The sequence below is a fragment of the Vulpes lagopus genome, chromosome 8, assembly GCF_018345385.1.
Source record: "Vulpes lagopus strain Blue_001 chromosome 8, ASM1834538v1, whole genome shotgun sequence".
NCBI lineage: Eukaryota > Metazoa > Chordata > Mammalia > Carnivora > Canidae > Vulpes > Vulpes lagopus.
The window spans coordinates 119,242,853-119,311,875 of NC_054831.1; the positions used below are offsets into that span (position 1 = coordinate 119,242,853).

Here is a 69,023-nt window from a genome sequence, read left to right on the forward strand (position 1 = left end):
CAGCTTATCCCCCCTACTTTTGTGAGACCATCAGAGGGTCGAAGAGGGGGGAGCACGGCTCTTACGTCACCAATACTGTTGGGGAGGCTGCCCTGCCCTCACTGCTCGGCTCTTCCTGGCCACCTTCAGCCCTGCTTCTGGCCTCACCCCTCCAGGGCACCTGTTGGGGCCTCAAGGCGCCCACGAGAGTGACTGGTGTGGGTCAGAGTAAGGGTGGCACTGCCCGAGGGCCAGGCCCGCGCCCCTGGATGCTGATCCTCACGACAGCCTGCAAGACCGCTATCACCCTCCCAGGCACCCCCCCCCCCCCCCCCCCCCCGCTTCACAGATGAGCACCCGAGGCAAGCAGGGTTCAGGGTGTGCAAGGGGTGGGGCTGGGGTTTAGGTTTAGCCCCAGGCAGCGTCTGGCTTCCTGAGATCCGAGATGGTGCCACCGGGAGAGGGAGGTGGCCTGCTCCACGGAGCCGTGCCCAGGGTCGGGGCTGTGCCTTGCAGTGCAGAGGCTCCTTGGGGTGGCTCCTGGGACCTTGGGCAAGTCCCTTACCTCTTCGGAGGCTGCTGGCTCCCCTTCCCGGCGTTGCTGTGCTAACAGAGGCCAGGCCGCGTGTGCTCTCTGGTCTGTGGTTCTACGCACGGCTGCAAGGTGTGAGTGGCTTCTCTTCTCTTCCCTGCTCCCAGGTGCCATTGGTCACCACGGCTGAGAAGGTGACATGTTTTGGGCACCTGGGTGGCTCAGTCGTTGAGCGTCTGCCTTTGGCTCAGGGTATGACCCCGGGGTCCTGGGATCGGGTCCCACATCCGGCTCCCTACAGGGGAGCTCCCTGCTCCTCTGCCTGTGTCTTTCTCTTTCTGTGTGTCTTTCATGGATAAATAAACAAAATCTTAAAAAAATAAAATAAAAAGAAAGTGACATGTTTCCAGGCATTTACCTCAGTAGTGGTCTCTGGAACATCCCCTAAAATCGTGGCTTCTTATCAGGGTGCCAGCCTGGCTTACCTGGGGAACTGTACACAAAGACCCGTGTCCTGAGTCCCACCCTGGAGATTCTGAACCAAGCTCCTACAAGCTATTATACCCAAAGCAGTGAATCTCTAACAGTGGAATGAATGCCTGACTGGGAGAGGTGGTAAAGGAGAGACTTGGAAGGCTGAAGTTGGGTGGGGGTGGGAGGGTCCTTTCCACATCCCTGGTGTACTCAGCAACCCCCTGACAGAGAAGCAGCCCCTTTGCCTGATGGGTCAGTGAATTGAGTCTGCTAAGCTTTGCACTTAATTAAAAGGGAAGGGAGTCAACGGTCTGGGGCTCAGGGAGCTCCTGATCTGTCAGGAGGTGCCGCTCAATTGTCCTCAGTGAAACCTCACTTCCGAGCATCCTTCCCGGAGGGGAGGGCATCTGGTCTCTGCTTCTTCTCATGTGCTTCCCTCTGTCTCTGATGATAGCTGCCCTGTACGTGTGCACGCGGCCCTGGGCTGAAGGCAGTCCCTGCGGTAGGACACTGGGTGAGCTCCTTTAGTGGATGAGGGCCCGAGCTTCTGAACCACAAAACCACTTACTCAAGGTCCCACAGCTGCTAATCTGTAGGTTAAGAGTGTAAGAGTACAGTCTTAACCCCTACTCAGCGCTGCTCCCTATCAGACGGGAATGCAAACCGGGGTGGGCTGCAACCAACAGGAAGCTTACTTAGCACTGTTGAAAGGACTTGGGGCTTCTCATTCTCATGGATTAGAATTCTAGGGCTGGCGCAGTAGCCCAGCAGCATGCGCAGAGAAGGGGCTCTCTCCAGTCTATCGTCCCTGACTTGTGGTTTTTGCCCTCTTAGTCCCAATGTGGCTGCCGTATCTCCAGCCCTCTAATATGCATTCCAGGCAGAAGGGTGGTAGAAAGGTCAAAGGTCTCCAATTTGGGAGGCTTTGTCTTTTTTATTTGGGAAGGGAAGCCCTCCTAGCAGACTCCCACCTAGATCTCCTGGTCCAGAAATGCCCTTGGCTGGAAGGTAGTTAGGAAAATGAGAAATTAGCCTTCCAGTCTCTAGAGTTCCAGATGGTAACGGAGGGGGGGCTGGGTAAGGCGTTGGGGGCCAACCTGTGTTCCCGCGTGGCCTTTGGCTGTGGTCTTTCCATGCAGGTCCCTTCACCTGCTCAGCGGGCCCCGCAGAGGCCTGCTTCTCACCTGGGTCATGGAGGGACCGCCTAGGTGCTCTGCCATCCGAGGTCTGGGCAATGGCTGAGAGCACAACATGGGGACAGTTTTCTGGTCCTCGTGTTCCTCATCCGTGTGACGGGGCCTTCAGCGGCCTGCCTGGCAGGGCGCCGTGGAGGACGATAGGGGGCAGCGTGTGCCAATGCCTGGGCCGTGGAGGCCGAGGTGTGGAGGCTGCCTGCGGCCTTCTTGGGGTGCCTCTGAGCAGTTCCCCGTCTTCATGCAGGCATCGGGGGCTTGGCAGGAAGACAGGGATGAACTAGAAAGGTGAGGGCCTTTGGGGCTTCTCGTTCCATGGGGAGCAGGTGCTGTTTTCAGCAGACATTTGAGGAGGGAGGTGGGACCGGGAGCTGGCCGAGGGGAGGGAGGCCCTGCAGAGGCCAGTGGGATGCTGGACACCTCCCATCTGGGGCCCCATCAGATGGTCTGTCCTCCAGGGGCCCGTGGTGGGCTGACCCCAGTGCCCTCCCCATCGATCGATGGCTTTCTGCTGGGCTCTGGGCCGGCGTCCACAGGGGCCTGGTCTGCCCGGCCAGGCACAGCACTGTCCCTTAATACACCCCATGGAGGAGCGGAGGAGGCTCCTTGGCACCCACCCTGGGGCCCTGACTTGCTCGGGAGTGATGCAGACAATCTCTCTCTGTGCCTCAGTTTCCCTGTGGCCCAGCATCCTGGGGCTGGTGGGGATGCTACAGCCCCCTCCCCACAATTCCATGTTGTCTTGATCCCTGGTCTGTCTGGGCCAAGCTCTCCAGGGGCCTGGAGAGGAGCAGGTGTGAGTGTCCTGGGGGTGCAAGTGGCGGTCCTATTCTTCCCTGAACTGCGTGTGACCAGGGCTCCTCACCTCTGTAAAAATGTCCCCATTCTAAGCCCCTTCCAACTCTGTGGCCCCTGCTCTCGCCACCCAGGAGCACCTCTCAATAGACCGTGGAGCCTCCTGCCTGCGAAGGGGCCCCAGGACAGTCATCCTCTTGGGTCCCTGTCCAGAGCTGGAGCTGAGCTGGGTTTGCGGGTGCAGGGCGCCCCCTGGTGGCGTCTTAGAACCCTGCTCGTCCAGGCCCCAGTCTCCAGGTCCTCTGCAGGGCGAGGTGGGGTGGGGGTGGACCGGGGTCCAGCTCAGGGGGATGCAGCTTTCTTTCCTTTGGGGAGGATGAGTGGAGGTGGGGTGGTCATAGTTCCTGGGAAGCTTTTGGCCCCAGAATGTAACCCTGCCGTCCACATCCCCACTTCAGAGAAACCAAGGTCCTGGTTGGGCTTTCTCTCCCCTTGTTTCTGGGGACCTGACGGGGTACCTCGTCTCTGGGAGGAGGATGGATCATGGCCATATTTTGGCCGAGGAGGTTGAGACCCAGGGGTCTCGGTGATCAGTTTCCCTCCCAGGCCCTGGGATGCCCTGGGAACTCTGGCCTCTCAGGCTGGACTCCCCGTTCCCTCTGCTTGGACGCTCTCCCCTTCTTTGGAGGAATGAACACCCGTCCTTTGGGTTTCGGTTCAAGTGCTCTTTTATCTATTTATTCTTTATGGTAAAATATACACAACACTATTTACCATTTTAAGCATTTGAAAGTGTACAGCTCTGTGGCGTTATATACACTCACGCTGTTGTGCGACCATCCCACCATCCATCTCCAGAACTTTGTCATCTTCCCAGACTCAAACTCCATACCCATCAAACATGAACTCCCCGTTTCCCCCCTCCCCGTTTCCCCCTCTCCCAGCCCCTGAGAACTCCCATTCTACCTTCTGTCTCTATGACCTATTCGAGGTGCCTCATATCAAGTGGAATCCTACAATACTTGTCCACTTGTCCCTGGCTTATTTTGCTTTGCAACACGTCCCCAAGGTTCATCCGTGTTGTAGCAGGCATCAGAATTCCCTCCCTTTCTAAGGCTGAATGACCTTCCACCGTGCGTGTGAACCACATGTGGTTTATTTATCCTTCCACCCGTGGATGGACACTTGGGCCGCGCCTCCCTGTTGGCCATCGTGAATATGCTGCTCTGAACACGGGTGGGTGTGCAGGTGTCTGTTTGAGACCCTGCCTTCAGTTCTTTTGGGTGTACGCCTCGGGGTGCAATTGCTGGATTGCATGGCAGTTCTTCTTTTTTTCTTCTTCAAGATTTTATGTATGTATTCATGAGACACAGAAAGAGAGGCAGAGACACAGGCAGAGGAGAAGCAGGGTCCTCGTAGGGAGCCCAATGTGGGACTCGATCCCTGGACGGGGATCATGCCCTGAGCTGAAGGCAGACACTCAACCGCTGAGCCACCCAGGCATCCCTCGCATGGCAATTCTATGCTTGATTTAAGAATTGCCAACCCTTTTCCACAGTGGCCACCCCATTTCTGTTTCCATCAGCAGTGCCAAGCTCTCTTCTTAGTCTCACCAGTGCTTCTTTATTTCCTGTTTTGTTTCTTATAGTAGCCTGTCTTCATGGGTATGAAGTGGTATTTGTAGTTTTGATTTACATTTCTCTAATGATTAATGCTGTCGAGCATCTTTTTCATGGGCTTATCTGTCTTTTTTTAGTTTTTAAAGATTTATTTATTTATTTGAGAGAGAGGGAGAGAGCGTGCGAGTAGGGGGTGGAGGAGCAGAGGGAGAGAGAATCCTCCAGCGGACTCCCCGCTGAGCAGGGAGCCGGAGGTGGGGCTCGATCTCATGACCCTGCGATCATGACCTGAGCCAAAATCATCAAATCAGGAGCCAAATGCTTAACCGACTGAGCCACCCAGGCGCCCCAGTCTTTTATTTATTTATTTATTTATTTATTTATTTATTTATTTATGATTTTATTTATTTATTCATGAGAGACACAGGCAGAGGGAGAAGCAGGCTCTGCAGGGAGCCTGACGTGGGACTCGATCCCGGGACTCCAGGATCACGCCCTGGGCCCAAAGGCAGGTGCTAAACCGCTGAGCCACCCAGGGATCCCCTATTTTAATGAACACTGTTTTCCCCGGACCGGCAGCTTGTGCACCATCCGAAGACCTGTTAGAAGTCCAAGTTCTCGGTCCCCATCAGGGATCGGCTGAATGGGAAACTCCTGGTGAGCTGGGTTTTAACCAACATTCTGGGTAATTCTGAGGCGCACTCAGGTTTGAGAACCCCCGATCTGGGCATGGTGCCAGGCACTTTATCTCATTTATTACACTGTTATTATCTCCACTTGGCGGAGGAGAAACCAGGGCTCGGAGAGGTGGGGTAGCTCATGGAAGTCACGCAGAGCCTGAGGTCAAGCTCCTGGCCTGTCCACCGACCAGGTGCCTTCCCTGGGGTTTCCAGGAGCCCGGGACACATTCCCTTCGTGACCAGCATGGGGAGCCCTCGACCCAGAACCCAGAGTCTAGGCTTGAAGGGAGTGGGGAGAGCAGAGCTTGGAAGCTTCTGGAAGCTGGACAGAACCCTTAGGGCTTACCCTCTCAAGTCCCATACCACCTGCCGGACCCTCATCTCTCTCCATGGGCTCTCAGCTCTGACCCTAAAGAACCCTGAGGCAGGGACTTGGGGCTACTTGGTCAAAGTTTGAGAGATCTCATTAACAAGCTGTGTGACCTTGGGTCTGCTGCCCACCCATTCTGAGCCTCAGTCTCCCCATCTCTAAAATGGGGGTTACCATCCCTGCCCTGAGGATCTTTTGAGAACCTGAAAGTTCCTTCACGTCTGAGGCGCTTCAGTTTCTTGGAGGGTTGAGGCAATCGGTGCTCTGTCAAGGAGAGTGGAAAAGCGGACATTTGCAGGGTGCCAAGTGGGTGGTGGGTGCTCTCAATGTGACAGCCTATTTCATGCAACAGAGTGGAGGAAGGACTATTATTCCCTGTTTGCCGATGAGGAAACCCGGTTCAGGGAAGAGAAGTGGGCTTTGAGCAAATGGCAGAGCTGGAGCTCAGACCCAGGCTCTCTCTCTTCTTCCCCAGCCATCCATCAGAGGGCCAATGTGTTGTCCTAGGAGGGACAGGGGAGACGACAGGTGCACGGGGTTCCTCCTAGGACCCTGGGACTAGGCCAGGTTTTTGGCCCTATCATTTAGCAGCTCTGCCCCCCAGGGCACTCCACCCTCTAGGCCAAATGTCGATGCTCCTCCCTCATTTCTATGTTGAAACCTGCCCCCAAGGTGATGGTGTGAGGGGATGCTTAGGTCTGGAGTGCAGGGCCCTCAGGAATGAGATCCCATTCTTTGCAGGAAGGACCCTGAGAACTCCCTGGTCCTCTACCAGGTGAGCACCCTCCATGCAGGGGCCTTGACCTTGGACTTCACTGAATGCTCAGTACGAGGACCCCATTTTACAGGCAAAGGAACTGAGGCAGGGAGGCACACAGCTGGTGAGCGGCGTGGCGGGGATTTGAACCGAGTCTGGTTCCAGGGCTCACATTCTCAGTTCACCTAGAAGAACAGCTCTAAAGATTCCTGAGTTATCAGAGGCAGAGGGAAAGGCTGTTCATGCCCGTCTGTCACCCATGGGGTCCTTTCACGACACAGGAGGCACCCAGCCCTGGGCTTGGCACACTGTGGGCCTTCTGGAATGGAAGACCCTCCTCCTTTTTCTTGGAAAATCAGTGTGGACATGCTTCATCATGAAGGAACGGGGTTGGTGTGCCCAGCTGTAAGGGCTCTGTGGATGTAGCCCTGGCTTGCTCCCCGGCTGGACAAACTGGGGGAGGCCATTGGTTCCCTCCCCCTGCAGACCACTACCCGGGACAGAGGTCTCTCCCGGTGTGTCTGGAGCCCTGAGTGAGGGTCTGGAGTCTGCAGACACCATGTTCCTTGGGGGCATCGTGCCCCCTTCCTGGGCATCATGCTCTTTTCCTTTGTGTTATCCTTGGAGCCTGTGGGCCATGGGCTCACCAGGGGCTGGGGTGGGCCTCTGCTGGGTACACAAACACCAGTCCGGCATCCAGTGGCCTCTGAACAAGGGGAGCCCTCAGCAGAACTCCATAACATTTCCAAAAACAGGACTGGGCCCCCCTGGAATGCAGCATTCCTCCCTCTTGCTGGCAGCTGCTAATTTATGCTAATCAGATGTATGCAAACCCCAAGTCCCCAGTGGGTCCAGGGGGACAGGGAGGGTCCAGCTGGCTGAGAAGGGGATGAAATGGGCCTGTGTTCCCCTGGTTACCCAGTCCCTGCCCCTGCCAGGGCCCCTGGAGCGGCCCCAGTTCACTTGAATCCCTGCAGGCCAGAGGGGCCAGGCCTGGTCTTTGGTGCTGGGGACCCTGGGGAAGGTCAAGGGGATGGGGGCTTTGGGGCATGTAGGGTCTCTGGTGGAGAAAGGGCCAGGTCCAGGAGGAGCAGAGCTTTTGGACTGGCCCCTAATACCGGGCGACCTTGAGTAAGTCGCTTATCTTCTGTGCCCCAGTCTCCTCATCTGTAAAGTGGGGATGATAATACCAGTGCTTCCTTCTGAGTGTTGAGGGATTGAGCTGCTGCACCTGGCAGGGGGGACTCGGCGGCGTTGGCCATGACCCTCAGCAAGCCGCGAGCGCTGCTGGGAGCGGCTCCATCTCTGACTCGGAGGCCCCAGGCTCTCTCCTCCCTCAGGAGTGTGGGGAACGAGGAAATTCCTGAGGCCAGACCCTTTCCATCTCAGGTCCAAGGGCAGATACTGGAGGCCGGTGCTGGGGTCCCCGGGGTCCGTTCTTGGCTCCTCTAGCCCCGGGTCTGGAAAGGGCACGCCGCTCAGGACCAGGGACGCGGGTCCAGCCCTGACTCTGCCCCCGTCCCACCGTGTGACCCGAGGGTGGCCTTCTGCTGTGAAAGGAGATCTGTGCCTGGAGCGCCCTGTGGTCTGCCGGGTGGCACGCGGGGTTGCTCTGTGCGGTGTGAATTTGTGCTTAGCGCGGGGCCTGGCACCTCCAAGGCCTGGACAAACCTCCCTTCTGCTCTTAGGGTTTTTGTTTGCCTTCTCTGGGCTCAGTTTCCCCTTCTGAACAATGCTGGAAGTGTTGGCAGCTGGGTTGTCCTCCTGTGGGCATGTCATGACCTCTGGCTACGTGACCGAGCCCAGAGCCCCAGGGACTGGCTTCCTTGGGCTTCTGGAACCATCAGAGCCACAGCAATCAGGTGATTCCCGGTGGCCCACCAGGAGGCCAGGACCTGCAGCCAAGAAGAATTAATTTAAATTTTCCACGGAGGGACTGGCTCCCTGCCCTGGCCACGTGAGTTATTTCGGGACACCTGGCCAGTGCTGTCTGCCCTCATCCAAAGAAACCGCCCCACCCCAACGGGCGAGGCCTGAAGTCCCCCGCCCACCCTCGTTTACCACTCTGCCGGGCTCCGGGGCTGGTCCGTGGCTGGAATCCGGCATAGGCCTTGGATTCCCTAAGCCCGGTCTGGGTGGAGTGGGCCCAGGATCCTGAAGTGTCGTGATCTATTAGTGGCAATGTGGTCTCTGGGCCGGGCCGGGGCATCCTGAACCGAAGTAAATTAAATAATAAAAATAAAATAACACAAACAATCCCGGTGTCACCTGGCTGCGAGGCCTCCACGGTGTGTGACGGGGCATTCGATAGGCCTCAAGATCCGGGAAGGAAACCGTGTTCTTGTCGGCTGATGACAAACACAGACACAGCCCATGGGACGAGGCAAAACAACTCTGCAATTTTCTTGCCCTTACGAAGTTGGCTACAGTTGAGTGCCCAGGTGTCCGGGGGTGCCTCTCCCTCTTGGCTTTGCTGCCCCGACCATCAGGGGCTCATTACCCTGCTGCTAACTCTCTCTGGGTCCTGCCCAGAGACTGGTGCCTCCAGCTGGCCTGGGAGGGCCTCCCCTGTGCCCCTGCATACTCGCGAATCTTCTAGTGCAGCATCTTCAAGAAAAGACTTTCTCAGGGGGTCCCTCACATAAGACGGCTTTGATCATCCCCCCCACCCCCCACCACAGCCCTCCTCCAGCAGTGAGACAGGGGAGGGACAAGGCTCGGAGCTGGGGCCAGGCCTCCCTGTGTTAGGGCAACAGCCCCGACAGCAGCCACCACTTACAAAACATCTGCTGCGTGCCAGGCCGGGTGCAGAGCGCTCCGCATAATTTTACTTGATGCCCGTGACCACCCTGGGTGGGGGGACATCCTATCCAAGGATGTGCTGGTAAACAGGATCTCTCTGAAAGACAAAGCCAACTGCAGCAATTATCACTGACTGCTGGTGTTTGCCAGTTTCCATGGGGAAACACCTCCGCTGTGGCTGAGAAGGTTGCTGAGCACAGTTAGGGACGCTGGGGCCCCTCCGGCCTCACCAGCGGGGCAGGGGGAGGCGGGGAGGCTGCTCCAAGCACACCGCTGGGCTGTTCGCTTTCCCATCCGTGTGCTGGGAGGTGGTTGTGATTTGCAAGCAGAGACGTGTGAGGAAGGCAGCTTTCTGTTTTCTGAAGTGACCCTAATTCCTATTTGATGTCTTCACCCCCCTGAAGTCATGAAAACATCATCATCCATCTGGTCATTCTTGGTCCCCTAGCCCGAGGGTTGTGGAAGGCCTGGGGGTTTAGGTGGCACTGAGACGCTGGCTGAGAGGGGCCCATTAGACCCCGACGTCGTCATCTCCTGGCTTCCCCTGGGTGTGGTCCCTGCTCTTGTCTCCTCCTTGCAGGGTCCTGCTGGGTCCTCCCTCGTTCCTGATCACTACGTTGTGTTCAGAGCCACCAGCTCCCTGGTCAGTGCTGCGTCTATGCCGCCAAGGGTGCCGGGGAGGCATTGCACTGCACCTGCCCTTCTGAGGGGAGAGCTCTCTGGGCACCTGCCAGGGGTCGGGGGTCTGGCTGAGGATCTGCTCCCAAGAAGGGCCATGTCCCTGGCTCCTGCGCCAGGTGGCACCTCTGCCCTCATCACATCCTGAGCCTCTGTCTTGGGTCTCCAGAGCCATTTGGACAACTCTGACTGCAGCGGGAGCTTGGGACCCCCAGCCCCCCAGCTCTCTCCGCTGCTCCTTGCCTGCCTCTTCCATAGCTTGGAAGTCCACCCGGTCTCAAGGACAGGGGGGCTTCTCTGGCTCATCGCACGGACTTCCACATTTTCTGCACTACGGCAGGGTCTGGACTTCGGAAACTCAGAAGCCAGGGAACTGGACTCCTGTGTTGTCTGCATTCTTCTGTGTTATTCCTTACGTCAGCAGCATGCTGGGGGCGTGGGACTGAGTGGGGGTGGTCAGGGCCTCGCGGGGGTGCGGTGTAGGGAGGCCCAGGAAATTCTGGGGAGAGGCACTGGTGGGTGTTTCAACATGTTATCCTACCACATGCTGACAAAGAAGCACGCACAGAGAGGTTAAGTGACCTGGCCCAGGTTGTCCAGCAGGTCAGAGGCCCGAGTGGCCGAACCCAGGTCCCCAGGTCCCAGCTGTAGAAAGCCACTAGCAAGAGTATCAGAGAGGCTGAGCTTGTACCTTGGACCATGTGGGGGTGGAGGCCTAGAGAAGGGACCAAGCTGACCTAGCAGGTGTGCAAGTCAAGGCGGAGGGAGAGCTGACACTCCCGTCTCTGTCTGCTGTCAGCCCCGTGGGACCCGCTGCTGCCCAAGATCCCTGGGGAGGCATGAGAAAGCCTGAGTGTGGAGCGAGAAACGCAAAAAGAAAGTAGCTGCTGGTGCCCGGGTGCCCCCCTTGCTGTGTGGCCTCAGGCAGGGCTGTGCCCTCTCTGGACATCCGTTTCTTCTCTTCTCTGCTGAAGGTGCTTTGAACGCAGAGGGAGGTGAGGGGCCAGGAGGAGCCGGCCTCTTTCAAGGCGGCTCGTTTCTCTTCCTGGCGTCTTCTGAGTGTCCCGGCTGGAAACCGAGTCATGACCTGCCCCCTCCACCCTTGCCCACCCTCTTCTTTCCTAACAACCTCAACATGTGTAGGAGACTTGCAAGCACAGCATGAAAAGCTATGTCCCTCCCGAGCATTTGAGGGCAAGTTGCTACCGTGGCCACCTACGCCCTTGAATATTGCAGCATCTCTTTCCTACTCTCGGGGACATTGTCCCCACAAACAACGCTGTGATGCCGATGGATCCACAGTCACTGGATCCACTGACTGGGGTCCGCCTGCGCCCCCGTTACTCCTTCCCCCTCCACAAGGAGAAAGCATCTTGCAGGGAGGGACTTTGAGACCATGTACATTGCTCTTTCCTCATCAGACTATTTTTTTTTAAATATTTTATTTATTTATTCATGAGAGACACAGAGAGAGAGGCAGAGACACAGGCAGAGGGAGAAGCAGGCTCCATTCAGGGAGCCCGACGTGGGACTCGATCTTGGGTCTCCAGAATCATGCCCTGGATTAAAGGCAGGCGCTAAACCGCTGAGCCACCTGGGCTGTCCCCCATCAGACTTTTAATTCATGTGCTCGTTTATTCACATCAATGTGAACTTCATGGTTTTTGGTTTTGTTCAGGGCATCATCGTGTGTTACTAACATTTTTTTATTTTGCTGCTCCAAAGGGACTGGGGAGGCCCTCATACTGCCTGCCTCCTGCGTCCCTGCCATTCTCCAACACTTCCTAACTTTCTAGCACCAAAAGGCGTCTGTTATCTTGTCCTGTCCCCGGACCCCGCTCTGCAACCAGCTTTTCTCCAAGGAAGGGGCTAAATTTTAAGTTTTCCATGTGATTCCCAAACGAGGTAGGACACACAGTGACTGCATTACGGGGGCACGGAGGCGCGTGTGTTAGATGCGTGCTCAGAGTGTTCATTTATGAAACACAACGTCAAAAAAACCCAGATGTTTTATAACGATGTTTGGGCAGTTCTTATTTATTTATTTTTTTAAACACACTAGAAGCTTTCAAAGCTGGGACTGGGGGGGTGGGTCATGGGATTGGGCCCTGGACCTCTCACGGACTCTGCTTGGCCTCCCGGCCTGTGGGGCACGCGTCCTCCGCCTGGCCCCTCCCGCCTTGGCCGGCACAGCTGAAGCCCAGAGGGGCGCAGGCCTGGCTGGGGGTCCCGCCAGAGCAAACACAGCCCCCGCACAAGGCCAAAGGCAACAGCCCTCGGTCAATATTAGCTTGAGTGCAATAGGCCCGAGGAACGTGCCGTTTGTCCTCTGTAGTCTCTGGGCCGGAGAAGGAGAGGTGGACTGAGTTGTTCCCAGGAGCCCCCTCTGTCATTGGTCCAACCTCCTTGCATGTGAATAGGGAAACTGAGTCCTGGGGGAGCAGGGACTTGCCTTGGGTCGCTGGGTGAGTTGCAGGACCAGCCATCAGAAGAACATTGATTTCTCCCTTCTTTTCCTTTGGGGTTTTCTGCTTCTCCCCCTGCCCCAGGGCATCTGGGAAGCAAAGAAGGTAGGTGAATGAGCACAGGAGTGGGAGTTGGGGATCCTGAGTTCTAGTCCGTTTCACCGTGGGGCTCTGGGGTGTCACTGCCACTCTGGGAGTCTTGCCAGCTTCCCTCAAATGTCCCCTCTCCCAGCCCACTGTACACTCTGAACCTCAGCGTCTCCACCCCGCTGGGTCAGAGGGTCACACTCACGGAGTCAGGGGGCAGGTGTGGGGGTGAGGGTGTGATGTGAGCAGCTGTGAGGAGCGGGCGGAGGAGGTCGGGGGCTGCGGGATGGGAGGGCGCAGGGGGCCCTGGTGAAGGCAGTCCAGGGCCGCAGCCACAGGAAGCATGGGGCGCAGGCCCCGCCAATCGTTTTCCCGAGTAGCTGGCTTAGGTGGAGGGACAGACCCCGGCCTTCTCTCCCTGTCACGTGGCCCCAGTGGAACCGGCAGAGGCCTGGCGGGGGCTGTGGCATCCAGGCCCAGGGAAACCCCGCCGTGGGCCCCGCCAGCCTGGGAGTGACATGTCCCTGTTCCAGCCTCCGTGTGGGGCCAGCTGTGGGGCTGTGCACATCGCCCGCCCACCTCCTGCCCTTGGCTTCCTGTCTCCCGGCTCTGGCCGTTCCCCCACCTACCCTCCTGCCCTCAAGAGGAGCCACGGATTGCCAACCACTGTCCACACCCTGGGCCAGGGCCCCCAGAGAAGCCAAGAAAAAGCTTCTGCTCATCCTAAGCCAGCATTTGAACTGCAGCTCTACCACGTACTGGCTGGAGGATCCTGGGCAAACTGCTCAGCCTCTCAAAGCCTCGGTTTTCTCAACTGTAAAATGGGAATCCAGTCTTTCTGAATCGCTGCGATGTTGCGAGGGTAGGCCAATAAGGTAAGCCTGCGTGCTACAAGGCAGGGGCTCAGCACACAGCCTCCCTCTCAAGTTTGGCTCCCAGGCTGCATCCAAGACTCAGGTCTCCGTGCATCAGAGCCTGGCTGGAGGCCTGCCTCCTCCTGGAGGTCTTCCCTGATTGCCACAGCCCAGGCTGCACAGCAGCCTCCAGACTCAAAGAATAAATAGCTCAGCAGTGGGACAGCAGCAGGAGGGGAGCTTGGTGAGAGCATCTAGGACAGCCTTCTCATCCTGACGCCCAGAGAAGAGGAGGGGTTTGGGTCAGGTCGCACAGTGACCTAGGAGCAGAGCTGGTTTGGAGATCCCTACTGTTCTTCCTTCTGCAGTCTCTCTGCTTTTTCTGTTTAATGGCCTTCCACGTGCAACTACTGAATATCCATGAGGGAAGAATGTCTGATTTCACGAATGAATAAACTGAGGCATAGAAGAGCAAGTCAGGACACAAGGGGAGGAAGGCAGGAGTGGTTTCTGGTATAGGGCTCTTCCCTGCACAACACATGGCCTCCCGTACTCCTTCCCTTCCAGGAACACAGGCAGCCTGGGGACAAACATTAAGGACACCCACTCTGTGCCTAGCCTCTCCCTTGCCTGGTTCAGCCTCCACTCCAGACTAACACACAAACAGGAAGAAGAGACAGCATGATCACGGCCTGAAAAATGGTACAAACCAGTAATACACAAGTAATTCAAAAGAGGAAATGACACAGAAACACAGCATAAAAGCACTAGGAAAAAAAAAACAGGAATATTTTTATAATCTGACATCTTAACATACTATAACAAAATATCAACACATTCAAGGATCCTTTAAAAATGGTGAAAAAAAACTTGCTGGTATATCAAAAGATAAACTGTGTAAAAATATTTGTGACTTACATTGCTGACAAAAGACGAACTTCCTTAATATGTAAAGAGTACCTTCAAACCAATAAGAAACAGATCACCCCCCCCTCAAATCGGCAAAGGATCCAGACAGTTTTTAGAAAAAGAAACACAAATGGCTCCTAAACCCATGAAGATATTCTTAACTTATAAAATGAATTGACTGCAATGCAAGCCATGTTTTCATCTACGATACTGGTAAAGATGAAAAGTTTGATAACTCACTGTGTTGATGAGGATGTGGGAAACAGGCACTCTTACATTGCTGGTGGGAGTAAGTGTTGGTACAACCTCTGTGAAGTGTAATTTGCCCATAATGATCAAAGTTGGCACACTCGCACCCGTTAAGTGAGTAATTCAATTTTTAGGGGTTTGTTTTGCACATGTCCTTGAACAGCGTGAAATCGGTGCATATACAATGGTATCTATTGCCGTGGATTTGTAACTGAAAAAGAATGGAGAGCAATCTAATATCTACTGGATATCCATGAAAGGGTATCTAGGGGACGCCTGGGTGGTTCAGTGGTTGAGCACTTGCCTTCAGCCCAGGGCTTGATCCTGGAGTCCCAGGATCGAGTCTCACATTGGCCTCCCTGTGTGGAGCCTGCTTCTCCCTCTGCCTGTGTCTCTGCTTCTCTCTCTCTCTCTGTGTCTCTCATGAATAAATAAATAAATAAATAAATAAATAAATAAATAAATAAAATCTTTAAAAAAAAAAAAGGAAAGAAAGCTTTTTTAGTTATGAGACAGTCAGTCGAGGGGAAGCCCTAATATAGACCGGGAATGCTTTTCACGTACTTATACAGAGCAAGCTCCAAAAGTATTTTTTGGTGAAAAACACATGGTGCACAACATGTGTAAATAAGGTATGGTACTATTTCTGGTAATGGTATATATATGGATGTGCTTATATATGCACAGTAATCTCTGGAAGGAAACACCCGATACCTGGTAATAGTGTTACCCCGGGGGAGGCTGATGGGGTGGGTAGCTGTTGGACGGGGGTGAGTTGAACACTCATTTTTCACTTTATGTTCTTTTGTGTTCTTTAAATTTTATATCACATACATTTGTTATCTATTCAAAATCAATTTAAAAAGTGAATGGCGGAGCTCCTGGTTGGCTTAGTCGGTTGGGTGTTCGACTCTTGGTTTCGGTTCAGGTTGTGATCTCCTGGGTTGTACCATGGAGCCCTGTGTCAAGCTCACACTCAGTGCGGGGAATGTGCTTGGGGATTCTCTCCTTCTGGCCCTCCCCTGACTCTCACACACACACTCCTTCTCTTAAAAAAAAAAAAAATCACCAATCAATCAATCTGTTCTTAAAAAACAAGTGGGGTTGCCTGGGTGGCTTAGTTGGTGAAGTGTCTGACTTTAGCTCAGGTGGTGATCTCAGGGTCCTGGGATCGAGCCCCATGTCAGGCTCCACACTCAGCCAGGAGGCTGCTTGTCCCTTTACCTCTCCTTCTGCCCCCCCTTTGCTCATTCTCTCTCTCTCTCTCTCTCTCACATAAATAAATAAAAAGATAAAAATAAAGTTAATGGCAAGGGTATTCCTTTACCTGTAGGGAGAAGGGCTAACAGGATAATCTCAGGCATCGTTTAGAGGGAAATGGAGAGGTAGAGAAGATGGAGAAGATCTGCACCCTGCACACCCTACATGGATTTCAACATTTCTTTTTAGACCTGAGCATCAGGGGATCCTGTGGTGTGGTGGAAAGCAGAAAGCAGGTCAAGCCCAAACCTCAGTTCTGAATGTAAGCCCAGCAAACCAGTTCACCCCCGGTGTCCTCAGTTTTTTAGTCCATAAAATGGGGACAAGAGCCAACCTTCACGGGGTGAGATGGGATGAGGCATGTGGAAAGCCAATCCTCCCAACGTGCTTTGCCAAGTTGCCCTTTCCGCACTGCCTGCTGTCATCCCTGGGAACCCCCTCGGGGGCAGAGCTCGCCCCGTCCCCGTCCTCCCCAGCAGGAGCACACAGCCGAGCTGCTTAGCAAAGCAAAGCTGAGGGGTGGGGTGGAAAATGTCAACATCAGATTAGCCCCATGGGAAATAGCACACTTGTCCGACCACAAACACCCCCACGTTTCCCTCCAGCGGGGTTTTAGGGGAATGGGGTGGAGCTGAGGTTGGGGAAACCAGCGACATCTTCAGGCTTGTATCCCCCAGCCCTGGTGGCCAAAGTGTCTTTGGGGAGTTGGGGACAGCATGTGCAGGGGCTCTGGGCCCCGGAGCTGCCCCACTTTGGAGGATCCGGGAGATGTCTGAGGCCTTGGCTTTACTGGGGTGGTGCAGACAGAATAGCAGCCCCTAATTAGTGGCTGCCAGAGGACGGGTCCTACAGGCTATGGGGGAGCCACTGAAAGTTCTTGAGCCAGACAGGGCTTGTTCAGAACCAGCCTTTAAGAATATGTCTGGTAGGGGGAAGGTGATGGGAGGGAGTAGGGATAGACGCCTCATAGAGTAGGGATGGGGGGGTTGGGGGTGGAAGAGCAGAGGGGGAGGGAGAGGGCCAAGCAGACTCCATGCTGAGTGTGGAGCCCAATGCAGGCCCTGATCCCTTGACCTGAGATCAGGACCCGAGCCAAAACCAAGAGCCAGACGCTCGACTGACAGGCAGCCAGGCGCCCCCATTATCTTAATCTTTATAATACTTCTGTAAGAAAGGCCAACCTGTTGTTATACCCATTTTACAGACAAGGAAACCGAGAGAGGTGATGAGACTGGCCCTAGGCCACACAGCTTACCAGGGGCAAAGGTGAGGAGTGAAGCTGGGTTTGCGCCCTTCCAGGGTCTGCGGACTTCCCCTACACCTGACACCCCTGCAACTGGGGGGACAGCTATTTTAAGATCACAGGTGCCATTTCGATTATGTCTTTTACTAAGAAGTGGTATTGTTCCCCGGCCCTGTGCTGCTCTTACTAATGTGGTGACTCTTCCTGGCCTTTGTCTGCCCCAGTTGGGTTTTGGCCAAGTCACTGGAGCTGCCACCTGCGGCCTGGCCTGGCCCAGCCTTGAGGCCACGCAGAAGGGGCAGGAGGCCCTCACTCCGACTTTCACAAGTGGGGGCTGAGACCTAGCAGGCACCCTGTTCAAGTGGTGACCCCTTGTAGGCAGCACCTTCGTCTTGTCCACTATTCCATCCCCAAAGCTTGGCAGATGATAGAGACTCCACACACTTTTCTTAAAATGAATGATAATGCAGTCCCTGGTCAGACTCATGTACCTGCACCGAGGGGGACACCCGAGAGGACTCAGGTTCCCTTGCCCTGCAGGCCCCTGTGGATGCAGCAGCAGAGGCTGAACAGGTGCATCTCACTAGGGGCAGCCTCACAAGCCCAGTGGGGGACTGCGGACACCCGGGCAGCCTGTGGAGGGTGGGGTGGCCTTTGGGGCAAGCATGTGTCCTAAGTGGCCTCCTTGTTTGTCCAGTGTCTGGAGTTTTTTTTTTTTTTTAAGATTTTATTTTATTTATTTATGAGACACACAGAGAGATGCAGAGATACAGACAGAGGGAGCAGCAGGATCCATGCTGGGAGCCTGATGTGGGACTCGATCCAGGCATTCTGGGATCATGCCCCGAGCCAAAGGCAGACGCTCAACCGTTGAGCCACCTAGGCATCCCATAGTGTCTGGAATCGTTGAAGAACAGAATAGAATTCTTCCAAGAGATGGTATTGTTCTAACCAACGAGTGGACGAAGGAACAGTGCTAAGAGGTGGGACTGCTACCTGCCCCGCGATGCTATTACTATACGTGTGCTCACTGATCGCAGATTCTGACGCTATTGCTATAAATAGATTCACTGTGCACCTGCTCCTCAGACATTCAGAGGTGGACAGAGGGCCCTGAGGCCCATGTCTGACCCTAGGTCCTGCCTTTGAAGCCTCCGAGCTAAGGAAACGCTTTCCCTGCTCCCAGAGCTTGCTCAGCCCAGGGACTCCTCGTCTGGCCCCTGGCCTCTCTCCACAGCGAGGTCCGGGGGAAAAGGTGGTGGTTGGGCCCTGGCCGTGGGACAAGTAGAAGGATTCAGGAGGTGGGAGGGACTGTGGATCCACAGGGCTTGGTGACTGGCAGGAAGGGGAGGGAGGCAGGGGTGAGAAGACAGGGATGCTGGGCAGTGGGGAGGCTGGAGAGGCCCCCTCCCAGAGGGTTGTGTTGGAGGTATGTGGAGTGCACAGTGGATGCCGGGGTGTGTTGGGGGTGGTCAGGTTCAGCAGCCGACCTGGGCAGGTGACTGGCCACACCTGGGTCCCCAGAGCAGGGTGGGTGGCCCTGGGGACAGCAGCGGTGGTGGCTGCAGAGTCCAGCAGGGCCGCCTTATGGTGGCCTGGCTTCCCAACCCACCCGGGGCTGGGCCCAGTACTGGCAGGCAGAGATCTTGCCACCTGGCCTCTTCAGCCCATAGCCAGCAGGGACCGAGTCTTCAGCAATTGGTTGAGATTTATTGATGGCCTTTGAAAGGTGGCAATCAGGAGGCCTGGGCCAGCCCCCTGGGGACCCCAGCTCTTTACTCAGTGCCCAGGAGTCTAAGGCCAGCCACACACAGCGCGGTCAGGGGCAAGGGCATCCAGGCCCAGGGTGTCACTACTAGGGTGAAGGTGACCTGGCCGGCCCTGGGGCCTGGCCGAGAGGTGCTGAGGCTCAGAGAATGTGGCTGTGGACCCCTCCTCAATGTCTCAGACAGGGAGACAGGTTAGAGCAAGAGGGGACCACTCCAGGCCCATAGCAAATCTGTTTTCCAGGTAAGACCAGAAGCCAGGCTAGCTTGGGCAGCAGAGCAAGGTGAGAATTACCCCTTGCTGACCTGGCCTTGTTTCTGTGGGTCCCTGTTTTATTATCTCCCCACCAGAATATTCACCCCATGAGAGCAGGGACCCTGTCTGTCTGGCCCACTGCTGTGTCCCAAGCACCAAACACAAGCCTCTTGTTGATGGATATTCATGGATATTGGATGAAAAAGAATGGGTAGAGTTTCCTTTTCTCATAATACAGGGAGTCCAGAGGAAGAGGGTTCAGGGCCGGTACAGAGGCTTCGTGAAGCTATCAGGGATCAGGGCTCCGTCTCTCTCCTCCAGCATCCTTCGAGTATGGCTTTTGTCCTCATGCTTCCAGAATAGCTGCTGCCCCTCCAGGCATTGTGCTGACATCCATGGCAGGAATAGGGGAGTTAGGACAAAGGGCAGAAGGGCAGATACTTGTGGAATCTGTCCCTTCTTAATCAGGATAACTTTAGATTTCCCAGAAGTCCCTTCATAGTGCATTGGCCAGAATCATAAATAGTAGTTCTCGCTCTGCCTTCCTTTTCCTTTAAACCTCTTCCAGGGCCTCGGCCCTTAGCAGGACCTGTCACTTTTGTTGTTTGGTTGTTATTGTTTTCATTTGATCAGTAAAAATCCCCGATGTGGGGGAAATGCCCCGGTGAGGTCATTTTTACTGTGGCAGGTGTGCTGCTCTAGCACCAACTTTGTAGGGACCTGGATCTACGAGGTGCTTTCCAAGGGCATGGTTAACAGTTGGGAGGAGGGAGGTGCTGGTATTCAGCTGGAGGGCACTGGCATGGGTCTGCATCCTTTTACAGCCAGTGCCATCTCTGACTGTGGTGCCATCACCGGGAGCCTCGTGCCTGGGAGCTCACCTGGGGGCCTTCTGCCTGCGGAGCCCACGGCAGCTCGATGGAGCAGGACAGGGTATGACTAGGCCCCTGGGTACAACCTGTGACCTCTGATTGCTTGGCTACAGCAGCCTCCTTGACGGGGCCCGCTCTCCCTGAGCCCAGGCCTGCAGGCTGTCCTTGCCAGGCTGATCCTCTGAGGCCAAGGCCTGGCTCCCCTCCGCAGGGCAGGGGTGCAGGGGAGGCACCCCGAGGCTGCATGTGTAGGCGCCACAGCCCCTGGTGAGCAGGCAGGGTGGCAGAGAAAGGAGAAGGGAGCGAGTACTGGGTGTTTTCTTGTGTTTTCCAGACCATTAACCTTGGCCCTGCAGGTCCCAGCTCCAAATGTCAACAGTGGGTGAGATGGTGACGGCAGCCAGGAGGGAATTACAGGCTGGTGGCCTGGCAGGAAGCTTGACTCTTGGCCTGGGTGAGTTGCAGAGGATCCCCAGGAGCCCCCTGGGGAAGAGAGCACGTGCCTCCCAAGCAGCCGTCCCCAGGTAGGCCCCCGTCCTTGTTCGGTTGCTGGCCTGCTGTGTGTGCCGTGACAGGCCACTGCCCTCTTGGGCCTGCCAGGGGCCGATGGACACCTCTTTGCCACCTTCCTCTCCAGACTGGGGCTGGGGGCGGCTCAGCTGTGTTATAAACTGAGAAGGGGCTTAGCTATTGATGGGAATAATCCGGTGCAACAATCCCATCAAAATAACTCCACTGCTGAGTCCTTAGTACAGGCCGAGCCAGCCCTCCCAAGCACTTCAAGTCAATGGAAAGGATGAGGCTCCCCTACTCCTTGTTTGAATATGAAACACCTGGTGGAGTCGTGGTGGGTTTTATTTTTACCTTCAGGCATGTAGGTGAAGAGGGAAGTCCCAGTGATGTTCTGGCTTAGCAAAGAAGCTCACCAGTAACCCTGCCTTTGAGGAAAGCGCGAAGCCCGGGAAGTCCGCTGAAACGTGAATAGGCCGTGGCAGCGGATTATGAAGCAGGACAAAAAGCTGAAAGTGCAGAGGTTTTCCAGACGAAAGGTGACTTTGCAGGACATGGGAATCCTGACAAGTCCCCTTGTCAGTCAGAGGTGACACTCGGGAGGACGGCTTCGCCAGCAGGTACGTCCCCGCCGGGCCGCCACTGCAGGGATGTGGAGCGGCTCCTTCTCCTGCTCTGGGCCCTGGGAGGTCTCAAGTTGGCAGGCTTTCCACCAGTTTACAAAGAGGCTCTAGAAGGAAGTCTGGAGAAGCCCCAAACTTGTCCTTTGTCATGGAAAAGGGCAGAAGAGGAGTAAGGGACACAGGGGCTGTCACCCACATGGCAGTTCCTTAGGTCATCCTCACAATGAGAGGGGTGTCATCACGGTCTGATACGTGGCAGGAGGGAAGCGGAGGCTGAGAAGTCCACGACTCGCCCAAGGTCTGCAGGAGGGGGCCGGAGGCTGCACGCGTGAGGATGGGGACTGTGGCTTCTGCGGGGTGTCAGGGAGAGCCAGCGTCCAGGGCGGGGCAGTATGACTTTCCTGTCGCTGCTGTAACAAATGACCGGAAGCTCGGTGGCCTGAACAACACAACTTGATGACCTGACTGACTGTTCCGGAGGATAGAAGTCAGAGTTGGCTCTCACTGGGCTAACACCAGTGAGAGGCAGGCATCAGGTGTCAGTGGGGTGCCTTTTGGATGCGGGGGGGTAGGTTGGAAATCTGTTCCCTTTTCCACCTTCTAGAAGCTGCCTGTGTTCTTTGGCTGTCTCCATCTTCAGAGCCAGCAGGTTAGCATCTTCCAAGCTCTATCTGACTCTAGTATTCCTGCCTCCCTCTTTCACTTATGATTACATTTTCTGATGATGATTATGATTAGGTTTCGATGATTCCCTTTGGATTATATTCGGCCCTGGATATTCCTGCACGTTCCAAGATAATCTGCCCGTCTCAAGAGCCTTAATCACACCTGCAAAGTCCCTTTACCATGTAAGGTAACATAGATTCGCAAGTTCCAGGAATTAGGATGTGGGTCTCTTTCTTCTGCTGACCTCTGTGACCTTGGCCAAGGGGTCTGACACTTGGGATAACAAGCATCCCTTCCTCAGGAGGCTTGGAGGGGATCCAAATAAAGAGGAATGGGCTTCCACCCCATAAGGAGTGACTGAGCCTCCCCCTCCCATCCAGGGCCCCCCTGCATGGGCTGGAGGCAGGCTACTCAGCCTGGAACTAATGATCAATTAGAATTCTGGTGCTTCTGGGAGGGAGACAGTGGTCAGGACCCAGGATCAGATAGATCAGGACTCAAGCCCAGACTGTGCCTCCTCCCAGGGGCCTGAGGGTGGGGGTGGGGTAGGCGTGGGGAGCAGACTGGCCTGGAAAAGGAGGAAACAAACAGACCTCATTTCATCCTCACCAAGGTGGAGCTTCTGCCTTAATTTTACAGATGTAGAGACAACAGCTCAGAGAGATCAAGCACCTTGTCTGAGACCACACAGCTCCTGGGAGCTTTCCCACAGACCAGAATTCCCAAACCAGTGACACCCACGCTGCTCCCTAGCTGTTTGCCCCGTCTGCCTGCCTCCTGGCCTGCGGCCGGCTTGATATTTTTCTTTAAACCAACTTGCTGCTTTTTTATTTAAATGTATCTGTTTTAAAAAAGAGGCTTTATATTACTCTCATAAATGGAAAATCACAAAATTCATGGGCTAGTTATGTGTATTTTTATAACGCACATTAAAATGAATTTATCACCATAAAAATGAAAAGTGTTCATCCATATACCATGTAAAATGGCCTCACATACCAGCAGTGGGTTCTGGCACTCTCTCTGGGAATTGGCTCTACACCTGCTCCGGTTTCACCAGATCCTGATGTTATTCATGGCTCTCATTTATTATGGTATTAAATTTTCAAGTGGTTTCCCAGCACAATTACATCCAGCCTCCCCAGCATGGCCTCAGGGTCCTTCTGGCTCCTGCTTTCCTCATCTCCTGCCACTCTGGTCCCGCTGCTCTTGAGCAAAGGCTTGCTGTGCTGGCTACCCAGCCAGCAGGTGCCAGGATTTGAACCCAGGCGGTGGGCCTTAGAGCCCGCATGCGGAACCAGGACACTGTACCACCTTTCTGTGGTGTCTGCTCTCAGCAAGGCCTGTGATGGAAAATAAACAGGCTTGAAAGTGAGGTAGGGAAGGGATCGGCGGCGGCACCACCCAGGAACCCCAAGCTTGTAGATCCCTTGGTCTCAGAGGCAGCACACAGAGAAAAGTTTGATCAGGTCTACCAGCTATGTGATAGCACAATTCCTGCCCAGAGGGAGGAGCGTAGAGACCTTTTATAACCTCTCCTGGGGCAGAAATGATGAGCGGCCGTAGTGGCCAATCCCAACTCTCTGACTTGCTGCAAAGATGGGACTTCATGGCAGGTCTGCGGTGTTCTCTGGCCGAAGCTGTAGGTTGCAAGTGAACTCGCATCTGGACAGAGCAGACTTTTTGCAGGGATTTCCCAAGTGCCTCATATTCCCTTCCTTTACTGCAATATGGATGATTTATCACCTGAGAAGGGAGTAGAGATCCCAGTGCAGCTTGATAATAGTCATGCGTTATTAATTCCAACTTTTCCCAAGAGTGAGGGGGACACATCCCTGATTGCATGTGAGCCTCAGGGGGCCTGGAGGCCCACAAAAAGAGGCTTTCCCAGATTGCTGTGAGGCAGTAAGGAGCCAGCTGTGAGGAAAGCCTAGCCCAGGGCCTGACACATGACTGATGGATTTGCTCAGTAATTATTCTTTTTTTTTTAAATAAATTAATTTTTATTGGTGTTCAATTTACTAACATACAGAAAAACACCCAGTGCTCATCCCATCAAGTGCCCCCCTCAGTGCCCGTCACCCATTCCCCCCCACCCTCCGCCCTCCTCCCCTTCCACCACCCCTAGTTCGTTTCCCAGAGTTAGGAGTCTTTATGTTCTGTCTCCCTTTCTGATATTTCCCACACATTTCTTCTCCCTTCCCTTATATTCCCTTTCACTATTATTTATATTCCCCAAATGAATGAGAACATACACTGTTTGTCCTTCTCCGATTGACTTACTGCACTCAGCATAATACCCTCCAGTTCCATCCACGTTGAAGCAAATGGTGGGTATTTGTCTTCTACCTTGCTTCGGATTTAGCTCAGGGACAGCACGCTTCTCTCTGTGGCTGGAGTAGAGTGGAGAGGACACCAGCTCTTCGGGACCTCCTCCCGAACCAGACAGCCTCCATTCAAATCCCAGTTACTCCACACACCAGCTGTGTGACCTCGGACCAATCACTTCCCCTCTCTGGGCCCTGGCTTTTTCATCTGTAAAACAGGGCTAATGATAGGATTGAGGTGAGGATTACAATAATTTGCCCAGGATCAGGCTTAGAACATGTAGGAGATGCTACACCAGAGCTACGCGTGCAGCCAGGCACACCTGAGTTTGCATCCTGCCACCAGCACTGTATGATTTGGGGCGATTGCCTTGACTTCTCTGGACCTCTTTCTCTCTCTCTGGAAATGGGTTTGGTGGCGCTGCTTCCAGGAGTGATGGGAGCGTCCAGTAAGCAGGGCGTGTGAGTGTGCTCACCTACTAGACGGTAGGTCCTGAGGTGCAAGGACCTGCCTCCCTAGGACAGCCCCTCCCGGAGGGCGGTGGCAGAGGGCCAGCTGTGTGGGGCTCGAGGCAGGCTGTGGCCCTTCCCGCTGCCCCGCCCCAGTGGTGACGCCCGGGCCCCTGCCTGTCTGAGGGGCAGGAAGGAAGTGAGGAGGGCAGCCGGCAGCTTCCCCTTTTCTGCCCTGCTCCAGGCGCTGGGCTCTCCCCCTCAGTGCCTAGGAGCAGGGTCGGTGGCACCATGGCCCCCCGCACGGCTGCCGTCCGCCAGACCTGCTGCTGCTTTAACGTCCGCATCGCCACCACCGCCCTGGCCATCTACCATGTGGTGAGTGTGTGGGCAGGTGCGGGAGGCTGGGTGGGTGCGTGCGTGTGTAAGAGCAGGGCCCCGATCCGCTGCCGCCCGCCTCCACCCCCGCAGAGGGAGGCCCGCCACCCTCCGCCTCTCCGTGGGACCCTGGACAGATCCTCTCCCTGCCTGGGGCCTCAGTCGCCCCCTCGGTCAGGCTGGGAAGGGGGCCCTGCGGCCGCTGCTGCAGTGGGAGCAGGGCTGGGAGAAGGGTCCTCCTTTCCAGCCAGCGGAACTCACCGTCTTCCCGAGGCTCAGTTTTGGCCTCTGTAAAATGGGGCAAAATGAGCAGCTACAAGGTTCGAATGGATCAGCAGCCGGGAACGTGCTGTGGAAGCCAGGAAGCTCTGGAGAGGTGTGGGCTGGGATTGTTGCCCGGGCGTGGAGTCAGGCCCTGCCCGGTGCAGGCTGCTTCTTTCCGTGGGGGGCCTGGGCCGGGAGGAAGGTGGGAATCTCTCCCTTGTGCTCCTAGCAGGGAGGGACGGGCCAAATCCTCTGGGTTGACAGCTCGGCAGACCACTGCCTTCCCTCCACCAGAGAGGACTTGAGGTCCTGTGCCCAGGGGGAGGGTGGCTTGCCTGGTCCCACTCGGGGGCGGCCACCTGAGGAGAAGCAGCCTGGTGGTGGCTCCCCTTGGGAAGCAGGTGTGCACAGCCCCGGTGAGGAGCCCCTGTCTTCTTTTAATGCACAGTGACTCTGGCTGAGCCACAGCCCCCTGGGGCCAGAGGCTCCCTGCTCTGTTTCGGTGGGTAAGAGTCAGGGTCTCTGTTCAGTCCTTCCCAGACCCTCCACCACCACCGCACAACTCCCAGCCACACGGGCTGCCCTAGACCCAGACGCCTTCCTCCTACGGTGACTCAGGGCCTGTGGTTAACAGTTCTCTCATGAGCCTAGAAGGGCTTCCTCAAAATTAGCCTAAATCTGGCATTCTGTGGTGGGCTGCTGTAAACTGCTTCAGCCTGGCTGCATCTGCTTCCTGTCTCTGGGGGCCGGGCAGGCAGGGCTGAGGCCTTCAGAGGGGTGGTGCTGCTCAGTGGTCAGTGCACAGCCTTGGGATGCTCTCCTGCATGCAAATCCTGGCCTCACCGCTTCCTAGCTGTGCAGCCTTGGGCCACTGACTTCACCTCTCTGAAACCCGGTTTCCTCGCGGAGCAGAAGAGTACCTCTCTGATAGGGTTGTTGAGCTCCTATCTACAAGGCACAGAGGCAGCCCCTGACGCAGAGGAAATGTTTGTCACCAGTGTGCGTCAGACCCAGCGCCGGCTGCTGTGCCCCCCCCCCCCCCCCCCCACCTCGCGGAGTCAAGCTGTCAGACCCCAGAGTGCTGGTTTGGGGAGTTGCTCAGAGGTTGCCTCACCTACCTCCTGCCAGCACGAGAGGGATCCTGAGAGATGTGAATGGCACCTTGGCTGTCCCCACACTGAACCCGTAGGGCCCCTTCAAGCTCTGAGATTGTGGAATAGTCTCTGAAGGACAGTGAGGTACGCAGAGGGGTCCCTGTGGGAAGCGGGCCCCTGGGCCCTTACCCCAGCTCTGCCACTACCTGGCCTGTGCCCCAGGATGACTTTCTCTTTTGGGTTTCAGTTTACCCTTTATAAAAATGACAGGTGGGGATGTGGACTGGCTCAGAGGTTTCTTTTTTCTTTTTTTTTTTTTTAAGATTTTATTTATTTATTCACGACACACACACACACACACACACACACACACACAGAGAGAAGCAGAGACACAGGCAGAGGTACACGCAGGCTCCTTGCAGGGAGCCTGATGCTGGACTCTATCCCAGGACCCCGGAATCATGACTTGAGCCAAAGGCAGACGTGCAACCACTGAGCCACCCAGGGGCCCTGGCTCAGAGGTTTCAAATGCCAACCTGTTTCCAGGCCAGATGGGTCACGCAAGTGAGTGGAGAGGGGCAGAGGGACCTGCGCTGACCTGAGGGGCCCTGTCCTGGCTCTGTTCTGGCAGCTGGTCTCTGCTTCCGCTGATTATTGCCACAAAGGAATGTGGGTCTGAGCTGTTCTTCTGACATTTAGAGAGGCAGGAAACACAGGCTTTTATGTCATGTTTTCTGATGTTTCCATGTCGGTGAATGATTCAAGGTGAAAAAGAAATCCCTGTGCTGGCCAGGCCAAGTCCACAGGCAGGCTGCGGGGGCCTGGTGGCTGTCCTGCAAACCCCAAACTTTGTGACTCTTGAGGCTTCTTCTTGACCGCACTGTCTGAGGTCCTCACCTGTACATGGTAAAGCAACATCGGTGCCTGCCCACAGAGCTGGAGGAAAAGTGTGGGCAAGTGATCAGGGCAGCCTTTTGGAGTTCGTACCATTGGTGGAGGAGTAGAGTTTGGTTGTATGGATGGGGAGGAACAGGTGTGCAAAGTGTAGAGGCTGAGGGACGGTGGCTTGTGTAGGGGACACTACACAGGCCAACCAGGATGCTTCAGCTTGGGGTGCAGGAGGTGGAAGGAGCTCAGAGTAACAAGCTGAAGAGTCTGGACCATCACTGTAGTGCACTCTTGATATCTGGGACTGGAAAATTCTTTGTCATGTGGACTGAACTGCACATTGTAGGATGTTTAGCAGCATCGTTGGCCTCTAACAAGGTGTTCATAGCTTCCCCGGGTTGTGATAACCAAAACTACCTCCATAGGTTGCCAAGGGTCCCCTGGAGACAAAATCATTCCCAGTTGAGAGCCACTGTCAGTAATGTGAACCAGGGGGAACCACGGGACGTTCTAGAGCAGAAGGCATGGGAACAGAGGAGCCTGGAAACCGTTAAGACCAGCCCAGGCAGTCTTCTCTGAGGTCCTTGGTTGGTTCCAAGGGGGAATCAACCTCTGGAGAAGGCTTTGCTCCTTCCCAGAAAGGGCAGGTGCCAGGGGGTTTCCCATGACCCAGCAGTCAGGAGGCAGGTGTGCTGTCAGGGGCTCTAACATCTGGATGGAAAAAGAGAAGCTGTTGTCCAGATGTGTTGATGGCCAGATTGTCATCATCTGGAGCCAGCCATGGATGACAGCTGCATACTGAGAGCTATTCGTGGACTTGGTGTCTCTGGGGAGGATTAAATTGGGTCTTTGGTGTCCAAAGACAGTGCTACACTTTATTGGTCATCGGGGACATTCTTATGGGAGGACCCTCCCATGTCCAAGGGCCAGAGGGCCTTCCTCAGGGTTCTGCTGGGCTTGTGTAGAGGGTTTGCTCAGTCATGGGTGATTTCTGACTCAAACTTGCATGTGTAGGAGGGTCAAATAGCTTTCTTAATTTGGCCTCTTTGGCTCTGGCTTGTCTGGGAACCCAAAGCACGTCCTAAGTCAATGGTAGGAGGTGGGGAGCCCCAGAAGAGCCTTTTGCCCAGAAATCTCTTTCTCCGTCATCTCCTCTCCAGGGTGCCTAGAATTGCATTAGAAATGCATCGTCCAGTGGCACCTGGGTGGCTCTGATGGCTGGGCGTCTGCCTTCAGCTCAGGTCATGATCTCAGGGTCCTGAAATGGAGCCCCACGTCTGTCCGGCTCCTCACTCAGCGGGGAGCCTGCTTCTCCCTCTGCCTCTCCCCCTGCTCATGTATCTCTCTGTCTCAATTGAATAAACAAAATATTAAAAAAAAGAAATGCATTAATGATGAAAAGCTTATACCCAGTTTAGGGCAAGGAGGGAAGGAGGCTAATGTTAGCTGTTTCTGGGTTCTAGGGTTGTGAAAGCTCTAATTTTTTTTCTGCACTCCTATATTCTCTGTATTTGGTACCATGAGCATATACTACCTTTTTTTTTAAAGATAATTTTATTTATTTATTTATTTGTTTGTTTCTTTAATTTTTTAGAGCCCCTGCAGGGGGAGGGTCAGAGGGAGAGGGAGAGAGACTCTCAAACTGACTCTGCCCTGAGATCACGACCTGAGCTGAAACCAAGAGTTGATCACTCAACCGACTGAGCCACCCAGGCGCTCCGAGCATGTACTACTTTTTAAAGTAAACTTAATTTTAGAATGGTTTTGGATTTACAGAATTATTGTGAAAACATAGTACAGAGTTCCTGTATGCTCTTCATCTGGTTTCCCCCCGGATTGGGAGTCGATGAGTCACAATCGATGAGTCCACATCAATAGCCTGACTCAAGCCCATGCTTTACTCAGACTTTCTCAGCTTTTCCCTAAACATCTTCCTCTGTCTCGAGATCCTATCCAGGATACCACGTTGCATTTAATCCTCATGCTTCCTTAGGTTCCTCTTGGCTGGGACAGTTTCTCAGATTTCCCCTGTTTGGGGTGACCTTGGCAGTTTTGAGGAGTACTGGTCATACATTTTGTCAAATATTCATCAAATGGGGCTTGTCTGGTGACTTTCTCTTGGATGGGTTTGGGTAAAGTGTTATTGGGAGGAGACTGCAGAGGTAAAGGGCCATCCTCAGCACATCATATCAAAGGTGTGGACTCCCCGACATGTCTTGTCACTGTTGATGGTAACCTTGATCACCTGGTGAAGGTCATGTTTGTCAGGTTTCTCCCCAATGCCCCCCCACCCCCATACTGTCCTTTCTGGAAGAAGGTCATTTAAGGAGTAGAGAGCTATTTCTTGAGGGCAGACAAGCTATAACATATTTGGGATATTTGGAATTTCTCATGGGAGATTTGTCTGTTCTCATTTGTTATAAAACTAAATGATTTATTTATACCAGTAGAAACTCATGGATATTTATTTCATAGTTTGGGTTCTAATTCAATGCTACTTTCTTTATTGATTGTTCTAGTATGCTACTTTTTTTTTTTTAAGATTTTATTTATTTATTCATGAGACACACACACACACACACACAGAGGCAGAGACACAGGCAGAGGGAGAAGCAGGCTCCATGCAGGGAGCCTGATGTGGGACTCGATCCCGGGTCTCCAGGATCACACCCTGGGCTGAAGGTAGTGCTAAACCGCTGAGCCACCCGGGGTGCCCAGTATGATACTTTTTAAATTGGCAAAACCAGAACAAAAAAGTAAAGCAACCTCCATTATTTAAAGGAGTCTGTCCTTAATGCAGATCAATTCTCCAACATACCTTCATTTTCTGTGCCAAGCCCAGGGCCAGGGTGTGGGCCTGACACGTCAGAGCCTGTGCCTTCATCGGCTCAGGCTTTGAGTGACAGTGGTTAGGGTGGACAACAGTGCTGGCTGTCACAGGGGCACAGATGAGGGGTCTCAGCCCAGTCTGGGGTGGAGGGTGGGGATGCAGAAGCAGCTCTTGGAGGTGGGCTGGTGTGCCAAGGATGAGCAGACATGTGCCTGGGGCTGCTGGGGAGGGAGCAGCTTGAGCAAAGCCTTGGGGATGGGAAAGACCATGTGATGTTTGGAACACTGAGAAAGTTCACATTGCTGGGGTTTAGGGAGGGATGGCTGTGAGGTGTAGCAGAGGGAAGCTGGACCAAGGTCCTCGTTTCTTTTAGGCCTCAGAGCTGAAAGGATGGATCTCTGCTTGGTCCAGTCCTCTCATTTTATGGATGAGAAAGCAGAGGGCCAGGAATGTTCCTGCCTTGCTCCAGGTCACAGGGAGGTAGGGCAGGGGGCTCCTTCTGGGTGGTTGCTACCAGCACAGATACGAGGAATGAGCCAGTGAGTGAACAAATGAATTTCTTACCTGGCCCATGCGCTGGGGTGGTCCGTCTGTCTGGGAGGCCCTTCCCTCACCCAGTCTTCATTTCTTCTTTATGGTCCAGCTCACAGGAAGCTTTCTCTTCCAGAAAACCCTCCTGATTTGTCCTTGTCAGACTACCAGGGGTGGGGGGTTCTTCGTTCTCCTCCATTTTGAGATTGATTGAAAGTCACAGCGCCGTCTCCATCACTGACCTATGATGTGATCTCGAGCAGGAAGGCACCTTTGCTGTCTGCACCTCAGTTTCCTTTTCTGTTAACTGAGGCTGGTAGTCTCTGCCTCAAGGGTGATTGCTTTGAGGTATTGAGCTGATATGGCCCTGTCGGAGTGAGGAGCTGCAGGCTGGTGCCGAGTGGGCTGGGGGAGCAGAACCATACCTTTGAAAGCTCATGTGTTTGGGGCCTAAAAATAGGCCCCAACTGCCAGGTGGGGAAAGTCCCAGATGAAAGTCTGTTAGAACCTCTGCCTTCACGCCTGATGCCCCCATGTGGGGCAGAAAGGCTCTGGTCTGTGCCCTTCCTGAAGGTGTGAAGAGGCTGGTGGGGGTAGGGTGGCAGTTGTGGCCTCACTCCAGTGCCATGGCCCCGGGGCCCTCGTTGGAACTGAGTTATGGTCTTAATCTCTGGGATGTGCACCCCATCCTCTAGCTTATAAAATGGTGGAGGCCCACACAGCTCCTTGAGGAGACCATGGGTGCCACCAGACCAAGTGGGGGCTGCACGCAGGGTCCTCTGGGGGCAAAGTGAAACATTTCTTGTGGCACCAGGCCTGGAGGGCTGAGTGATGGAGGTCTTCACCCTGGAGTGGGCAAGGAGAGGCCAGACGCCAGGCTGGGCCTTCTCTTCTCCCCACTTCCTGCTTTTCAGGCCCAAGGGAAGGGAAGGAAGGGGCTTCTGGGAATGGGATGTGGGTGGTGGTCCCAGCCTTCAGGAATCATTGGGGTTGAAGGGACCCACTGAGTCAGAGGGCCATGGTGAGGGGAGGCACCAGCTGAGAAGAGGGGGTCCCCCCTATAGCAGGGTCTGGGGGCCCCTTGAGACTGGCCCCGGGCAGAGTCTGGATGGGCTGAGGCTTCTCTGTCAGCATCCTGACCCTGAACCTCCCTGGGAAGTGGGGCTTATGATATAAGCCCAGGCCAGCAGACCCAGAGCCAGGACCGTCATGGAGAAGGGGGCCACAGAAGCCCTAATGAGGCAGGAAGCTGAGCAAGAGGCTGCACAGGGGAGCTTGCTGACTCCCTGCCCTTCCAGGCCACAGCCCTGCTGTGAGCCCAGGGCATCCCTCCCCACCCCAGCCTCAATTTCTTCCTGTGTCAAATGGGAGCTAGTGACCCTGAAGTGCAGGGTTATTCTGAGATTCACAGGAAACCAGGTGGAGACACACCCAGCACCTGATGAGCGCCCCACAAATGGCAACTAACACTGGAGCCCCCGTTTGGCAGGAGAAGAAAGGGGCTTGGGGAAGCCAGTCTGCTTTGCAGCCCATGGTCGATAAGGAACAGGAGCCTCGGGGTCCTGCTCATGGCCCAGACTGTGGCGGGGAGGGCACGCTTCTTGGCAGTGATGGGGGAGGGATCGACGGTAAGATCCCGGGGGACTGGCTGGTGGAAATGTGGAGCCCACAAGGAAAGACGCAGTTTCGATTTCACCCACGAAATGGGGAGAAGGTGGGAATAACAGAACTGGCCTGAGGTGAGGATGAAGGGATGTGGGCATCCCAAGGAGGCCTGGGCCTCTCCTGCGAGCCCAGTGGTTATAGTCATAGCCTCGGGGGAGGGTGGGGGGGCTTCACTCTGAAGGTAAATAGGGAACTGATGGTTTGGGGGAATAGTATGGACACAGAGTTTATCCCCAGATACTCAGGAAGTAGAGGCTGATGGGGCTTTGGGCCAAGCGTGGAGAATGACTCCGAGCCTCCCAAAAGGGGCCTCTTATAAGGGAAAATTTGATGACCCTCCCCCCCTCCCCCAAACCCAACCACTGAATGGCGGAGGCCCCTGGGATTCACTGGGCCCGGGGATTTCACCGAAAGGCTTGCCATGCTGTCTTCTTTCACGGGGGCAGGTCTGGAAGGGCAGAGGGCACATGCGGGGGTGGAGGGGGCTCTGAGGATGGTACCCCGGCTTGCCCAGACAGCCCAGGCCACTCCCCACGCAGTGCTACTGTCACGGCAGTTCTTACGCTACAAGGTGATAAACTGAGGCACGCACCATCTGATCCGTGTTCTCTGGAGCTCCCCGCCTTTGGACAGCCGTCCTTCTGCCTGGGGTGCTCTTTCTCCTGGCCCTGCCAGTCCTGAAGCCTCCTGCTCTGTGGACCCCCTGTTCCCCCATGTCTCCTATATCCCTCTACCAGTCCAGCCACACGGCAGCTGCCTTTTCCTGGGGGCCTCCTGGGTGCCCGGCACATGCATGACCCCCAGGACACAATCCCCAAGAGAAACTGCTCGCAGTTTCCTGCATGGGGCTTACCCTCACTTTTGCTTTTGCTCCTGCCTTTCCCTCTGACACACTCCCCACTGCCCGTAGGACAAGAACTCTAAGACTCACTGCTTCTCAGAAGCCTTCCCGGAGCCCCATGTCCTGGGCCCCTGAACTCCCCATCTTTGCCCCCGTCTCAGGGCGGCTCCCCACTCCCAAGTCCTGGGGCCCCCATGGATCCTGTCTTCAGGCCACGAGGCCCAGAAATCTGATTTATCTTTGTGATCTCCAGGGCCTGACGCATAGTAGGTGCCAGCTAATCTGTGTCTTATTTTACTTTTGCAAACCTTTCCTGGATGCGTAATTCACATATCACGAGTGTGCATCTTGATGAACTTTTACAAAGTGAACGCACCCGTGTAACCTCTCCCCGGCTTGAGAAATAGGACAAGACCAGACCCAGAGGCCCCTCCCTCATCGCCACTCTCACCCCACTGGCCTCCAACGTATGTTCTAGAACTAGGCAGGAATGAGATTACACAGCAGGTGCTCCTGTGTCTGGTTTCCTTCTCTCAACACTGTGAGCTTCCTCCGTGTTGCTGTGTGCAGCCACCCCCGCCCCCCGACCCCCCATCATCCTATTTCTTTTTTTTTTTTTAAGATTTTATTTATTCATGAGAGACACACACAGAGAGAGAGAGAGAGAGAGAGAGAGAGGCAGAGACACAGGCAGAGGGAGAAGCAGGCTCCCTGCAGGTAGCCTGATGTGGGACTCGATCCCGGGTCTCCAGGATCATGCCCTGGGCTGAAGGCGACGCTAAACCACTGAGCCACCCGGGGTTCCCCCATCATCCTATTTCATTGCAAGAATATACCACCATGTATTTGACTGTCCCTCTGTGGGAGGGTGGCTTCTGGCTTGAGGCTGTCACAAATAGAGTGGCCAGGGCCGTGGGGGCTTGTGATTTGGTGTCCACACACAAGCACTTCTGCTGCTCAGTGGGTCTTTCCGAGTGGGTCTGTCTTTGGTAGCAGACACATGTCACCTCATCAGCTCCTCACGGCAGCCTCGAGAGGGGGTGGATGCTTCTCTCTGTTCTACAGATGAGGGAACTGAGGCACAGAGAGGTCAAGTGGCCAGGCGGAGGGGTCAGTGAATAGTGCAGGGGGCAGGGGTGGAGGGAAGGGCAGCAGGGCAGCAGCCTTAGTGGGGAGCCGGCTCTGGGGCCAGGCAGGGGCCGCAGCTGGGCTTGGGCTCCGGGAGGGCCCTGCAGACACTATCTGAGGCTGGTTGGGGCAGTGACTGGGGAGATAGTGCTGGGGGGGTAACGGCCCCCACCCAGTTGTCTAGATAAGCCTCCACAGGAAGTATGGGGTGGCGGGGGAGAGGGTGGGGGAGGAGAGCTTCCTCTTGACGCTGATGCATCTGGTTGTCTTCTCCCACCCTCCTGCCAGACAAGCCAGGGGCCCCCAGGGAAAACAGAGTGGGCGGGTTGGGGGGGTGGGCTTCAGTGAGGCTGTGATGACACCAATGTCACCGCCTCTGGTGGTGATAATGATTTAAGTGCACAGCAGCCCTTCCTTGGGCCCCTAGGTCCCTGGAGTCGGAGGACACACGGTCAGGGTGGAGCAGTCCTGAAAAGGGAGAGGGGCAGGAAGAGGTACCCACTTCCCATTTTGCAAACTGCATGATCTGCTGAGGAAGGGCTAAGGGCATGCCTGGGCCTGGCTCCCCGTGCAACCTCGGTCAAGTCACACCCAGGCTCCCCCACCACCCCTCGCTCTCCCCTGACATAAGTGAGGCGGGGGCGGGGGGCAATCTGACTTCATAGATTTGCCAGGAGCAAATAAAGTGGAAGGCTAGGAAGGTGCCCTGCACCGGCTGGCGCCTAGCAGGTGCTCACCTCCGGAGGGGGGGTCTCAGTGAATGGTGCCCCCTGGCATCTCAGAGGGTGGAGTTCCTCCTGCCTGCTTCTGGGAAGTTGCATCCTGAGTCCGGGAGATCCGAGACAGTGGGCCCACCTTCCTGGGCTGGGAAGTGGTTTTGAGCCCCAGAATTGGGGATCTCGTGTCGCCAACCACCATCACCATGATCGTAGTCACCGCTCTCATATCAAGAGGTCACCACCCTTGTCAACATTAGCAACAATGAATGTCAAGGCCGAATTATGACTGCAGTCAATCGCCACTTCCCAGGGTGCCCACCAGGGTTCCGTCTATCACTGCCACCCCTGCCACAGCCGTGGTCACCTCTATGACGGCTGCCCATGTCATCGTAGCAGTCACCAGCATGCCAGAACCGGCGACACGACAGCCAGTGCCCACCTTGCAGCTCGGCCGTCACGGTCAGTCCCACCTGACCAGCATTTTGTCCACTACATTTGCCTGGAGGATCGCTGCCTCTACGGCCCGGGCCACATTCGGTGGCGGCCCCCTTCCTCCCACCCTCCCTGACTTTGCTACTTCTAGTTCAGCTCAAGCTGCTGGTGGTTCCTCAGAGCCACCAGGCAAACAGAAATTCTCCTGGCTTCCTGGCCACTTCCCCCCTTGCTGAGGTTAGGAAGGTTGTGTTTGTTATTGAGAAAGAAGGGAGGGGGTGGGGATGGGAATGGGAACTGAAACCAGGAAGAAGCAGAGGGAAGAGGTGCAAAAGGGGAATGGGGAGCAGGAGTGATGGGGAGGTGGGCTGAGTATGGTCAGCACTGATGTGGTCTTGTAGCCTGAGCCCTGGCTTGCTCTCAGGACTGAGGTTAATGCAGGCTCAGCAGCAGACCTCCTGCGTGGGCTTGGGCTGGCCACTGCGTCTCCCTTGGGCGCTGGTGACGTCCTGCCTCTCACGGAGAGGCACTCCGGCCCATGAGTTTCCTTGGGTCTGACCTGCCAGCCTTGGGGCCTCTGCATAGACTGTTCCTTCTTCCTGGAATGCTTTTTGCTCTTCTCTGTTGGGAAACTCCTACTTAGCCCTTAAAACCCTGCTCAACCATCTCCTTTTGTGAAACCCTCCCCGAGTCTTCCAGATAGTGGTGATCACCCCCTCATCAGGGACCTATTGTCCTCTGCATGTCCCTTGTTGTGACTCTGAACACACTGGTAACCCATGGTTTCCCCCCGGGGACCATGACACCTGCAGACCAGGCCAGGGTCAGTGGCTTGTCTGCACGGGGCCTGGAGCCAATATGTGCTCCGAGAGTATTTATTGGATGAACGAACAGAAGGAGTGAATGAATACCTACACAGATTAGTGAACCCTCCCCAACGATGTTCATCTAAGGAGCACTTGCTGTATGCCTGGCTTTGTGCTAGCGTGTCATTTGACCTGACAGTGGCCCTTTGAGGCAGGTCTCTGGTAATTGTCCCCATTTCCCCAATGAGGAGACAGGCTCAAAGAGCTCAGTGGCTCGCTCAGGGGCATGGAGCTTGGGTTGGGCCTGGGATCCCCCGACCCAAACACCCTAGCTCTACTCCGCCCGACCTCACTGCTGAAGAGGGAAAGCCCTGGGAGATGCTGTACTGGGGGAGAGGAGGATGAGTGGCTGCTGCTGTCCCCCAGGCCCGTGGGAGCCCTGTCCTGTCCCAGGAGCTCGTGGGTCACGGTCCAGTCAGACCCTCAAAGCTCCAGGAGAAGTCAGCTCTCTGTCCAGGTGGGTACCGGCAGGGGTGGGGGTGGGGTGAGGGGCAGATGAAGGCCAGGGGCCTGGGACAACTGGATGCCAGGGGGCTCCGGGCCTCCCCCAGCATACCCTATAGGTAAGCCAGGTACCTTCCAGGAACTGTAAAGGCTCTTGGTTAGGGACTTGGGTGGAGCAGTGAGGGCCTTCTGATGAGCAGGGTGCAGCTCCAGGTGGGCCATCCTGGGTGACCTGGGTGTGAGATGCCATAGTTTGCAGGAGTTCAATCATCCCAGTGACCCTGGATGCAAAAGGGGTGCCTCTCCTCATTGACCAGAGAAGGTAAACCGAGGGCAGGGCAGAACCAGGAACTGGCCAGTGTTACAGAGTGAGGCAGGTGGCAAGGAGGCCTCATGCCCCAGCTGCTGGCTCCTGAGCTAGGGGTATCCAAAGCTGCTGGGGAGGGAGGGCAGATGGTTGGCAAGACCCACTCAGCCCTGGGTGGAGCCCTGGGCCCTTGGGCCGAGAGCACCAGGGTTCAGATCCCTGCCGGGCCATGTGAGTTCTCCTCTCTGAGCCTCTGTTTTCTCATCTGTAAAATGGGGGAAAATGTTGCTTCTCTTGCAAGGTTTTGGGAGGCTGTGATGTAAGCTTGTGTGTGCAAGGTCTGAGCACACAGTAGGTACTCAACAAGTGTTAGTTCCTCTCCATCCCATCTCCTAGGGAACTGAGACTCCCATCTTCCTCCTGCAGATTAGGGGCCAGCAGAGGGCTGATTCTGAGTACTTTCCGGGAGCTGAGTACTTGCCTGGCTCTGAGCCTCAGGGCTATTCCTGCCTTCTATGGACCTGCAGGGTTCTCACCTGGCAAACGGGAAAAGAATTATCTCCCTCCCCTTACACAACTGTTGAGAAGGTAGAAATGGAGGAAACCCAGGGGATTTTTACAAAAGGAGGACAACTTCTAGCACCTGCTGCTCTGGCACAAACTATGTGTGTGGGGGAAGGGGATGGTGCCCCTCTGACTCTGCTGGGGCGCCAGCTTGGGAGTGGTGAAAGCTTCAGGCAGAGGTAGGAGGTAGGAGGTTGGGAGGTGCTGAAAGGACTGGCTGGAATGAAATCTAGGGTCCATTGGCCTGGGCTTGAATCCTGGCCCTACACCTTACCAGCTGGAGACCAAGGACAAGTTACCGGACCTTTCTGAGCCTCACTTCACTCATCTGTGAAGTAGGGGTGGGGGTATTCAGAATAGTCCCTCCGCCAGGTTTGGAAAGATCATTGGAATGGAGTCAGGGTGTGCAAACGTCCCTCAGCTTCCCTCCCCTTCTCGGGGTCATAGGATATGGTCGGGGAGCTGGGAGGCCGTAGCTGGGATACTAATGGCACAATGGCAAAACTGCGAGAGATGTTAGGGGCCAGAATTGAGGGATTGGAGACAGCTGTGGGTTAGCATTAGTCTGTAAAGTGGGGTGATGCCCGAGGGGACCACTGGGACCTCAGGATGACAGTGATAGAATTTCCAAATTCTGGGGCAGCCTGGGTGGCTCAGCGGTTTAGCGCTGCCTTCAGCCCAAGGTGTGATCCTGGAGACCTGGGATCGAGTCCCACGTCGGGCTCCCTGCATGGAGCCTGCTTCTCCCTCTGCCTGTGTCTCTGCCTCTCTCTCTCTGTGTGTCTCTCATGAAAAAATAAATAAAATCTTAAAAAAAAAAAGAATTTCCAAATTCTTCAACTATATTTCCTATTAACGTCTGGACTTTGTGTGTATGTGTGTGTGTTTTACGATGTTCATGGTAAGCTGAATGGTAGCACATGCATATAATTATGAAGTAAAGAACTGTAGAGGAGTGTGTTCAAAAGGTTTTACTGACATAGGGACATGATCAAAATACCTGCACCCTCTGGGGTGCAGGTTAGCAGGGGCTCTGAGATGTTTTGGGGGAGTGGGGTGGGTGCCAAGGTGCCAGGAGAGTGCTCTGAGGTTGGGACTCTAGTCTCCACTCTGTCCCTAACTTGCTGTATGTCGTTGGGCAAGCCACCTAACCTCTCTGAGCTTATCAACCAAGCAGAGGGCGCTTATAAAATACATGGGCAGAGGCTCTTTCAAGCAACTGGAGGTTGGAATTGTCTGATTCTGAGCTTCGTTCCAGGTCTCAGACAACTCTGGATTCTTGGGACTTCCAGTCTTCTCTTGCCACACCTGGCCCGTCTAAGCTGACCCACTAGCACATGTCTTACCTGTGCTCTGCTCGTACACCCCCAGGGGTGGGGAACTCACCCTCCCACAGGGTGCCCTGTCCTGTTCTGGATGCATCTGTCCTCTGCTTCCCTTTCTCCTTCCCTCATTAAAGGTGAAATTGGGAAGGGGAGGGGCTGGGGCCCCAGGCTTCAGGGGCTGAGGAAGCGGCTTTTCTCTCTTGGGTTGTTTCCTGTGGGTTTCAGCCACAGCCCCCACAGCATCAGCCTTCCGCTCTGGGCTGCTCTCAACATTTTGGTGAAACAAAGCTGTTTTTGTTTCACCCTGCACCAGGTAGAGGGGGCAGCTAGAGTGAGCTCCATGTCCAACCCCCCACCCCACCCCCAGGGCCCTGCTCCAGTCTGGCTCTGCCACCGCATGCAAGCTCACATCAGTCAAACGCAGATTGGTTTGCTGAGCACCCCAGGCTCAGTGCTTTGCAAATATGGTGCAATTTATTCCTTACTCTATGCAGTGATTGCCAGTTTCCAGATGAGAAAACTCGGAGAGGTGAAATGAGTTGCCCAAGGTCACATACTAACTTGGATTCAAATCTATCTCTGTCTGACTCTGGAGCTCAGCTCTTTGTCACTCTTCTGTGTGGTCTCTTCTGCCCCCCTGAACATAATGTAACATGGCAGGAGGACACACTGAGACCTACGTCTAGGAACGCCTGGGTGGCTCAGCAGTTGAGCATCTCTGCCTTCGGCTCAGGGCGTGATCCTGGGATCTGGGATCGAGTCCCACACTGGGCTCCTTGCAGGAGGCCTACTTCTCCCTCTGCCTATGTCTCTGCCTCTCTCTCTGTCTCTCATGAATAAATAAATAAAATCTTAAAAAAAAAAAATAGAGAGACCTGCGTCTAAGCTGAAAAAAACCCAATCAGCAAGCAGAAAATGATGTTGGTGTTTGGGTGCCTGCCAGTTAAGTGTGAGTTCTAGTGCAGGGCCACCCAGGAAGCCAATGTAAACTTCGGCCGTATTAATAGAGGTAGAACATCCACTACAAGGAAGAAAATAGTCTTGTGATTCTCAGTACAGGCAGATGGTGCCTGGAGAACTCTGTGTAGCGGTGGGGGAAGGGAAGGAGGCTTGTTGCAGGGACATGGACACACAGAAGACCGCGAGTTCCTGTGGCTGGAAGTATTTAAATAGAGGCTGCTTGGCACAAGAGTCCTGTGTTGGATGGCAGAGGGCACAGGCAAGGTGACCTCCAAGGCCTTTTTTTTTTTTTTTTTTAAAGATTTTATTTATTTATTTGAGAGCAAGAGAGAGAGAGAGAGAGAGAGAGAGAGAGAGGGAGGGCAGAGGGAGATGGATAAGCAGAGTCCCCCTTGAGCAGGGAGCCCTACATGGGCCTGAATCTTGGACCCTGGAATCATGACCTGAGCTGAAGGCAGACGCTGAACCTACTGAGCCACCGAAGCGTCCCTCCAAGGGGGCTGCAGTTTTGTGGCTGGACTTCAGCCATCACCAGGGCCACAACACTCGGACCCATCAGATTTGGATGGGGCTCATTCATTTGTCCGCCCACCCCGTCCCTCCATCCACCCATCCATCCTCTACTACAGTAGCTGGAGCGGTGAACGAGAGGCTTAAGCCTTCCCTGCCTGGAACCTACAATCCAATGGGGGTAACAGCAATCATAATAGCGAGCCTTGGTGCTTTAAGTGAGTTATTCCATCTGGCCACAGTACTGCTCTGCGTGCGAAGCAGGTATTATGATCTGCATTTTGCAGATGGAGAAATGGAGGGGCCGTGGGGGATGGGATTGACAGGGCTCCCTGGGGAGTCACGAATCAGTTGCTGCTAGGTTGATAATTCTAAGAACCTGGAGCTCTGTGATGCTCAGATGCTGTGATTAAGATCCCATGATGGGGATCCCTGGGTGGCGCAGTGGTTTAGCGCCTGCCTTTGGCCCAGGGCACGATCCTGGAGACCCGGGATCGAATCCCACATCGCTCCCGGTGCATGGAGCCTGCTTCTCCCTCTGCCTGTGTCTCTGCCTCTCTCTCTCTCTCTCTCTCTCTCTGTGACTATCATAAATAAATAAATAAAAATATTTAAAAAAAAAAAGATCCCATGATGCCCAGAGCCTGTTGTTGTAAAAGGGGGTGCTGAAGAGGGGCCCAGTCACTGGTGGAAGAGCCCTCAGGGCCGCCCCACCCCCAACTTTGACCTTCAGTAGTCACAGTTATGGTTTTAGAGAGAATCAGGCGTGGTTCTAAGTGCACTTTCTCCTCATAATAACCCTCTTAAGTAGCTCCAGGCACTATCCTCATCATACAGATGGGAAAACTGAGGCACAGAGAGACCGAGCAACTTGCCCAAGCTCACACAGGTGGGAAAGGAAGAAGGAGCTTGAGGTGTCTATCTGTACAGGCCACACTTTATCCCCAGGAGCCCCATGGACCCCGCCTGCCGGCCTTCCATCTCCTCCAGGAGCCTCCCCACAGGCCCCCACTCTGGACTGCCCGCCACCAGGGGTGGGAGGCGGCAGGGTGGAGCTGTGAACTGACCCACGGTCTGTCTGCCTCCAGATCATGAGTGTGTTGCTGTTCACCGAGCACTTAGTGGAGGTGGTTCATGGCAAGGCCTCCTGCAAGGTCTGGCGGACGGGCTACCTCAGGCTCGGTAGGTCCAGGGAACTCCGGAGCGGGAGGGGCAGGTGCAAGGAGGGGCAGGTGCAAGGAAGGTGTGGGGAAGGGCAGGTTGGGGAGGAGCGGGTGAGAGGAGGGGCCCTGGCTGTGGGCAGACTAGCTGAGGTCTGACGCCCCACCTCTTCCTTCTGAGCCTCAGGCATTTCATCTGCAAATGGAGACCTGTCCCCACCCTAGTATCTAGGTGTGAGAGCAGACAGGAAGGTGCTTTGTCAATCTGGCCGGCCTGGGAAGGTGACAGCAGGACTCTCCTGCTCACATCTGTCTGTGGCTGCCCACCACCCTGGAATAAAACAGAAACTCCCACCGTGGCATCCAGCCCCTGCCGACCTCTGGCTGCGGGTCCCAGCACCCCCTTGAGCTCCCTGCTCCCGATGGGCTGACCACAGCAAGCTCAGCTGCCTGGGCTCCTGGTCACTCAGCTCACAGGCTGGCCTCCCCCTGGCTAGAGCAGCCCGGGGTCACCCTCTCACCCTGCAGCCGGGTTACCCGAAATGTTGTGTTTGCTGTCTCTGTGGTCCCCCAGGGCTGAGAACTGCAGGAGGGCAGGGTCTGGGCTGGCTTGCTCACTGTCACGGCCTCGACACCAGTGATTCCCAAAATGTGGTCCTCGGAACCCGCATGGGTGTCCTGGGGGCACCTCCGGGTCCCTCACTACTGTCCCTTGCCTTTCAGCCAACCTGATCTCCAGCTTCCTGCTCATCATCATGCTCTTTGTCATCAGCTTGAGCCTGCTCATCGGAGTGGTCAAGGTGAGGGCTTGGTTGGGGTCGGGGAGGTTCTGGGGGCTGGCCAGGAGCCTCAGCTATCCTCCTGCCCCCTTCTTATTCACACCCACCGGGTGAACAGCACTGACAAGAGGGTGGGAGGTGGGTGCTTTGGGAGACCCCACCTGTGCCCCAGGGATCTTCATGCTTGAGGACAGTTTGGGAAGCCTTATTTCCACACCAGCCTTCTGGGGCTGGAGGCTCTGGCTCCCCGCTGACACGCACCCTCCAGGGTGGGGGCACGCACACAGATACTTTGGTCATACTAGCTGCTAACCTTCATGCTTGGAAGCTGCAAATGCAAGAAGCAGGGAATTTTGGTAGAGAAAAGAGGAAGGGTCATTCTGAGATGTGGGGAGGTGAAAAAACTGTGGGTTTTGTAATCAGTGAGAGGAACCAGAGCAGAGAGAGCAGGGGGGCGGGTAGACTCTTGTGGCTCAGTTCCACCCAGCTAGCTGGGGAGGGAGGAAGGGAGGAAGGGAGGGAGGGAGGAGAGAGAGAGAGAGAGAGAGAGAGGGAGGCTGTAGCACAGTCTTCTGCGAAGAGGAACCGGTCTGTCCCTTATCCCCCAGGGGGCAGGAAGCCAGGGCCTCACTGCACAGCCACCAAAGCAGGACCCAGCAAGAGTGGCCTCTTCCAGGGAGCCTGTGGCCTGGCAATCACTGGCCAGGAGACTGGTGCAAGGAAGGATCAGGGGCTGCTTTGGAATGCCTTCCAAAAGCACCCCCCTCATCACTCCCTTAGCTAACAGCACCCTTTCGAAACTCTGTACCCCAGAGAGTGACTTTACCTTGTGCAAGGTGGGTCCTGGATTATTGTGCAGAGATGCACATGGTCCAGCTAGAAAAGTGGACTGGGTGGTCCAGAAGGCCCTGAGATTGAGTCTGGGCTCTTCTGGCTGCCTCCTGAGTGATTTTAGACAGCCACATGAGAAACCACAAAACCACCCTTTCTGTGATTTTGTCCCCAGTGGCGAGTTCATGTGCCCTCATACTGGTCACAGTAGTCACTCGCTTTAAGTTGAAGGAGAGGGACTTCAGCCTCAGCCACCCAGGGCCTCTGACCATGACCACACACCCCAAGAGTGGCCCCCACAGAGAAGGGTCCCACCATTGCAGCAGTGTGGGCTTCCCCTGCCACCATCGGATCTTTGCTCATGTTGGCCCTTCTGCCTCCAATGCGCTCCCCGTTTCCCCCATGGTTCTCACCAGATCTAGCCTCAGGGTCCCCACCTCTAGGAAGTCCTCTCTGATGTAAAATGGACACAAAGCCCCTCCTGGTGGGGTTCTTCAGAGCAAGCAGGGTCAGAGCCAGCTCCCGGTGGCCCTGGATCTCTGTAGATGGGGACCCTTGCTCGTGTGTCCTGGGACACCAAGACGCCTGGCCCTCAAGGCCTGGGTTTTACCTCCTCCCCATCCCAGAACCTCAGTCAGAGGAAGGTGCATGGGTCCACCTGAAGCTAAGGCAGGAGGGGGTGACAGGAGAGAGCCGTGTTACCCGGGTAGGGACAGGAGCTGCCGGTGCAGGGGAGCGCACGGGGCATCATTCCCCGGCAGACTGCCTGACAGTGCTGGGCCTGTCTTCCAGAACCGGGAGAAGTACCTGCTGCCCTTCCTGTCTCTGCAAATCATGGACTTCCTGCTGTGTCTGCTCACCCTGCTGGGCTCCTACATCGAGCTGCCTGCCTACCTCAAGTTTGCCTCCCGGAGCAGCCGGGTGGTGAGTATGCAGCCCCATCCCACATCCCATAGTCCGCCCAGCCTGGGGAGGGGGCAGGGGCTCAGGCTGGTGCGGTGGCGGCGCCCCGGGGCCCTCCCGGGCTGATGAGCCCAAACCCATCCAATCACCTCAAGTTCCTTTGTCTGTAAGATGCACCTGTGAGGGCTGCCACCCGTGTGGGCTACGGGCATTAAGTGAGGAAAGATTGCCCTCTGAGGGCCCAGTGATGCCCCTGTGGGTCAGGGCCTTGTGGGCACTACATCGCAGGGAAGGGGGCATGTGCGCCTCAGTCCCCAGCCTCTGCTTTGTCCCTGTTTTGTCACCACGTTGAAGGAAGGAAGATACAGTCGGTTAAAGCCAACAATGAGCATCCACGGGGCGGATGCCAGTGACGGAGCTGCCAATCCCTGACTCTCCCTAACTGTTGCCCTGGAAGTTAGGGAGTGGCTGGCCCCGGGCTGGGCATCGGGAGACCCTGGGCAGAGGCCAGGTCCTGCCAGCCAGGGCGGGAATGTCCACGAAGCGGGCATCCGTTCCTTTCTGGGTCCTGTGGGCTGGAGAGTCCCCGGTGTCTCTGGCTGATGGCCTCTCGAACAGCACCGGGACCTCCAGCTTAGGGCTTCATTGCTGGTTTGTCTCCTTCCTCCTGCCTTTGTGCCCCAAGGGTCCCTCCAAGGTCCCACTGATGACCTTGCAGCTGCTGGATTTCTGTCTGAGCATCCTGACCCTCTGCAGCTCCTACATGGAAGTGCCCACCTATCTCAACTTCAAGGCCATGAACCACATGGTGAGTCTGGGCCAGGGGCCCGCCCCCATCACTGGCTGTGTGGCCGTGAGCCAGCTGTGTCCCTTGTCTGTGCCTCCATGCTTAGGTTCCCTAGAGATGGAGCCCGGGAGGAGGATGCTTGTGCTAGTGATTGATTGCCGAGAGCTCCCAGATAGACACTTGAGGAGGACTGGGGACAGCATGGGGCGGGACAAAGGGAAGGAGCCGGGCAGACGTGTGACCTTAGGGGTGGCCCTGCCCCATCCTACAGGGAGCCCTGCTGTGTGAATTCCATCACAAAAATAATACTCGTTTTTTATGCTTGGAGAGAGGGGCACTCAACACCTCTCAGTATGGCCCCACGGCTTCTCTGCACAGTTTTAGGGCACTACTCAATATAAGTAAAGAGGACCAGACGACTTCTTCAGGTCCTCTACATCCTTTGATCGATGACAAAACAGCCTGGTCTTTATAAAGATATGTCCTCAGATTTTTGCGGATCTCCACATTAATACCACTACAGTATGTCATTATCCCTCCCTTCCCGAATATGGCATAATTTTACCAGAGTAACCACACACACAATACATGAGAAGCTACAAAAACATTCAGAAATGACAGGCTGCGTAACTCCCAGGCTCACTTGTTGCCTACACGACTTGTTCCCACACATCAGCGTTGCAAAATAATGTAACACTTCAGATAGAGCCTTTTAAAAAATATATTTTACTTTTTAATTTAAATTCAACTAATTAACATGTAGTGTATTATTGGTTTCAGAGGTAGAAGTCCGTGATTCATCAGGCTTATATAACACCCAGTGCTCGTTCCATCACGTGCCCCCTTTAATGTCCATCACCCAGATACCCCATCCCTCCGACCCCCTCCGCTCCAGGGACCTTCAGTTTGTTTCCTATGATGAAGAGTCTCTTATGGTTTGTCTCCCTCTCTGATTTCGTCTTGTTTCATTTTTCCCTTCCCTCTCCTATGATCGTTTTGCTTCTTAAATTCCACATAGGAGTGAGATTATCTGATAATTGTCTTCCTCTGATTGACTTATCTTGCTTAGCATAACAGCCTTTACTTCCATCCACGTCATTGCAAGTGGCAAGGTTTCATTTTTTTTTATGGCTGAGTAGTATTCCGTTGTATGTATATGCACCACGTCTTTATCCATTCATCTGTCTACGGACATCTGGGCCAGATAGAGCCTTTTGCATCGTCTTTTATATAATCCCATTTGTTTGGTTTAATGTTGGATTTAGCATGTCACTCCAAAGTGTGCATAAGCATAACAGAAACTAAACACAACCCACCATCTCATTCTCAACATTAGAAATGATTATGGCAGGGACGCCTGGGTGGCTCAGCAGTTGAGTGTCTGCCTTCAGCCCAGGGCGTGGTCCTGGAGACCCGGGATCGAGTCCCACATCGGGCTCCCTGCATGGAGCCTGCTTCTCCCTCTGCCTGTGTCTCTGCCTCTCTCTCTGTGTCTCCCATGAATAAATAAATAAAATCTCAAAAATGAAAAGAAAGAAATGATTGTGGCAGTATAGTCAAGATTTTGTGAAGTTCATATCTCAGTTCTATACATATTGTTAAGGCATGATGAAATTCTTGAATCAATGAAATATCAGAGTTGAAGAAATTAAGGATGTCCACGATAAACACACACACACACACACACACACACACACACACACTCAAATAAACAAACATAAATGAAGACTTTCTCTAAGGAAAAAAAAAAGAATAATATTCGTTTCTTACAGTCAAATGTAGTGACTTGAAATGGTAAACAGTCGCTGTCTCACACTGTTTCTGAGGACCAGGGATTTAGGAGTGGCTCAGCTGGGTCATTCACACTCAGCACCTCTCATGAGGTCTCCCCAGAAATGGGGATGGGGCTGCAGATGTCCAAGGGCTTGACTAGGTCTGGAGGGTCCACTCCCACCATGTCTTGCTGCCACAGCGGGGGTGTGCATCCCAGGTATGTCAGGCCTGGGCGGTTCCGTCAATGAGCCTCGCCTCTGGAGAAGGCCCCACTGCAGCCGGGGGTGGGGGCTCCAGCCAAGCAAGGGCCAGCTGGGTGGGCATCTGCTGCACCTGCTTCCCTCGGTGTGCTCGCCCATTGCAGGTGGCCGATGGCTGGTAGCGCCTGCCTCTAGGGCGGTGGCAGGGATCAACGGGGACAGCGGTTGTGCCACGCCACGTCTTCCTCCACGTGTGGACACTGGAGGAGTTCCTTGGGGGGAGAGGCACTAACTTGGCTCCTGAATCTGTTGCAGAATTACATCCCCAGCCAGGAGGGTGTGGCTCACAGCCAGTTCATCAAGATGATGATCATCTTCTCCATCGCCTTCATCACTGTCCTCATCCTGAAGGTGAGGGCCCCCCGAACACGGCTCTGGGAAGGGTGGGGAGCCCGCGCTGCCCAGGCCCCCCTGACACCAGACTGTCAGGAGGCAGGGGTGTCACCAGCTGTCTCCCACTGATGCCCTCCCTGCTCTTGACTCCTTACTCCACCCCCCCACCCCAAACCAGCTCCTTGGACCCCACTTGGGATCCTTGGGATGAGGGAGGGGATCTGTGAAGACCATCAGCATCCAGGTGTCAGGGACTTAAGATATAACCCAGAGAGACCCTGATCCAGGGAAGGAGGAGAGATTCAGAGAGTTTTGGATGTGAGTCCCAGTTCTCCCCTTGCTAGCTATGAGGTTTCCTTTCAAGCCATTTCTCTCTGGGCCTTGGGTCTCATCTGTGAAAGGGACAGAATGAATATTGCTTTGCCCTTCTCACAGTTTTATATGATTCAGGCACCAACATGTAGATGGCTCCTGAGGTCATATTATTAGAGGTTTGCTCATGTAGAGGAGGGAGGGGAATGGTTTTATTCTTCTCTGAGGTGGTCAGGCCCAGAAGATAGAGTCCCACTTCAGGTCCCCATTCTAAGAGAGATATGACAGACTGGAGTGTGTTAATAGCAGCACAACCAGCAGGGTGAGAAGGTTAGAACACTCTGCCATCTGAGGGAGTCAAGGAAACGAGGGCAATTCAGCTTGGAAAGAGGAGACACGATGGCTATCTCCAAGTACCGGAAAGACCCCCATGGGGATTCTAGAGGCCAGAACTAAAGCCAGAGTCCCAAAGCCCAGGGGAGCCTGATGTCGACTCAACAGAAGGGCTTTCAAGAATGTTCTTTTCTAATTGTGAAAGTAACGTAGGATCACTGTAGAAATTTGGAAACAACAGAAGACCAGAAGGAAGGCAATCAGCTCACCATGCACCGCCACTCAGCGCCCCTGATATCTGAGCGCATTTCCCCCCAGTCTTTCTGTGTGTGTGGGTGTAACCGGCTGTCACTGCCTCCTTCTACTGGGGACCCCGAGCAGCCTCTGCCATCGCCTAATGCCATCCTGGAAACGGAACTTCACTCCTCTGAGCCTTCCCTCAGAGGACGGACCTAGCACCATCCTCTTCAGCAAAGGGCAATGAGAACTTTCCTGAAGGCTTAGGGGAACCAGCGCGGGTTGGCGTCATACACGGTCCTGGACGGTGACTCCCCAAGGCCCACGGCACACTCTGTCTCTCCCGCCTCCAGTTCTTTATCCCCCTTGAAGGGGACTTCTCTCTGTGTTCCTCACTCGCCTCACTGGCCACCGTTCTCACCTGCTTCCTACTTCATTCTTTTAACATTCATTTTATTTATTCCTGCCGCCTCTAAGTCCCCACCATGGGGTTCCATGAAACAAGAAGACTTCCAGAAGGCAGGACCCACCTCCTTCCTTAGGAGGCAGTTTGGGGGCAGAGAGAGACCCATTGGCTATTGTTCCTTGAACAAGTCCTGGGGGCTTCTTCACTCCTGGCCTTGGAAGTCCCGGCAGTGCCCTTCCATCAATCGCTAAGAGAAAGCAGTTGCTTACATCACTTGCCATCTCAGGAGGTAGTGAGCTTCCAGCCTCAGGGGGCAGAGAAGAATGGTTTGCAGGGCCGTTGCCCCCAAAGCCCCCTTCTGTGCTAGGTCTGTAGGGCAGTGGAAAAAGCAATATTCAGAACACCTGGGGCTGGCAGGTGAGGTACCCCTCAACCAGGAAGTGCCCAGGATCTGTCCCAGGCATGCTGGGGCAGTGGGAACGGTCAACGAAGCATAGTCTGACCTGGGTCTTTTTGCAGGTCTACATGTTCAAGTGCGTGTGGAGATGCTACAAACTCATGAAGTACATGAACTCAGCTGAGGAGAATAGCAGCTCCAAGATGCTACCCAAGGTGAGCCTGGGGATGGGGAGGGCCAAGCCCCAGCCCTGCCACTCACCCCGTCACCTGGGGTAGGTGACTCTCCTTCCCTGGGTTTCGGTTTCTCCACTTGTGAGATGATTGGGCCAGAAGAAATGTGAAGGTCTCTTTCGGCTCTGATAGTCTAGGCTTCTGTTCTTTCATTCATGCATTCCACATTTTTTGCCTCTTACTCTTTGTTGGCCTAGTCTCCAACCCTGGGAGTGCAGAGAAAACTGAGATGTCACCGTGTCCTAGGGGAGGGTAGAGCCCAGAGTGAATCCAGACACAGAGATTGGACTGCAATGTAGTGTGAAGCATGGGGGAAAATGGGAACACAGAGGAGGTACCTGGCCTCCTCTGGGGTATCAGGGAAGGCTTCCTGGAATGGGTGACACTTGACCAAATGTCAAACTGTCAGCTGATGCAAGTTAGCTGGGAAAGGGGAAAGGGCCTTCTAGGCAGAGGGATGAGGTGCACTTAGAAGCAGCTCGTTGGAGACATGATGGGAAGAGTGTAGCTGGTTTACATTTCCCCTGTCACTTTCCTCATCTATAAAATGGGGATTGTATTAGTGGAGACTCTTTTGTTTGCAAGTGGCAGAAGCCCAACTCAATCTGACTTACATGGAAAAAGGAAATTTATTTGCTCCCAGAACTTCAAAGTCCAATGGAGGTCTGGCTCGTGGAGGCTGGCTGAGTTGTGACACCTGGATGTGATCTCATCCTCTCTGTCTCTTGATTCTGCTTTGTTGGGTCCATTTTCAAGCAGCCTTTTCCTCATGGTGGCAAAATGGCTGCCAAAACCCCCAGGTTGACATCCTACCCTCTCCACAACCCCAGGAGCATGTCTGATGGACCAGTTGGGGTCACTAACCAAATCCCAAACCAATGACATTAGCCAGGGAGGATGAAATTCTACTTTGAATGGCCATACTCAAGTCGCCTGTCCCACCCCCGACCTGAGGGGTGAGACCAATTCTGAAAGCATGTGGACTGAGAAGGTTTTCCCAGGGAAAATGGTGCATTGTCAACACGACAAGGGGGCTTGAAGCCTGACAGGCAGAGATGAGTCTGTCCCCTATAGGAATAGACACTGCCCCTGTCTCGTGCATGCCGTGTCTAGCATAGGAAGTACCCAAGGTGTGCTGGTCCTCACCATCAACCATTTTGCCGGAGGTGGGGGTTGGATGGAGCCCCTTGACTCCACATTGGGATCCTGGTTCCTTCCGGCCCCGTCCTTAGCCCCCATGTCTCTGTCGCTCCTAGGTGGTCCTGCCATCCTACGAGGAAGCCCTGTCTCTGCCATACAAGACTCCGGATGGGGGCCCAGCCCCACCCCCCTACTCAGAGGTGTGACGCCCACCAGGCCCCAGCCCTGGTGCTGTGAGGGGCAGAGCTGTCTCACCATCCGCTTCTCTGCTTTGGTGGCCGCCTCAGCTTGGGTGACCCACCCAGCTGACTTCAGGACAATCTGCTTGTGTCCCCCTCGCTGGCCTGCTTTTCCCGTGGGGCCTGGGAGATGCTCACAACTGGGTCAACTTCAGTCTGAAAGACTCCTTGAGTCTCTCGGAAATTTGGTCCAACAGGCCTCGGCTTATTTTTGATAGGCCCCAACACTTGTTCAAACCATTCATCGTCCTGAATTCAGTGAGTTTGCTGAAACCACTTCAACGTGACCAGTTTAACTGCGTGGCTGACAAATGAAAAGCACCCTTCTCGGTGCAGGGAAACTAGCTGGGTCAGACAGCCACAGTCCATTGCATTGGTTTTTAGACCGTTGTCTGTTCACACGGCAACGCAGCCAAGTCATCATGCCTTGGTCCTCCCCGCCAGACACATCTGTGCGATTTCTTCAGATTGCTTGTTTCAACAATTATGGAGAGCCAACCACCAGTCGATTCAAACCAGGGATAAAATTCAATAACAACAATAAAAATCAAATTAGTCCCAAACCGTTCCCTTCAATCTAATCCAATAACTGGCTGCCCACTAAGGTCAATTCAGTACTTCTGAGGGGCTGAGTAATTGTTAGTTCGAACGAAAATTCAGGCAGTTGCCAAACGCCATCCAAGTGCTACTTCCAGGAAATAACAGTTGTTACAATCACCGAACTGTCCTGACCAACACACAATTGTTTTGCTGAAGACAGACGATCGTCACCAACAACAGCCGCACGTAATCAGTGTAGTGGCACAGCAGTGGGATCCGTGACGAGGGTGGCGTCAGGCGAGGCTGTCTCCGGCAGCAAGCTGGCGGGCCATTCCGCAGGGTGGCCCATCTGTTGCCAATTCGGGCAGAGGCACCTCTGATCTGCCCAATGCTTGTGCTTATGCAGAAATTTAGCCCTGACATCGGGCAGGTCCGATTGCTGGACTAAATCCACATGTCAGTTCAGTCAAAGCAGGCAAACTCTTTGTGGGCACAGACCCCGCCAGGGGGGCTTGTTTCGGTGGTGGCAGAAGGGAAGATAGGTCCTCTGGGATCTGGGAGTGGGGGTTCAGAAGGAGAGGGCTGTGTAAGAGGCTCCCCACCGGCACCCCTTTGTTCAATTGCTTTGTGTGTGATGGGGAAGAAGGTTCAATAAAGCAGCGCCACGCTTCTCTTTGGCTACTGTGGTTCTTTTTTTTTCTTTTTTAAAAAAATGTATTTATTTACTCATGAGAGACACAGAGAGAGAAGCAGAGACACAGGCAGAGGGAGAAGCAGGCTCCATGCAGGGAGCCCGACGTGGGGCTTGATCCCAGGACCCCAGGATCATGACCTGAGCTGAAGACAGAAGCTCAACCACTGAGCCACCCAGGCACCCAGTTGCTGTGGTTCTTAAATTGTGGTGTAGGCAGGGCTGGGAGCTCGGCCTCCATTTCCCCCCAACACATACGTACACACATACACTGCCCCCCCGCCCCCGCCCCAGAATTCAGAATTCATTCCGTCCAGAAACAGGGGCCACGTCCTGCAGCAGAGTGTCATGACCCGGCTCTGTTTCTGATCACAAGTCACAGGCCATGTAACTACTGTGATGTCCCTCCAGATAAGGTGTGAAGTCTACTCACCTGGAGAGTGCCTATCTGGAGCCAGATCCTGTGCTGGGTGCTGGGGGTGACTGTTAGGGGTCAGACTTGCCTCCAGTTACCCACAGTCTGGGGTGAGAGGAAGACAGATTCATGAGTGATTTTAATAGGCCATGGCCAACGCCACATAAGGGAGGTCCCAGAGACCCCTAGGCTCTGGAGGCTTCTTGGAGGACCTTTCGCCAAGCTGAGTTTGGAAGGATGAGCGGGCAGCAGTAAGCAAAGGGAGGAAGGATGCAGAAGGCCCCCCGTGGAGGTGGGCAGAGGAGCCGGGGTATGTGGGCCAGTGTGGCTGCAGGTGAGGATGGGGAGCCTGGGGGAGTCAGGGTGCCTGGATCGTGGAGAGCCTTTGCATTCATTAGGGTCCTTTGGCCACAAGCCCACCCTGGCTCACTTCAGCCAAGAAGGGCATTTGTAGGAAGGAGATGGTTGCAAGTAACAGAAACTTAGTGAGCCAACTTAATTAGAAAAAAAATAAAAAGGTGGTTGTGATATTTCTTGGCTCACATAAATGAAAAGTCCAGAGTTTTGGCTTCAGGCATGGTTGGACCTGGGAATTGAATTCTTCAGTAATCTCTCTCTCCCTCTCTCTCCCTCTCTCTCCCTCTGGACTTCGTCCTCTAAGGCTGAGCTGCTGAGCCGCCTGCCTGGGAGTGAAGTCAGCAGAGAGCCCAGGGCAGCATGAGTTGGGCTTGGTCACCAGCACTAATGGAGCCTTGAATGTTGTACCCAGGAGCAGGGACTTACCCCAGGACTGGGGAGCTCCTGAAGGGTTTGGGCAGGGGAGTCACGGGGTCAGGCTCTGAAAGGAGAGCAGATGCAGGAGGTAACAAGAAGGCGGAGGAAGAAGTTGCCAACCTTCTCGGGTTGTTGGCTTTTCTTGGGAGAGCAGATTTCTTTATTGTTTTTATGGCTCTTTGTCAGCTCCCCAAGGAACTGATGAAGGGAGGCTCTAATAGAACTGGACGGCAAGCTCCCATTCACACCTGAGGGAATTGAGGCCCAGAGACGCCAAGTGACTTTCCTGAGGCCACAAAGCATTCAAAGATTAGACCAAGTGCCTTTCTTTCTTTCTTTCTTTTTTTTTTTAAGACTTTATTTATGTATTCATGAGAGACACACAGAGAGAGGTAGGGCTGTGGGATCACACCCCAAGCTAAAGGTAGATGCTCAACCGCTGAGCCACCCAGGCATCCTCCAAGTGCCTTTCTTACCTATTTCAGCAGTGTCTGTTAGGAAGGTCTGAGGCCCCAGCCTGTGTGAATTCTGGCTTCTTGGGGTGATCCATGTAAAGAAGCTCCCCAGAAGCCCCCATCAAATCGGCATTGGGGGCAGAGGTGGGGGGCGGGGGAGTTGGTCTTGTCTCCAGCCTTGAATCCTCCTTAAGAGGACGCCAGGGGCATTGGCTGTGTGTCCTGGGGACCCGGTGCAATGACACCCTCCCCCCACCCCAGCCCTCCTGGCCGCAAGCCAAGGAACAGGCCGAGATGTATAGGGGGATTGTGCCCTGTGGCCAGGCGGCCCGGGGCGCGCTGGCCCGAGAAACAGGAAATAGCTGGGTTTGGGGAAGTTGCGTGGCCTGGCCAAGCCAAGCCAGCCCGCCATCGGCTGGGCAGCCCTCACTATGTCCCTATCAATGCCTCGTTTGAGGCTCACACAGGGGTCCTTTGACAGGGCTGAGTTGGGACCCACTGAGAGGGCCTGTTTGAGCTGGATGCCCGGAAAGGAGCTGGCCCCAGGAAAGCGTGGGCTGCGCGCAGGCTGGGCAGGTGAGGGCGGCCCGTGCAAGCGCTGTCTGTCCGAGGGAAGGAGAGTCCGAAAGATTAAATCTGGGTCCCTGAGCGTCAGTTTCTCAGGACTGTCATGGTAGCAGGAATGTTCCCCCAGTATTGAGTAGACTTCAGTGTCATCTCCCACCTGCCCCGTGTGGCTGGCGCTGGGTGATGATTAATCCAGAGGCTCAGAGCCAGCAAACCACTTGCCCAAAGTCATGATCAGTTGAAGGGCAGAGCTAGGGTTTGACTCCGACAGGCCTGACCGGAGTCTGGGCTTGTCCCTCTGGTCCGTTCTGGCCTACCTCAGCCATCCCACAAGCTGAGCAGATCAAGGGCATGATTTTAGAAGCTCAGGAAGCTCCTGGAAGCTAGGGACTGATGTATAACCATCGTTGTGCACCTGGCACTGAGGACAGGCCTACTCAAGAGCCCTGGTGCCACCTGTGGTGGAAGACAGGGGTCCATTATGGGTGCAGAGCCCAGACAGAAAGAAGGCTGATGGGGGAAGTGGCCCAGGGGAGGTAGGGGGTGTGAACTCAGGCAGTGGCCACGGGGCTGGGTAGATTCAAGAGGCATTTGGGAAGCAGGACCCACAAGGCCCGGATGTAGAAGTGAGGAAGAGAGAGCATCAAGGCTGGTGCCCAAGTCTGGAGAGCATTTGAGATGGTGGTGCCCAGCTTTGAGCTGAGGACAGGGAGCAAAAGAGGATGTGCTGAGTTTTGCTTGTATTTGTGCTACTTGTGGCACACACGATGGGAATGCTCAGGAGGCAGCTATGGCTATAGGTCTGGAGGTCAGGAGAGTGAAGAAGGAGGCAAGTTGGGATGTGAGTGTCATCTGTGGACATGTGGGTGGGATGCCATTTGGGTGGGGTGTCATTGAGGTCCATGGAGGTGTTAACCCATCGTGGGACATAATGCTGACCTGTGGCCACCCTCTGCCCTTAGATGAAAGCCCATGACTCCTTGTCCCATCCAGCCTCTGGCTTCCCACCCTGTCTGACTGCTGGTAGAGCCCGTGAGCAAGCAGCATGTGTGAGGCCTGATGGACACATGAGAGGGCTCATCTGCAGTGGAGTGGCCCCGAGGGGCCGTGGACAGGATGGGCACCCATTATGCCTCAGCGGCCAGGGGCGTGGGGATGAGTATCCCCACTCTGCAGATGAAGAACCCTTGCCCTGTGCTTATAGGCAAGTTCTCCACTTTGTGGGGGCCCTTCAGACTTCTGGAGAAACCAGATTCATGTTCCCTTAGGCACCCTGGGGATGTCCCCAGTTTGCAATGAAAAGTATCGAGAAAAGTACTCCCCAGGTTAAAGGAAGGGGATGAGCCACCCTTAGGCTCACCTTGGGTTTTTCTGGGTGATGCTGGAGCCTCTGCTGTGGGTGTAAGGAGCCGCTACTGTGTGTCTCTGTGCTCTACTTGCTTGGATGGGCTCTCTGGGAGCTGCTCTCACATTCCAGTTTCGTGGCACTCCAGGAGGAAGCTTGCCTAATTAGCCCCCAAGAGTATTCTGATAGGGGGTGGGCTTGGCATCCAGCAGCCATGGCCCTAAATAAACAAAGTCCATCTGGTCAACCTGAGTGGCCGAGCTGGTCAGACAGGACACTGGCCTTGCAGCTTCCTCTGTTCCACATGCTGGGAGGACAACCCAGGTAGAGGGACAGCCCGGGCAAAGACCTAGAGATGGGGCCACGTGTCAGGGGGGTGACTGCAGCCTGGGAGTCTCACCTCTGATGACTCACCGCTTACAATACGAGGAATACAGTGAGCTCACCACTGTTCGCACATCTGCATGTGCTCTTCTGAGGTCTCCAGAGGCTCTGTTTTGAAGTTGAGGGGAAAATAACAGGGACTTCCTGCAGGCAGCACGAAGAGAGGTGAGGTATTCTGGAAAATGGAGGAGAAATACATTCTATTCTGTGAGCTGGAGGATTATATTAAACTCCGAGCTGAAATCTGTAGGAGGAGAGAGACAAATCGGAATGCCCTGGGCACCAGGCTGGTAAGGAACCCAAATCCACGTGCTGTGGAAGATGGGGGAGGAAATGAGGATGTTTTCATCAGGGAAGATTCCACTCAGTGGGGCCCTGACCATGATCTTTCCGGTCACTGAATTTGGTAAACAGGAGACCTGCTTGCCCTCTGAGCTGGATGGATCGTGCTGGAGAATAGCAAACTCCCTAACCAACAGGTGTCCTACCATAGGCTGGACAACAGCTTTCCGAGACAGTGAGAGTTTCTGTTTCATACCAGAGGGCGGATGAGATTGTGGTTTAGTCACATCAGGACTACCTGAAGAACTCAGAAATTCAGATTCACCGAGTCTGAAATGGACTCTGGGAATCTATTTTTCTTTTGAGAAATTCTTTTTTTTTTTTTTTAAGGATCTTATTTATTCATTTGATAGAGCAGATAGAGAGAAAGAAAGAGGGAGTACACACAAGTAGGCAGAGTGGCAGGCAGAGGGAGAGGGAAGGGCAGGCTCCCTGCTGAGCAAAGAGCACCCGATGCGGGGCTCAATGTGGGGCTCGATCCCAGAACCCTGGGACCACGACCTGAGCTACTCAGGTGCCCATCTTTTGGAAAATCTTAACCAATCTCTATTGATAGTTGTGGTTTACTAAAGGAAGTATAAAACAGAGAAAAACTCATAAATGCAGGTAGGTGAGGATTCTGCAGGTTCCCGCTGGCCGCAGGGTGTGGAACAGGCATGTCCCTCCTCCCCTTGCCTGCCCCACCTGTCAGAGGCCTGTTCTCCACCCCCACGAGGGCCCCACATGCATCCTCATCTTCCTCTCCCACACCTGGGAAAGCTTTGCCTTAGCTTTGTTTAAAGCCCTCCCCAAAGCAGCTCCTGAGACACGAACTTGGGTGCAGGTGGTTTATTAGGGCCGTGGCCCCAGGAAATACAATGAGAGGGGAAGCGAGGTGAGGAGAGGGTATAAACCAGTAAGAAGGGCACTGAGATACGGGGTCACTTCTGCAGGCAGTTGGGGTTCCCTCCTGCTGGGGACCTTCTAAGGAACCCTGAGGAGCCTGTGCCAGAACTGTCCAGGAGAGAATGGGGAGCTATGTGTCCCTGGCCCCTTTCCTCCACTGGCTGAGGGCTGCCCCGGGGATGTGTATCCCCTGTCCTTGTGTGGGGGAAGTGCCCACACACGGTGGGCTGAAGGTCCCTGGGAGGGGGACCAACCGGCTGTGCCATGGTTCCCAGCGCTAAGCCTAAGCCTCCCCTCCAAATGCTCTTTCCTCCTCCCAGCGTGCTTGACTGTGGGAGCCAAACCCCCACAGAGGCTCCACATCTGCCCCTCGAGTGGGGGCTGACCCTCTGGCCCCAAGAAGGCAGCCAGCATGGATGGACTCTATTTTCGACAGCTTCTCCAGGTGAGTCTGAAGTTGGCTAGGCTGGACATACTGCTCTACATGACCTTTGAGTTTCCTTCAGAGCTCCAGAGTCAAGATTTTATGTTTTCCCCCAAAGCAAAACAAGTCACCATTTACTGAGCACAGCTCGGGATCATGTGCTGGTGCAAAAGGCAGAGCCTCTATCTTGGAGGCCCCCATGGGCTCACGGGGCAAGAGCCACTAAAACCAGTCAGTAAAACCTGAAGTTGAGTCTGCTTCGGGGAAGGAAAAAATTATGCTTTGAGAGCACGGAGGCGGGAGTGGTGACTCACTCAGTGACAGAGAAGGGAGGGGACAGGAGGGAGACTGGGACCTGGAAAAGGTGACAAGAAAGATTGTGAAAAGGCTTGAGTGCCTGGTTGTCTGAATTTTCTTTTTCCTTTCCTTTCCTTTTTTTTTTTTTTAAATTAAATTTATTTATTGGAGAGACAGCACCAGTAAGTGAGCACAAGCAGGGAAGCAGCAGGGGGAGAGGGAGAAGCAGACTTTCTGCTAAGCAGAGAGCCTGATGTGTGGCTCAGCTCGATCCCAGGACCCCGAGATCATGACTTGAGCTGAAGGCAACCTCTTAACCAATGGAGCCAATTGAATTGACCCTGAATTTTCACCTAGAAGTGGTATAGGGCCAATAAAAGCTTTTTTTTTTCCACTTGGGAAGGTGACAGAGTGTCACTGGCTCACTAAATACCCCCGTGCTACCCCTGGGCTTCTAGGCAGAGTCAGGCGACGTGCACTCCTTATCAGAGGGCGTTAAGAGAGACACTTGCTGTCTCTGTCTCGTTCACGTGGCCAGAAACAGAAGACGCAGAAATTCTGGGATAGTCAGATGGAGGTGGCTTTGGGAAAGAGCCTGTGCAGGGGAGCCACGTGTCCAGCACCAGACTGTGTCATGAGAGAGAACCGCACGCTTGTGTTAAGCCACGGCCTTTTGAGGGCCTAGTTGTTACGGCAGCTCAGCCGGTCCTATTCTAACTAATACAAGAAGGCGAGGTGGAAACAACAGATTTGGATGTGACGTTAATCCGTGTCTCAACCATCCTGTGACAGGGGCGCTGAGGTCCCCACTTTACAGATGTGAAGCAGAAGAGCAGAACAGTGAAGGGCTTCGCCTGAAGCCAGCGCAGGGAGTCACGCCCGGCTGTGTCTGGTTCCGAAGCTCTGCGCTCCATGGGATTCCTCAAAGTCGGGCACGCGTGCCACTGGGAGAGCGCAAGGTAATTTTTTGGTGATGTGCGGATGCAGAAGTTAAATTTAATTAGTTTCGGATTTATCTGAAGGCCTACTGGAATACGTTTATAAGGTGTTCATCAACCCAGAGATTTCACGGCTGTTATTTCTTAGGAGGAGGAGGAGAATGTTTCTTGCCAAGTGAGTTGGTTGGTTTGGAGTTAATTAAAGAAGCAGAGTAAATAAATAAGAGTAAAGGTATGTGTGGATCCAGCCAAACTTCGAGGCTGGGGGATCAGGGAGGAGGTGGCATGCTGCCCTGGACCACGTCGCCTCTCTGGTCAGGGGCGCGCGACATAACCAGGTTTGCTCTTCAGGAAAAGAGCGGAGCCTTGGGGTCCGCTGGGGGGAGTCCTGCGCCCCGGCCCCCCCAACCGCGCCTGCCCCGGGCCCCTCGCTTTAGCGCCGAGCCTCTCTCGGATAAAACACTAAAGGCTTTAAGTTTCTGGAAACCCGAGGTGTGTGAAAACAAGGAGAGGGAACAGCGGGAGCCCTTCACGGCTGCCCGTCTGACTCGGGAGCATTTTTTTTCTCTGGTTCATACCGGACACACTGTTCCCGATTTTCATTCCTGGGGGGGGGGGGGGGGGGGGGGGGATGGGGGATGCTTCACATTTTGAAAACACAAATATTTATTTTCTTTTCTCAATGTATAGGCTGAACTTCCTCCCTCTCAGCCCGGTGTGGAATGTGAAAGCTGCCCCTTTCTCGGGGGGAGCCTAGCTCTGGTCCTGAAAACGTACCTGTGGCACATTTCTGTGGCCCTGCTAATGAGCGGACGGTGACACAGAGAAGGCGCCTGTGTTCCTCCGGGGAGCCCATAGAACTGCCATTCAGACACGGAGCTGAAAGAGCTGTTTCATGGGCCCAGCTGCTGGCCCGGCCAGGACAGCCGCGTACCCCGAGCTCGGCCGCGGCCCCCGAGCATCCTCGAGGAGGGGACGTGGCCAGGAGGCTGCGGCTCACGTTCTCCCTGTACAGCTCCAGCAGGGCCGCAGCCGCTGCAGACCCCGGCCTGACCCTGGGTGGTTCGCAAGGAAATGGAGCCCGTGTGTCACCTGCTTCTTCTTTTAAGTCATCTCTTCATTTGCTTGCCAGATATACCCTGTTCCTGCATCATGCCCGATACCCTGTTCCAGCATCGCACTGGGACCCCAGGGTCAGTGGTGGCTGAGTCAGGCCAGACCCCCACTTGGAAGGAGCTGACACCTGGAGGAGGCGGTTAACACGTTTATGACCCAGTTTTGGGAAGCGAGAGGCACCCCCGTCCTTCTGCCCCGCAGTGTCTTTGGAGAAAAGAGTGACACTTCGAAGTCGTCAAGGGAAAAGAGACTGGCAGCCTCGACTACTGTTTGGAACTGGGGACAGCTATGAATGATACGAATAAATGAAATATAAATGGGAGACGTCAGAGAGAAATGCTATTTGCTTCCTTGTTTTCTAAACCTGGGGCAAAGAGGGATGAGGCCTGGGTTCCGGGCTGGGCTCTGCCCCTATACTGGCTGGGTGGCTTCAGGCAAGTCATGAACTTCTCTGGGCCTCGGTTATCTCATCTGCCAAATGGGCTGATGCCCTTGGAGCTGCTGACCTCACATGTTGGTTTGGAGAACGAGGAGACACAGTAATAGAGCGTGGCTGCCATTATTGCTACAGATTGTGAGACTATTGGTTGGGTCACTTAAAAAAAAAGTCTGTGCATTTCTTTTGGAGGCATAGCTTACACGGAGTGAGGCACACAGGTCTTAAATGTTAACGATTCTGTCCCCTGGAAAGATGATAATCCTTTGACCCTCATCTCCCTCCTTCTGTCTTCTCATTGCCTCCCCATGTGGTCCCAGTGAGGCAGGGGAGGCAAGAACTACCATTCCCACTACATGATAATAAGCTGAGGCTCAGAGAGGTTAAGTTACCAGCTCTGGGTCACACAGCTTTTCAGCAACAGGTGGGGATCTGAACCTGGGTCTCTCAGTTGGCCAAGCCTGTGCTCTTTCCATGTTATGCCATCAATTACTGGACCCACAGGCAGCAGCAGGGGCCATCCTTGGTGATGTTCCTTTATTTACAATCCTTTGTTTTTGCCTTCCAATGCAGACCCTGGGCTGGGCTCAGATGCAGGGATGAATCAATCAGACTCTTGCCAGCTCACGGGTGAGACACATAGCAGGTGTCTTTGGAGAAGAGGGTCTTAATCCAGGAGGAGCAGGGGAAAGGTGGGCATGGAGAAGGCACCTCCACCAAGCTACACCCATGCAAGTGGGGTGGCTGAGAGCACTGGCCTGGGGCCTTATTCTGGCCAGTGATACTATTTCTTCTTTTTAAAAAAGATTTATTTGTTTATTTGAGAGAGAGATTGCACACACGTGCATGTGTGCAGGGGCATGGCAGGGGTAGGGGGTAGCAGGGAGGGGCAGAAGGAAAGGGAGAGAGAGAATCTCAAGCAGACTCCCCTCTGAGCACAGAGCCCATCTCGGGGCTTGATCCCATGACCCTGAGATCATGACCTGACCCGAAACTGAGTATTGGACATTTAACTGACTGAGTCACCCAGGTGCTCCTGGCAGTGATACTTCCTAGCAGTGTGACTTCAGACAAGTTACTCTCTGTTTTTCAGTTCTTCTTCTGGAAAAAGAGGGTAATAATAGTAGCTGTGTCGGGGTTGTCAAGGGAATTAAATGAGACAGTTCATAGAACCCTGCTCCTCTAATCCCCCCAGGCGGTAGGCTCAGAGAGATGAAGCAACTGGCCCACGGTCACACAGGTAGCACATAGCAAACCCAGGTAACGTGGCTTCAAGTCTGTGCTCCCCACCGTCCTCTCTGCTGCCTTGTGCATACATGTTCGTTCCAACGATGATCTTGAAAGATTCTGTTAGGCAGAGAGTGAAGAGAAGGAAGGGCATTCGGGGTGGGTGACCCTGCATGTGCAAAGGCCTGCAGGGCAGCTCTGAGACCCCAGGTATAGTTGCTCAGCGGGGAGAAGGTGTGGAGAGGAAGGGGACAGCTGAGCTGGAGCAGGGGAAGCGCCCTGGATGAGGAAATGGATGCAGGTGAGAGAAGCAGGGGTGTGGGGGTGAGGGTGCGGGCCAGGGCTTGAGGCCATGGGCTGGGCTTTCCCTGGGCTTGGAGTGGCAGCTTTGGGCCGGGGCAGGCTCCAACCCCTGGAGGAGCCACCCTCCACCCACCTGAGATTTCCTGAGTTTCAGCTGCAGCTCTGGTTGCTTCTGCAGGCAAAGGAGCCCTTGTGGTCCGAGGGGCCTCTTGAGCCCCGGCCAGGTGGCTCCCTCCCATTCTGGGCACACACACACCTCCATTCAGCCTGGGCCACGCCCCCCCAAGGGGGCTATGGCCCGGGCAGCCGCCCCCGCGTCAGTGGGGGCCGCCCGGCTGGGAGGCTGGGCAGCGAGGTTGATAAGACCGGGCCCCCACCGGCCCCCACCACTGTGCCGGCCGCTGCCCGCGCTGCCAGAACCATGAGGCTCATCTCTGGCACCAGCCTCGTGCTGTGTGGCCTGCTCCTGCTGCTCCAGGTCCCCTGCACACTGGGCCTCACCCCCCAGTCCAGAGGTGAGGGGGTCCATGTGAGGTGGGGGACAGTGGGTGAGTGGCCTCTGACCAAAAGCCTGGGGGTGCTGGGTTCTGAGATGAGCAGAGGTTAAATGGGGTCCACGAGGGGCTGGAGCAGAAGACAGGGAGGCAGGGGTGGCAGTGGGCTGACGCAGAAGCAGATAGCAACGGTGACATTCATAAGGGCCAGGGGAGGGGTGACCCTCAGCCTGTTCTATTGGGCCTCTCACTGCAGCTTCGGAGCCTTCCCTGGGGCTCCTCAGCTCCCAGGCCACCCTCAGGGACCATGCATCCTGCAAGGGCCACAGTCTTGTGGGTGGCTGAAGTCAGAAGCTGGAGCTGCAGCAGGCCCAGGGCCAAGCCCATGCCCCGTTGAGTGCAGCTCTGGGGTGGCCAGGACCCCATCTGCCTGTCACCAGCCCATCAGGCATATCTGGGTGTGGGCTCCTACCTGCTGGACTGTTCCCAGAGCTTCAGCCTTGGGCACTGAATCCCGGCTCATCCTGTACAGAGGGGTAAACTGAGGCCAAAGAAGGGACGCCCTGCCTAAGAATTACTTAATGGCTCCTGATCCACTGCTCCTTGGTGTGGCTAATTCCCTCACCCTCTCTGTGTCTCAGTTTACCCATTGGGAGCTTAAACTAGTAGGGACCAGGGTGTGGTTGCACCTAAGGTCCCTTGAGGAACTCTGATACTGGGGCACTGGGGCTGGGGGCCTGGGAGAGGCCAATACCCCTTCCCTCTCCTGAGCCTTCCTGCATCCTCACTTGGGAGTGGCTCTGCTCTGTTCTGAGGCCAGGCCAGTGACAGTACCAAGCGGTGAACCTTATTCTCCCCACTGGATGGAAGAAAAGCCGAGGCTCCTAAAAGGTGCCGTGAGCTGCCCAGGGCCACAGGGTGGCTGGGCCGGGATTCGAACCCTGCTCTGCTTCATTCCAGCTCTGTGCACTTCCCAGCACACGGTGCTGTCTCCCGGGGTGTCCGGAAAGACATGCCTCCGCCTCTGTGGGGATGCGTCTTAGGAGCCCCCGCCCCTGGGTCCAGGCTGCCATGGTGGCCACGAGGAATCCCAGCCCCTGCCCCCTGCCCACGGACACCAGCCAGCGGGCTCCTTGGGGCTGAGGGAAACTGGGCTCACTTTGGTGACTGGTTCTGATGCTGAGATGAAAGAGGCCAAGCCGATGGGCCCTGCACTGGTCCCTGGGCTTGTGCCCCCCACCCCCACCCTCCCCAGGAGAAATGCTGCTCTTGCTGGGGCAGCCACTCTGGGCCAAAGTCCGAGAAGTGTGTCTTAAAGCCTGTCATCTCCTTTGTTGCATTGGGGCACCGGCTGCTTGGTGGCACCTTACACCTGCTCCTGCTCAGGCCCCAAGGGATCCTATAAAGAGGAGGTTGTCAGGTCACTGTACCGACGAGGAAACCCAGCTCAGAGAGGTGCAGGGAGTTGCCTGAGGCTGACAGCTGAGCCTCAGTGTTTCCCATGGGGCTGAGTTGGGGGGGGGCCTTTGGCAAGTAGTTTGTCCCGGGGTCTACAAGCTGACAGAAGGACCCCACCGGCCTGGCTCAGGTTTAGTCCACACTGCCAGGGGCCTCAAGTCTAGATCTAAGTAGCCCCTGACCTTTGCCTCCTGCTCTCGCCCCTCCCCTCCTCCCCCGTCCCCTCGCAGGGCACCTCTGTCGGACCCGGCCCACGGACCTGGTGTTTGTTGTGGACAGCTCGCGCAGCGTGCGGCCTGTGGAGTTCGAGAAGGTGAAGGTGTTCCTGTCGCAGGTCATCGAGTCGCTGGATGTGGGGCCCAATGCCACCCGGGTGGGCGTGGTCAACTATGCCAGCGCCGTGAAGCAGGAGTTCCCGCTGCGGGCCCACGGCTCCAAGGCCGCGCTGCTCCAGGCCGTGCGCCGCATCCAGCCGCTGTCCACGGGGACCATGACTGGCCTGGCCATCCAGTTCGCCATCACCAAAGCCTTCGGCGACGCCGACGGTGGTCGTGCCAGGTCCCCCGACATCAGCAAGGTACAGGTCCCAGCCCTCCCCGCCTGCGTCCTGCTGTGTACCACCTGCGTGATTCTTGAACCTGGCTTACAGTTGTGTATTAGACCCCGCTAAGCCAAGAGGCAGACCTGGGGTGTGAGCCCATCTTTCCCCACCCTCTGACCACGGGACCTCAACCTGGTGAGCGCTTGATTATTTCGATTTAGTTAACCTTGGCTCCCCGAGGCCGAGTGAGGCGGTCCAGATGCTTGCATGTTGGCGCCCGTCTGGATCGGGGCCCCCACTCCCCGGACTAGCTGTGCCACCCCGAGCCATGCGTGTGGCTCCTTGGCTCAGTCCCTTCACTCGTCAGATGACAGTAACGCAGCTCCTTCTCCAGGGGCTGTCGGGAGGACTCTCGACAGCTTGGAGTGCTCAGAACAATGCCTGGCCCCACCAGGCCCCACCTAAGGGTTAGCTCATTTTTTATTTAATAAGCCTCTGAGCGTGGGGGTTCAGAAAATTGAGGTGATGCACCGTAAGCAGACGTCAGTATGGGGACTTCACAGACCTGGTGCCCACAGTGTGACTTCCGGGACTCAGCCCAGGGCCTGCGGGGCCAGTCAGGTGTTCTCTCCCACGGTGGTCGCGTCTCCCTTTCATAACCCTCAATGGCCTTGTACCTGCCCAGGCCCTCAGCCTCAGGGACGTACTTTCTTACCACCGTGCAGGACACGCCTGATGCACGAGTGCCAAACGCACACAATCCTGCTCCGAGGTGGTGTCCCCATTTCACAGATGAGGAAACTGAGGCACAGGGGATCTCAGTGTCTTGTCCAGTTAATTAGTGGTAGGAATGTCTACATACAATAGCACATAATCCTGGCATTACAGCCCTCAGAGAAATGGCCTGTTGGCAGGTCATCCGTTGTGGGGCTATTTATAAGCGCTGAGGTGAGGTTGATGCCATTGCCATTGAGAGGCTATGGTGACCTGGGGGTGATCCTAATGGAGAGAGACAGCGAAGGGGATGGTGGTGACGTCTGTCACCAGTTAATTATGTCAGCTCAGATGGGAGTAGTGGCCTTGGGTGGTCATATGGGGACGGAGAGAACCAACTCCCCCAGACCTGGGGCATCCAGCCCAGAATTCACCTGCGGGAAGCCCCTTCCAGGTGGGCTCAGAGTACCGAGGCTGGATTGAAGGGGAACAGTCGGGGTTCCAGGAGACAGTGTCTCTCGGGGGAGTGTGGCAGCCTGCGGCAGTGGACAGTCACAGCGAGGCGACCTTCGGCCTCTGGTAGGGAAGGGATGGTGCAAGATCCCTCCCCGGGGGCCGGGCGGCGACAGGGAAAGCAGTCCTTCGCCTTCTTGGCACCTACCAGGAAGGGTCTCACTAGAGGACTCGCTCAGGTGAGCCGCATTTCCAGCGCAAGCCTGTCGCAACCACTATCCTACGGGTCAGGGTGGGGACCCAGGTCATGGCAGAGAAGCAGCCAGCGGGGCGGGAGGCTGAGTCTCCCCAGATGAGAGGTCCCTGGCTTCAGGGCAGGCTCAGGTGCGGGTGGTGAGGGCCCGGCCCAGCCCCAGGGTCCCTGCTGTCTCCCTCCCCAGGGCACGAGCAGGGGAGCCCTGGGGGAGGGGCGCGGACAGTGCTCTCCCCTACGGAAAGGGCAAGTAGCGTCCTGGGGGATGGAGGGAGACGAGCCCCCCCCTGCAGGTGCGGCCCCCCTCCCAGGGCCTGGGGGTCGCGGGACGAAGGGTGGCCGGCCTGGAGGCCGAGCCGCCGTTCATGGGCCTCGCCCGCCCTCTGGCGGCCAAGGCGCGGAGCTGCATGGCGTCCGCACGGGTGTCAGGCGAGCTCTGTCCCCAGAGACGCCAGTCCGAGGGGGGAGGCGTGGTCCTGCGCTCCGACCATCACAGAGCCGCCCGCCCGATGGGGGAGGCGCCCCAGGCCCCGGCCGGACGGCACAGCGCCTCAGCCGTCTTTCGGTTAGAGGAAACCGGTTTCCTCCTCTGCTAGCCGGGCTCTCCCCGCGGCAAAGCCCTGGCCGGGGGTCCGATCCACCTGCCGCGGACTGGCTGTGGGACCCGGGCAAGCCACGTCGCCTCTCGGGCCGCAGTGTCGTCTTCTGCCAGCGGCCGGGGTGGGGGTGGGGGGGTGGGTGGGGGGGTGGAGGGGGAGGTGGGGTGGGGGGTGCTCCCGGAGGGCTGCGCGGTCCAGCCCCGCGCTGGGGGGCGGGTGGGGGTGGGGGTGGGGGTGGGGGTGGGGGGGCCTGGTCCTCACGCGCCCCGCGTGTTGCAGGTGGCCATCGTGGTGACGGACGGGAGGCCCCAGGACAGCGTGCGGGACGTGTCTGCACGGGCCCGGGCCAGCGGCATCGAGCTGTTCGCCATCGGCGTGGGCCGCGTGGACAAGGCCACGCTGCGGCAGATCGCCAGCGAGCCGCAGGAGGAGCACGTGGACTACGTGGAGAGCTACAGCGTCATCGAGAAGCTGTCCAAGAAGTTCCAGGAGGCCCTCTGCGGTGCGCGGGGGGCGGGGCCGGCGGGGAGGGGAGGGGGCGGGGCCAGCGGGGACGGGGCCGGCGGGCCGGGGCGTGGCTTCGGGCCTCGAGGCGGGACCGAGTCTGCGCCGGGGGCGGGGGCCGGCAGGGCGGGGGCGTGGCTTCGGGCCTCGAGGCGGGACCGAGTCTGCGCCGGGGGCGGGGGCGTGGCCGGCGGGCCGGGGGCGTGGCCTTAGGGCCTCGGGGCGGGACCGAGTCTGCGCCGGGGGCGGGGGCGGGGCCGGCAGGGCGGGGGCGTGGCTTCGGGCCTCGAGGCGGGACCGAGTCTGCGCCGGGGGCGGGGGCGGGGGCGGGGCCGGCAGGGCGGGGGCGTGGCTTCGGGCCTCGAGGCGGGACCGAGTCTGCGCCGGGGGCGGGGCGGGGGCGGGGCCGGCAGGGAGGGGGCGTGGCTTCGGGCCTCGAGGCGGGGCCGAGTCTGCGCCGGGGGCGGGGCGGGGCGGGGCCGGCGGGCCGGGGGCGTGGCCTTAGGGCCTCGGGGCGGGACCGAGTCTGCGCCGGGGGCGGGGCAGGGGACGGGGAGGGCCCCGGCGGAGTCAGATACGGGGCGAGGCCGAGCGAGTCCGCCCGGGGCTGGCCGGTGCTTCCGGCCCTGGGCTGCGGGCCTGGGGCTCGGACCTCATCCGGTTGGGGGCCTCGGTTTCCCAGAGTGTGTGAAGGTCCACCCTGGCTGGGATGTCCAAGGCCGTGTGGCCGTGCGATTCTGAGCCCCCTCTTGCGCCTGCAGTGGTGTCAGACCTGTGTGCCACGGGAGACCACGACTGTGAGCAGGTGTGCCTCAGCTCCCCCGGCTCCTACACCTGCGCCTGTCGGGAGGGCTTCACCTTGAACAGCGACGGCAAGACGTGCAACGGTCAGTGGGCTGGACGCAGCCCAGCGGGGGGGAAGGCGGGGAGGGGAGAGAATGGGGCTTGGCCACTCTCCAGGAAGCCCATTCGAGCCTCTCTGTACTTTGCTTCTGGACTAGTCTGCAGAAATGATAGATGCCTTCTAGAACTTGGTGTCTGCAGAAAATTATCTTCTGACTTCTGTCCCTCTTTTTGTCACGGTGGGTGGTGGGTTTAATATGGCAGAAGGAGTTTTATAGCTTGAGTTCAAATCTTGGCGCCACCCTTCTGAGCTGTACAATTTGATGGCTTCGGGAGCTTCTGTTTCCAACACCATAACCTTGGCTTTGTAGAGGGAGTTTTGAGGATAAAAATGGGACGGGATAATCCTCCCTATTGAGCTTGGTGTGTGATGGGTTCCTGACTATGAGTGGCCCCTATGCTTCATCTCCTCGCCTTCCTACCCTTCCCAGTCTGCAGTGGCGGTGGGGGCAGCTCGGCCACTGACTTGGTCTTCCTCATTGATGGATCCAAAAGTGTGCGGCCAGAGAACTTTGAGCTGGTGAAGAAGTTCATCAACCAGATCGTGGACACGCTGGACGTGTCAGACAAATTGGCACAAGTGGGGCTGGTGCAGTACTCAAGCTCCGTCCGCCAGGAGTTCCCGCTGGGCCGCTTCCACACGAAGAAGGACATTAAGGCGGCTGTGCGGAACATGTCGTACATGGAGAAGGGCACCATGACCGGGGCTGCCCTCAAGTACCTCATCGACAATTCCTTCACTGTGTCCAGCGGGGCTAGGCCTGGGGCCCAGAAGGTGGGCATCGTCTTCACGGATGGCCGGAGCCAGGACTACATTAATGATGCTGCCAAGAAAGCCAAGGACCTTGGTAGGTGATGCCTGGACCCTGAACACCACTGATGGCCGGGAGCACATATGGAACAGCTCAACTCGAGTTTATTCTGTTAGTGGTGCCCTAAACCTCGGTTCAGTGTGAATGAGGAGGGATGGGTTTGTCCAACTCTTTTTTATCAGTGATGAGAAAATGAAGGCCCCAGAAAAGTGAGAAGCTGGTTTCAATGGCCCTTTTGTAGGTGGGGCTTAGAAATTTTCCAGTTGAATGTTCCCAACAGCGCACCAACTGTTGGAAGGCAGCCCCACTTTGGGACAAGCCGGAGTCTCCATTTTATCACCTGTTTAATGAGGATAATAATAGTCGGCAGATGGCTGGTTATGGGGCTATATGGGATCACAAAGCTCCCGGGCCAGGGAATCAGTACAGACAGGTCTCAGTGAGTGCTCTTTCCTCAGTATCTTTGTCCTAGGCACTCTGCCTGTAATTCCAGAAGCTGCCACCAGAAGGCATCTGGTGTTGACTGCCTGGGCATTCCCCAGGAGGCTCAGCCACAGCTACCTGGCCCCAGGGTCACTGTCACTCATCGTGTTCCTCCTGGCAGGCTTTAAGATGTTTGCTGTGGGTGTGGGCAATGCCGTGGAGGACGAGCTGAGGGAAATAGCCTCAGAGCCGGTGGCAGAGCACTACTTCTACACCGCTGACTTCAAGACCATCAACCAGATCGGCAAGAGACTGCAGAAGAAGATCTGCGTGGGTCAGTGAGGCCAGAGATGGCATTGATGGGAGGGGCAGGTGGGGCCCTGGGGTGGGGACCAGTGTGGAGCCATCCTGGAACTGGATGTGGGTGGGGAGAAGCAGGAGCTGG

At 55.6% G+C, this 69,023-nt stretch overlaps 2 protein-coding genes and 1 long non-coding RNA gene across 3 annotated transcripts in view; all 3 read left to right on the forward strand.

Moving 5' to 3' along the window:
- Window positions 1-19,791: 19,791 nt before the first annotated feature.
- LOC121497531 lies at window positions 19,792-22,800 on the forward strand. Its single transcript, XR_005989496.1, has 3 exons — window positions 19,792-19,901; window positions 20,175-20,294; window positions 20,711-22,800. It is a non-coding gene; the product is annotated as an uncharacterized LOC121497531 (long non-coding RNA).
- A 1,800-nt stretch (window positions 22,801-24,600) lies between these two features.
- LAPTM5 (lysosomal protein transmembrane 5) lies at window positions 24,601-51,496 on the forward strand. The gene is made up of 8 exons (XM_041767909.1): window positions 24,601-24,794; window positions 41,251-41,344; window positions 42,046-42,122; window positions 43,725-43,856; window positions 44,521-44,643; window positions 46,911-47,006; window positions 48,796-48,888; window positions 50,163-51,496. Exons 1-8 carry the CDS (start codon window positions 24,708-24,710, stop codon window positions 50,250-50,252), a joined length of 792 nt encoding a protein of 263 aa, XP_041623843.1. The 5' UTR covers window positions 24,601-24,707; the 3' UTR covers window positions 50,253-51,496.
- A 10,349-nt stretch (window positions 51,497-61,845) lies between these two features.
- MATN1 (matrilin 1) overlaps window positions 61,846-69,023 on the forward strand; it is a 9,187-nt gene continuing 2,009 nt past the window's right edge. Inside the window, exons 1-6 of the mRNA XM_041766950.1 lie at window positions 61,846-61,939; window positions 63,607-63,953; window positions 66,216-66,438; window positions 67,202-67,327; window positions 67,775-68,191; window positions 68,760-68,912. Coding sequence (XP_041622884.1) covers window positions 61,846-61,939; window positions 63,607-63,953; window positions 66,216-66,438; window positions 67,202-67,327; window positions 67,775-68,191; window positions 68,760-68,912 — 1,360 coding nt within the window. The remainder of the gene's footprint in view (window positions 61,940-63,606; window positions 63,954-66,215; window positions 66,439-67,201; window positions 67,328-67,774; window positions 68,192-68,759; window positions 68,913-69,023) is intronic.

Bases quoted from the DNA above. Each gene is read 5' to 3' on its own strand.
- LAPTM5 (XM_041767909.1), top strand. From the start codon at position 24,708: ATGGCCCCCCGCACGGCTGCCGTCCGCCAGACCTGCTGCTGCTTTAAC. The intron at 24,795-41,250 runs GTGAGTGTGTGG...GTCTGCCTCCAG, and splicing joins CCCTGGCCATCTACCATGTG to ATCATGAGTGTGTTGCTGTT. The intron at 42,123-43,724 runs GTGAGGGCTTGG...CCTGTCTTCCAG, and splicing joins TGCTCATCGGAGTGGTCAAG to AACCGGGAGAAGTACCTGCT.